Below are 71,621 nucleotides of genomic sequence, written 5' to 3' on the forward strand. Positions count from 1 at the left end.
CAAATAATCACTAATTTGGTAGTTTCTTGGTGTTTCTGCCACTATATCTCAGCGCAGCGTGGGAGTTCTTCCATGATATTGGTACAAAAATGATCAAATGGCCTCAACGGATCATGGTGTACCTTGAATGACCTCAAAACCTCCAAATGTAACAACCACAATGTGATCAGTTGCCAAATATCACTGATTTGGTAGTTTCCTGCTGTTTCTCCCACTATATCTTAGCGCAGCGTGGGAGTTCTTCCATGATATAAGACACCTTACTCAAATCTGGTACAAACTTTAAATCAATCTCAGGCCTAGTAGAAATTTAGGATATTGGATATGATGAGTCATATATACAAGCCATTAAATTTGAACAAAATTGATATAGCATGATATATTGAGACTTATTTTTTTTTTTTTTTTTTTTTTTTTGAAAGTAGATTTCAACACTTCTGCAAGGTTCAAGTGACAATAATTCATGCCTCCCCATTCCTCCTCCCCCCTTCCCCTCCCTGCCTGACTTTACAGACTATTTTTTCTCAGGAATAATTCATATGAGTATGTAAAAATGACCTATTTGATCTGGCATCAAAATGAAGCTTTTACTATGGTTGAAAACTAAGAAAGGAGGAAATCAAGAGAAAGAGAGATTATAGAAGGGTTATGATGTTGCAGGAAGGAAACAAATTAAAGAGAAATTTCAAAAAAAAAAAAATGATCAATATAATTTGATCAATATATGCCATATTGATCAATATATGCCATCCCAAATTCATCCATGTTTGTAGTGCAAAGGGTTTGAGGAAATGTACATTTGGTTTGTGTTTAACAAAGAGCTGCATCGGGGGAGATCGGCTCCTAGCTAAGGATGGAAGACAGTTGGTGGTGGTGGCAGCTGTTAGGACTGCCTCTCCCCACCATTTGGCCGCCATGTTGGACTGGAGAAGAAGACATCGTGTCATTTCGATGATTGTGCGGTTTGCCCGTTCGGCTATGCCGTTGTGCTGTGGAGTGTAAGGCGGTGAGATGTTGTGTTGAATTCCTTCAAGCTGGAGAATTTCGCCAAGGGACTTATTGCAAAATTCACCGCCCCCGTCGGTCACGAGCTTTTTGATGAAGTTACCGGTTTGTTTCTCATAGAGTGTCTTGAAGTCAATGATCGCCTTGACCGCGTCAGATTTTTCGCGGAGAAGGCTGATGTTGATGAAGCCGGTGTGTTGGTTGACCAAGGTAAGAAAGTAACGGGCCCCACCGTTGGTAGCCAGGCTGATTGGCCCAACCAGATCACCGTGGATGACTTCAAGGGAATGTTTGGTGGGCGAAAAATGGCTCTTGAATGGTAACTTGCTCATTTTTCCTTTCACACACGTTTGGCATGTTTCTCTTAAGTTCCTGGGGAAAGGTTCATCGATGACGGCCTGAATGCGCGCAAAACTTGCGTGTCCGAGGCACTTGTGCCATCTCTCAAATTCACTAGGGATTGTGGTTGTGCTGGACATGGCGTGTTCGGACGGAGACAGTAAGCCCACGATTTTGAGGATGTTCTTGGTTGTGTCTGCGCAGATAGTGTGTTTGCCGTTCAGGGTGATGAACATGATTCCGCTTTCCGAGACAATCTCAGCTTTTTCTTGAATGAGCCGGGCAAAAGACACCAAATTGGTGGACAGGTTGGGAACGAAGAGAGCGTCGTGGAGTGTGATGATGGAGTTATCTTTCAGCATCAATCTGGCAGTACCTTTTCTGGTTGCCATTAAGCTGGAGCTTTCTTTGCCGGATCCAGTGACGATGTATACAAAGGTGGGTTCCGTCTTGGTAAAGAAGTCGAGTGAGTTGAACATGTGTTGACTCGCCCCAGAGTCCAATATGACCGCGTTCTTGCTTGTTTTCTCACTGCCGGTGTGGTAGGCGTAGTGTTCAGCGCTTGCGGCCTGCGAGTTTGGTGCCGAGGCCGTGGTTGCATAGCTAGCGGCCTTGTTCTTTTTTGGAGGACGCAGCTCTGGGTGCAGGGTCCAACACTGACTTTCTTCATGGAATGCCTCGGGGTTGTGTTTTCCACCTTTGCAGCTGATATAAGGGCGCTTTTGACTCTGTGAGATGGTAGCTAGAGCTAATCCTGATCCAGATGCCGCAGTGATAGCGTTCCTAGCTTTGCGAACTTGTTCGTGGTTAGAGATCTGACAAAGCTTGTCAAGCAGGGTGTACGGGTTCGATAGATTTGTCATGTCGGTCAGAAGCCTTTCCATGACATCAGGTTTCTTATCGGTGACTTGCTCTATGATCGAGCAGCTAACAATATCCTGCATGACGTCAATTCCGATGGCGCTGGCCTCTGAAAGTGCGCTTTCAATTTTGACAACAAATTTGAGGAGATCGTCCTCTAGCCGGACGTTCAAGTAGCCGGACCAGACCCTGTAGATGCTGTAGATTGATGCAGCCGCATAATTGTCCTTCAAGCGATTCCAGATTTTGTAAGGATCCCTACCGCAGACGTTCGACAGGCTGTTGAAGATTTCTTGGCTGATTTTTGAGTTGAGAACTAGCCAGACTTCATTGACTTTCTCCTGCTCTTTCTCAGGAACCGGGTCCAGAAGTGGATTTTCGCAGATTGACCATAGTTTCTTGAACTCAAGGTAGACTCGCATGGTTTCTGACCAGTTTTGATAGTTGGAGCCATTGAAGGAGGGAATCACGATGATGTCCTTCTCCTCTTTCTTGCTGGTCGCTGCTGGTGCCATATCTGCTCTGCTCTTTTTGTTGCTGTGGGTCGAGGAGGTATAGCGTCGTGCGTCGAGACTGTAAATCTATAAGATTCCAAGCAACTAAGAGTATTTAATTATTGTTAGACTCAAGTTTCTTCTTAACTATGTACAATGAAACAGAAAGAAACTTCATTGTAGCTAAACAAATGAAATGTTAAGTACCTAAGAGCAGAACAGACTGTTTGCTTCTTGGCTGTGTTTCTGGTGAAAGTGGAGGTGATTGACTGAGATGAGGATTTTGCGGAGAAAGATTTTGAAAAAGAAAAAAGATGATTGAAAAGGAACAAGAAAAAAAGATCTGTGATTGATCTTATCGGTTGAACCCGATGAGTTAGTCAATCTTGTTCTCCTTTGAGAACTCGAGCAGGCTTTGGTCTGCTCACCTTATCGGTTGACGAGAATGACTGGTCTCCTTCGTTCAACTATGCCTCTTCCAATGATGTTATTGATCAATGCCTACATTTTGCATTGTTCATGCATCAGCACTATTCTTTTCTTGTTTGCTGATCATCATTGTCTACGTACTTAATTTTATTAAGACTAATTCTGGTGGCTAACGCTGGCGAGGTTATTCTTTGCGCGAGTAATCTGGTGATTGCGTTGAGATGACTTGTTAGCCTGGGGAATGGTCTAGTGAGCTAACAATGCCTCCTTAAATACTCACGAGGTGGTTTTTCTGTCCATCTCGTTTGCCTTGGTCTCGCCTCCACCTCTGGTGGGTCGTGAGGCTTGGGCCTGTTCCCTCGGATACCTGTGGCGGGTTTTGCCTGGATATTCCGAAGAAGAGGCTGAAGTTAGTTTCATTCCTTGGATATTCAAGGAGCTGAAACTCTGTGGCTTACCAGGCTGTGCGAGGTAGCTTGTGTTGTGTTTTACACGTTTCACACTACTGTCTGCGACAGGTTGGGGAATCTGACACGCCAGTGTCCCGGCGAATAGAGTGCATCATATTGCGGAGCTGAAACCCCAAACAGTTCATTAGAGCTTGAGAATGAGATGAAACAAAATTCGTGCTTACAAGATGAACATTCAATGAGTATAAGTTTTTTAATCGATCAATTTGAGTCCCGGTACCCGTCTGATTAAACAAGAATTTCAACAAGTAGTTTTGAATTTCTAAGTAGAAGTCCTTGGCAACAAAGTGGTTGTCGCGTCCGCTGGGTGAGAATAGGAGCGAATGGCGTAAAAGTTTTGCGGGGGAAGGAGGTAGCAGTTGTGTCATCATCAACACCAACTGCGGCAGATAGGTGGAGTAGTTCCAAAGACCTTTTAGAGACTGGGAAATCACACTCCAAGTCTTCCATATGATCAGGAGTCGGCCAATATCACCTGCCTTCATTGCTCGGTTTGCCTCAATCACAGTGGAGAACTCTTGTAGTCGTATAAGTATATTGTGGAGTTTGGGTGATTTCAGTTGGGCTGCTTTGTTTTGGGCGTCACCCGTGCAATGTTGAGTGTAGAATTCTTCAATGATGGCGTTCCATCAATCAGTTTTCATCTTTGGACGTGGATTTGATTCACTAAGCTCGACGATCCGGTCCTCTTGGGCATTCATGATTTTTCTGATCACAAGCAAGACAACATTATTAACCCAAACCCAATCATGATCAGATTGCAGCATTCAGAACTTACTTCAAACCGTTATGGAGCTCCGTCCGGTGCTAGGCCGGCGGCAGCGCTGGGAGGGGAATGGTGTCGGGTGACTGCCCTCACGGATCGGTCCGGAAAGATGAGACGGAAGATTCGAGGTGATAGCGTTGTGGAGGTGGTTTTGAGAGTTCGCCGAGGGTTGGATTCTCGGCGGCGGTTTTGTTGAGGATTCTGGGATGATTTGAGGGATTCGTCGAAAGGAGTTGGATTCTTGGGACTTGGACTCTGGATTCTAGACTCTGGACTCGAGATGGCGGATCAGAATGCCATGCCGCTCCCCTCCTCCAAGTTCTGCGAACTTGGACTCGGGGAGACAACATGTCACATAAATTTCATCATCTCCTTGCGCGCCGTGCGCGCGCAAACAACACAACCCAAATAGACAAGAACATAAAAGGAAACAGGAAACAGAATCAAAACAGAACAGAACAACAAAGCTCAACAGGATAGAAAATAGAGTAGAAAGAAGGGGAAACCACAGCCTAAGAAAGGAGAGAGAAATGACACAAACCAGACAAAGAAATAAAAGAAATAGATCAGAAACCAAAAGCAAAGAAATAAAACCCACAGCACAAGCTGTGTTAGGACCAAGAAAGGGAAGGAGGAGAGAATAGAGAGGGGGAAGAGGAAAAGAGGATGATAGGAAGAGACAGCATGAGCAACTTGAGTCTTGAGGGTCTTGATCTTGAGAGTCTTGATCTTGAGGGGGGGGGGGGGAGCCGGTGAGATTCTTGAACTGAAAATTCCTTTTGCTACCGGTTTGCCCACCACACCGTACAATATTGTTGCTTCGTGGACCTGCTCCAAATGTTTGATCATGAGTGAGAAATCCTTTTTTGGGAGCGCTTTTGAGGGTGGGACCCCTAGAGCTTCCAAACATCGCCAAGCCCCCGTGTCCAACGAATTTTGGTTATCGCCAAAATGAGTCTTAAATATACTGTTGGCAATATTCCATAGCGTATGGGATGCGCCAAGCTGGGACGAAATGTTTTCCAGGCTGTGCTGTGCATATCCACTTGGAGTGCGGAGGGATCGGAGACAGTTGAAGTTGCGGCACGTAGCTAAATCCCCATCCATCAGCTGCAACCGACCAAAAAATTCCTCCGCCTTAAGTCCGGTTTGAATTAAAATGGCATCAAGGACTTGGCCTATCCCCTCGGCGCTGTTCTCTGGTGCATCCATGAGTTTAAGCATCTTGATGTCGGGAGGTGTTGCAGATATTTTCTCAACAGGTGGGGGATCTAGACGAATAGCCTGGGATGCAACATCAGGTGCCGCAATGTACCGGTTCATGACACGGGCAATCTGACTGGTCCAAACATCCTTATAAGTATTTTCAGAGTCTCGAGTTGGGAGAAACATGTGAAGCTCAATTTGGAATGATGAAACTTTTTTCATTGCTTCATTGAAACTATTCACAGTGAGCTCCGATGGGTCCAACGTTTTGAGGAGATCGGTCGGAGGGAAATGTGCATATCCCCATGTTCCATGGAACATTCGGGTACGGTGGCCTATGGATTGTGTATGAACATGTTGCTCAATGTCAAGGTTGTCTATGCAGATGATCGGAGAGATTTGCTGAGCCAGTGTGCTCCTAAAAGATTTGCCGAGGTTTGACTGGGCCTCCGTGGATAGTGTTTGCAGCGCTTCCACTGCCGTCAGTCGGCAACATCCCAGACCATAGTAATTGAGGTATTGGTTAACTCTCTCGGACACCCCGCAAGCAAGGAATTGAATACCGTTTCGAAGCTGGAACCCATTACATCGACGATTGCGAGCAAAAGCGATGACACTGCAGACCATTTGGGCAATCTGTTAATAAAAAAACAGCTTGTTAGCCAAGAGCAAGTTAGGATATTCTACTAGTACAGGCTTACTCACATTAGCAAGTCTCTTGTTTGTGTAAACATTTGGATTGCTGGGTTTTCCGTACGCAATTTCCTCCACATCCAAGGCTCGCACTTCAATCGGGTCTTCTTCCACGGAAAGCAGCTGAATATCATCAGCAGGAGTGCTGTCCGGAATGTTGTTGTGCAGCACCGACGATAGAAGCTTATGCAGAAATGGCATACTTGCCACAAGTCGGTCGTTGTCGTGCTTCTTTGCATTTTCACTAAAGAAATTGGCCGTGACAGTACTGCTGCTTTGATAGCAGCCCTGGGGATGATGACCTCGAGGCGGGGACTCGGAACCAACAATGTGGATAGCCTGATGGCAATTCTGATTTCAGGTTCAAAACTCTCAGAAAGGGATCCGGCTGCAACAGACTTACTTCCTTGAGGATAAATGCTTCCCATGCTCCTTGCGCCTCAGGTTTATTCTTCAATTGATCCGCTATTGTGTGCACAAGCTCGATGGTAGAATCCAATCCTGTTACAGGCCACAGTCTTCGTCGATCCGCAAGAGCGGGATGTCTGTTTTTCAGGAAGGCAAGCAGATATTTCTTTGGGGTAAGGCCATTTTCTTGGATTACTTGGCAGATGCTGAGGGACTCCTGTCCGTACAAGCGGAGGCAGTCTTGTGAGGGGATGGGTGCTGTTTAGGCTGCCCTCGTGGCTGGGTGGTCCGTGGTGATGAGCGCTGAAAATGGGGGGGATCAGGGATAGCTATTGGGTTTTGGGTGGTTTTGAGAAGTTCGCCGGGGGTTTGGATCCTCGGCGGCGGTTGTTTTGTTTGAGGGGAAGGGAGATGTGATCTTAAGGAAGAGGAAGGAAAAAGATCCGGAAAACTCTGATGAAGGATGATTGGCGGGCGGAGCCCGTAAGTTGAAACTCTGAATATAGGATCTATAAGCTCAGTGATGGTTCGTATTCTGGGGATCAGAATGCCATGGCCACCCATCATCCAAGTTCGAGCTGAACTTGGACTCCGGGTGACATGTCACATACATTTCATCATATCCTCCGCGCGCTACACGCGCACACACTCACAACAAACAAGAGAAGCAGGAAAAGAGAACATAACACAAAGAAACAAGAAAAGCACAGTGAGATGAAGCAGAAAGAAGAGAGCCAGAGAGAAGAAAAGAAGAAAGAAAAGAGGAGACAGAAAACACTCAAGACAGGCAAAAACAAACAGAAAGAGACAGAAACCAGAAACAAAACAAGGAAATAAACCCACAGCACATGCTGTGTTAGGACCAAGAAAAATGAAAGAGTTAGATGGCAGGGGAAAGGGGAAGTGAAAGAGGGGAAGGAGTATGGAAGAGAAGGGGGTGGAAGATGAGGAGAGGGAAAAGGAAGGGAAAAGGAGAAGATCTTGAGAAGGGAGCCAGTTGAAAGTGGGAAGGTGGAAGGTGGGAAGGTGGAAAGTGGGAAGGTGGAAAGTGGGAAGATGATGGAAAGAGGGTGAATTCTTGAAGGTCTTGAGGATCTTGATGAGTCTTGAGGAGTGAGAAGCAAGTGGAGTCTTGGTCTTGATGTTGCTGGCGGCGGTGATGCTCCTGAATAGCTGGCCACAAGAGGGGCCACCACATCCACCCACCACTTGGAGTCTGTCCCCAGACTCCTTCGACGGATTCGCGGCCAAGAGAGAGAGGGAAAACCTAAAGAAAGCGGAAAGAGGAGGGGTCCCCGCGGGCGGCTCACGACAGTGGCTGGAGTAGAGCTTACAACGAAGGTGGCAGTAGAGCCCAAGGTGCATACTAAGGAGGGGGACTTACTTTTGGTCAGTAATGCCCCCACGCGGAAAGTACCGCTTGACCTGATCCGCCGCGAAACGGCTTTTGAGCTCCGTCCCATCAAGCTCCGCGAGGACGTAAGAACCCCCTTGAACCTGCTTGACAATTCGGTAGGGGCCGTTCCACTTGTGGGCGAAAAGCTGACCCCATTGCACTTCTAGAGATCGGTTGTAGGCGAGGACGAGGTCGCCAGACTGGAGCGGATGCCGAAATTTCCCGAAGTTCTTCTCTTGCCAGTATCGAATGGACTCTTCACGCGAATTCATCATCCTCTCGTACGCGAGACGCCGAGAATCTTCGCTCCTCTCAAGCTGCTTGGACCGTGCTACCAAGAGATCCGTCGTGTCGCGGACTTCTTCCCAGTCGACGCCGAGGTAGGATTCAATGTCCAAATCGATTGGCAGGGCCGCACGCTGCCCGAAGACAAGCTCATACGGGGAATAACCCGTCGTGCGCTTAGTTGAAATACGATCGGCAAACAAGACCAAAGGCAGGAACTTCCGGCAGTTCTTGCCCGACTCGCCCGCCAGCTTGACTAACGCCGCTTTCAGAGGGCCGTGTCCCCGCTCAACCATACCCTGTCCTTCGGGGTAGTAGGGTGTAGAGACTCGATGCTGACCCGGCAATGACCGCAGCATATCCGCTAGGGCTCCGCCGAATTCGGAGCCACCATCCGTTGAGTAAGAGCGCGCCAAACCGTAGCGCATAGTCCAGTTTTCCTGGAGGAAAGTTGCGACCGCCTCGGAGGTGAGATTATTGAGAAACTTTGCCTCCACCCAACCGGAAAAGTCGTCTCGAGCGACGATCAAGTACTTGGCACCTCCCGCTTTGATGTGGACGGCGTCCATCGATACTTGTCCGAACACCGTTTCTTCTCCAGTCGGATAGCGCGGCTCCAGAGGCCGCCGTACGTCTCTCTTCTGACAGGCTTCGCAGCTCTGACACCAACGCGCGACTGCCTGTTTAAGTGCCGGCCACCAAAATTGATCCGCAATCCGGCGATAGGTCTCTGCGACGCCATGGTGGCCAAGATCCTCGTGTAGCTTCTCCAAAATCTCCTCTTGCTTGCTAGACAAGGTAACAACAATCTGAGGTAGCGGACTGGATCGTTTCATGAGCCGTTTTGCCTGCACAAAAAAACCTGAGGATTTGCGCTTGAGCGCCTGGAACTCCTTAGCGCTCAAGCCAGGCGGGCGAACCAACGTCATGAGATACTGTTCAAGCTTCCGCCAGAAACCCTCCTGATACCCGTCATAAGACTGGTCGGAGCCGACTGAGTATGCTTGCAGAGGTCAAACGTGCGGCGTGTCTTCGTCAAAGTCAGAAAGAGGTGGATCGGAGTCAGCGTCCCCTTGAGGGCGCCTAGAAAGACTATTGGGCAATGTGAACGCCTTGCCGGGCCGATGGACGATGTAGAAGGAAAATAGCTGGATGAAGGCGACCCAACGGGTCATGGGCGCGTTCGGCAAACTCGGCGCGTTAATCATTTGAATGAGTGACTGCGCATCGACCTGGAGCTCGAAGTGCTGACCCCACAGGACCGTCTGTAGCTTTTTTAGTATCCTAGCCACCCCGCAGAGCTCCAGCTTGGGTTGGGAATAGCAAGACTCCACGTCCGAAAATAGAAGAGATTCATACAGGGCAGGCCGATCTCGGCCCTCCGAATCCGCCTGTGTGAGCACGGCTCCCGCAGCATGAGAACTCGAATCCACGGCAAGCTTAATCAGCCCTGCTTCCGGCCCGTAGTCGATCTTTGCCAACACAATATCCTTTCCCACTATTGTCTTCAAGGTCTCAAAAGCCTCCTTGCAGTCCGCAGTCCAAACAAAATCCGCGTCTTTACGCGTCAGACGTCGAAGCGGTAGACAGATTTGGGATAAGGACGGGATAAAAAGGCGGACATACACTACCACCCCCAAGAACCCGCGCACCTCCGTCGCGTCTTTCGGAGTCGGCCACGAGAGTATCTTATTGACCTTACTCTTCGCCATCCTCCGACCCTCCTTACACACTACATGTCCAACTATCTCCAGCGCGGGGACACAGGCGGCCAGTTTTGATGCGGACACCGTCAAGCCTGACTCCTCGATTCGGAACAGAATTCGCTCCAATGTCTCGGCGTATTCCCAAATGAACCGACGAATGCCGGGATGCCAAGAGAGCAACTCGTTGTGGTAGTCAGAAGCGGGGCCTTTTATGCCCCTTTCGTCGATGAAGATTCCCGCGTGATCGGGGATCTCTTCCTGCAAAATCCACAACATTTGCGCCTGGTAGACGGCAACAGAGTTGGTGGCTCCTTGAGGGAGACGTGTGAGCTGGAATCGGCCGAGAGGGGTGTCAAAGGTTGTGAGAGGGCGAGAAATAGGGTCCAGCGCGCGCTCGTCGTAGCCGCCCATGATGTCGCCAAGCCCGTAGCATGCTCGACCAGAAAAAGACTCTACAAACTCTTCGGTAGCCGGGGGAACACCGGCGTCCTTAACCGTAACCCTGTTCAATGGTTGAAGATCGTGGACGATGCGCAGTTTGCCGTTGCTCTTGAGGACACAGAATACCGGGCTTGAGTAAGAAGATGTCGATTGCTCATATAGGCCGGTCTTGACCCGCTCTTGAATCAGCTTGGTATACTCGTCGAGCTTTGCGGCCGGGATGGGGATCTTGCGCTTCTGCCAAGGCTCGTGCTCGATGACCGGAATGATGTACGGGAGCCCGTAAGACTCCTTCAGCAACCCTTGCTCCGCTTCAGTGAAAGCGATGGCCATATTGCGCTCCGCAAGAACATTCTTGATGAGGTTCAGCTCGTCCGGGTACAGCCAACCCTCGGGCCCGAAATTGACGACAGAGAGCCGCTCCGCCGTAACTCTTCCTTTGGGAACAAAAGGTCCCGCCAACGAGCGAGGCAGTTTCTGGTACGGATCGCGAGACAAAGGAGGGCGCTGAAGCGGAGGATTTAGGTTTTGCGGCATGGGTTGATTCACCGGCTTGACTTTCCGAGCCACAGGCTTGTATTTGGCGGCGAAGGACAGAAAGGAGCCTTCCCTCCACGCATCCACAAGAGCTGACTGAGCGCCGTGATTGAGGCCATACTTGAGTAAACGCCAAGTCCGATGCTCCGCGCCATTTTCAAACGCCGCCTTCTCTGAGAACGAAAAACTGAAAGGAGATTTGCGGCTCACGAGTGTGGCTAGAGTAGGGTTTTTACGACGTGCAGAGAGACCCTCGGAGGTGCAACTATGGGAGGAACTTACTTCTACGTCTCCCAACCTCCGCGAAACACCAAATTCCGACACGCCACCCTTGCATTCCAGCCGGTAAGTACCTAGTTTCACCTGATTGCAGAGGATCTTTAGTTTATCCTCGTCGCGGAGGCTCGGAAGTTTACCCTCATTGCGGAGGCCGTCACAAGACGTAAATAGTTTAGCCTCTTCACGGAGGGGGAGTAGTTTATTCTCTTCGCGGAGACCGTCGAGGGATGAATTTAGTTTATTCTCATTGCGGAGACGAGAGTCAAGGGCTAGTTTAGTCTCGTTGCGGAGACGAGACGAGAGAGGAAGGGAGTTGCCTGGACTGGGAAACAAACAAAGGTCTGGCGAGTCGCTCACGAGTGTGGCCAATGGTAATGTTTTCGATTTGACGGTAGAATCTACCCGGAGATGCATACCATGGAGGGGACTTACTTTTGTACCTTGTGCCCCCGCGGAAAGCCCATGCTGAAAATCCACTCCCGCGCTAGCAGCGCGCGGCCGGAGGGTCCTTCTTGAAAAGTCAAGAGAAGGCGATTTTGAGAGAGACGGAAACGGAGACTGAAAGACCGACGAAACAAATTTTTTTGATGGGTTTTGATTTTGCTGATGTTTTTGAGCTTTGATGTTTTGAGCGGACGAAATGGAAGACGGAGTTTGAAAACAAGTTGAAAAGAAACTACCACTGTGGGCCTCTAGGGGTCGAGTTGAATCCGCTGACAGAGTGCGAGGCCCTAAATTAAAACTGCCGGCTAGTGGACCAACCCCCTTCATAAAAAAGACGGGTCCTCCGCCCCCTCGGGCAACTCCAGAATGCGCCCACAGTGAGTCAAGACTGCCTTCCGACCATGCGCCGGAAATTCCCGCTCCCACCGACCCTTCTCAACCGGGCAGAGTGAGAACTCCATGTTCCTGCCCTCAGAATCGGGAAGGATGATCCTCTCCCCCGCGGTGGGGGAAAACAAAAGGGTTGCCTCGAAATCCATTAAGAAAGGCCGACCTAGGATAAAGGGACTCTCCTGGCGGGTAATCCAGAAGTGGCAGTTGCCCACAATGGTCTTTCCTACCCGGATCGGAACGTCCTCCGCGACTCCAATCAACTCGCAGGCCTGATTGTTGATGCCATATACCGCGGAGCTAAAATTGACCCGCGGTGTGAGGTTGAAACGATTTGCCAGACTGTCTGAGATGATATTGAGCTGCGAGCCTGAGTCAATCAACGGAGACGCCGTATTCTCGCCTGCTCCGACCAAACACGCTAGATAACCTAATGGACAGGAGTATAGACAGGGGTCCGGCGAGGATTCTCTGAACTCGCGACCCTCCGCCAAAGTGCCCGAATGCACCTTCAACTCTTCTGGGCCTACCTCCACGCGACGCCGCGAGACCCATTTTTTAACGCCATCCAATACCGCCAGAGAGACTGAGCAGATTTCCGCTACTGTCGTCGTGACTGGAAGCTCAAAGATCTTCTTGACGAAACCCTCCACCGCGTCTGGGTGGTCCCGTGAGACGTCCCGCTCGAAGCGGACCTTCGGCTGCGCTCCCGCACCCTTAGGCGGTGTGACTGGCCTGACTGGAGAGTCCTTCGGCGGAGAGGGCTGGGGATCGGGATCTTTCATAATCCGCTCGAAAAGTTCCTGCTTGTCCACTACATCAGGCTCCGTGGGACCGCTAGGAGCAGCTGCTGGCTTGCGAAGCGGCCGTTTAGCCTGAGATGGCGGAGCCAAAGGAGCTTTGTAAGGCCTCGACTCCTCATGTCTCTTCCTGCCTGCCGCTTCCGAGTCGTACCCACCCGAGAACGATTGAGATGAAACCGCAGGGGGGTACCATTGCTCCAAAGACCCACAGCTGGCCTTAAACTCCACGGAGGCCGAGTGAGATGACGGACGAGGCCCGGGAGACTGAGCCCGAGAACTTGACGCCTGATTGGATGGAAAGGAGGCCACTACGTGGCGGATTGGGCGAGTGCGATCGAAAGGAATGAGCGCCCCGTTGGGCAGGAAGAAGTTATTACCCTTCTTCTCAATTAGACCCGCCTCCTGATCCTTCTGTAGTTCGGCGCAGCGGAGGGTTCCGTGATTCTCTCGATGGCAGTAATAACAAATCATCGGCCCCCTTTCCGTCGATGAGCTTGTCTTCGCGCCTCCTTGCTTCATGAACTGCTCGAATGCTTTAAACATTTTAGTGAGGTCTTCCATTGATGTTTCTGGTTTGGGGGACAAAGAAGCGGCCGAGGGCCGCTGATCGGAGAGCATCTTCTTCATAGTTTCGTTCGCCTCCTGAAAAGGAGCCGCTACAGGAGCTGATGATCGCGTATCCTCAAAGGAGAGGGAGATCTGTCCCTTCATGACAGTATCTACAGCGCTGCGGAGGGTTTTGAAGGATGGGAGCCTGGCGCGGTTATTGACCGTCACCACCAGCGTGTTATCCTTGATCAGTTGATCCCTAATGCGACCCTGAAAACCCGTTGAGAACGCCTGATAGAACTGCTTTTTCAGCTCTTCCTCGGATTCAACATGATTTTTCGAGACTAAATAGGCCTGGATAGGGTCCCACGATTTGCGGAAGTCATGATAATCCGCTACAGAGGAGACACCGCCCTTCTTTGTCCATTTATCAACTAGATTTGCAACGTTGCGCTCTGTGAAAACTGCCGTGTCCACGTCCGCCCAATAGGCGAGCATGGCTGCCTTCAGTTTGGACCAGTCGGGCGGCTTATGCCCCTCCAAAGTCTTGAGAACAGCTCTCGTCTCGCCATTCTCGACGAAACGCACGACTTGACGGGCCTTGTCGTAATCTGAGGCTTTGTCTAGCTCGGCCGCTAGCTCGTAGTCGTCTAGAAACCGCTCAACGTTTGAGCCGTCAAACTTCAGACCGTCTTGCGGTTTTATTTTCTTCATTTTGACGGGTCAAGGATCTCCCACCGCGTCGGCCATTGCAAGCGATCTGAAATTGGAAACAGCCAGGCGAACGGGGGCGGCTCACGAAGTGGCGATGATGCTTTGACAATGTAGAAGCTTCGGCGGTGCTACTAAGTGGAGGGGACTTACTTTTATACCCCTAATGCCCCGCTGCTGAACACCTAAAAAAAACAAGAAAAAGAAAGAAGCCGGATCCTGAAACTACTTGATCCAATGAAACAAGGGCTAGTCCTCTAGAAGAGTGGCGAGCGACGGATGCGGTCGGTACTTGAGAGTGGCGGAGGGAGAAGAGCCGAATAGGTTCAGCCAAGATTCTCAGGAATTTCAATGGATGATAGTGTCAAGAAGAAAAAACAAAGAAGATATAACCGCCGAACGGCCTCAAAACCACAGTAGCGAGACTGTAAATCTTGAGGTCGCTGGTTCGATCCCGGCTCGGGGGACCAAATGAGGGACTCCTGTCCGTACAAGCGGAGGCAGTCGTGTGAGGGGATGGGTGCTGTTTAGGCTGCCCTCGTGGCTGGGTGGTCCGTGGTGATGAGCGCTGAAAATGGGGGGGATCAGGGATAGCTATTGGGTTTTGGGTGGTTTTGAGAAGTTCGCCGGGGGTTTGGATCCTCGGCGGCGGTTGTTTTGTTTGAGGGGAAGGGAGATGTGATCTTAAGGAAGAGGAAGGAAAAAGATCCGGAAAACTCTGATGAAGGATGATCGGCGGGCGGAGCCCGTAAGTTGAAACTCTGAAGATAGGATCTATAAGCTCAGTGATGGTCCGTATTCTGGGGATCAGAATGCCATGGCCACCCATCATCCAAGTTCAAGCTGAACTTGGACTCCGGGTGACATGTCACATACATTTCATCATATCCTCCGCGCGCTACACGCGCACACACTCACAACAAACAAGAGAAGCAGGAAAAGAGAACATAACACAAAGAAACAAGAAAAGCACAGTGAGATGAAGCAGAAAGAAGAGAGCCAGAGAGAAGAAAGGAAGAAAGAAAAGAGGAGACAGAAAACACTCAAGACAGGCAAAAACAAACAGAAAGAGACAGAAACCAGAAACAAAACAAGGAAATAAACCCACAGCACATGCTGTGTTAGGACCAAGAAAAATGAAAGAGTTAGATGGCAGGGGACAGGGGAAGTGAAATAGGGGAAGGAGTATGGAAGAGAAGGGGGTGGAAGATGAGGAGAGGGAAAAGGAAGGGAAAAGGGGAAGATCTTGAGAAGGGAGCCAGTTGAAAGTGGGAAGGTGGAAAGTGGGAAGGTGGAAAGTGGGAAGGTGGAAAGTGGGAAGGTGGAAAGTGGGAAGATGATGGAAAGAGGGTGAATTCTTGAAGGTCTTGAGGATCTTGATGAGTCTTGAGGAGTGAGAAGCGAGTGGAGTCTTGGTCTTGATGTTGCTGGCGGCAGTGATGCTCCTGAATAGCTGGCCACGAGAGGGGCCACCACAATGCTCATCAGCCTGACGTGTTCTGGGACTGTTACTGGTTTGGACAAATTTGCTGGTAGCATGCTTTGAGTAGTATCTGTACTTTGACGGGTTTGATGCTGGAGTTGATGAAGGTGTCCGGTCAGAGCTGGCCAGAGGGAAGCCTTATGAACATATGTACATACAACGTGTCAAGAATCTACATGAAAACTAGAAAGCATGCAGATTTCTGGATCCACAGGATCTACAAGGAATACAGCCTTGTGAATCCTTGTGCAGATCCATTTCTTGAGAGGTCACTTTTCGAAAATTTATTAAAAATAGAGTGATGGTGATACAAAAATTCTGAGGAGACAGAATTGTAGAGGAGATGCCAAAGGGTCAGAAAGCTGTGGCTCAGACCTTTGGAGGTGTTGAAGGCAGAGCTATTAAAAAGTTAAAAAAGCTTACAGCCATTTGGAACTTTCTGCTCCCCTATGAAATTGGGGGATAATATGCAAGTCCCTCCCTGCGGGAGGGGCCGCTTCGCGGCCAGCCACAGCGAGCCTCCCACCAGGGGGACTTGTGTTAAGTTAGTCACTGTGCTTCACTGTGCATCCAACTCCATTGAACCTTGTCTGGGCGTCGCACTCGAATAAAAGAATTCACATTCGCTTGCCGGTTTCTGGCAACTCAACCCAACCGATAATCGCGTTCGTCCGGGCTAACCCCGGCTCAGCAAGCCTTCAGGCTTGATTTGAGGCAGGTCAGCCATGTAAATTTAGTTGCCTTCCTAGCCTGCAATCAAACCTCAGGTGGTTAACTTGACCTGAAAATTCTAGCGAGAATGTGAGATGATTTCATGATGCGCTGCGATAATCAAGTCTGCACCGTGTAAGGCCGGACGGATTTCCTCATAAGGAGCATCAACACCTGACCCGTCCCAAAAAACCACCCGAAGCCTGCATGCCAAACTTAACACTACAATCCCTCGGTTCACAAAGCGTCAAGCATCCGAAATAAAGGCCAGGGAATCTGCACAATACATACAGTCCGGCGGCGGGTCAGCTCTTGTGGTCCCGGGCTGGGCAGTGACGGGGTTTGGGTTCACACCTGTCAGACCATCCGCACCGGGCGCTAAGTTAGCCCGGATTAGGGCACTACACGCCGGGGGTACTTCCTGGCAAGCGGGTTCGTGGATGCGACGGGTGACGCCGGCTTTGTGAAACCCACGTGGATTTTACTGTGCCCCCGTCGGTATCACCAACCTGTTTAAAATTGGTGGAGACAACTAATTAGGTGTTCAAAGTTGACTTGCATAAAATCATAAAATTTTAAGCAGAAATAAGAGCAATAGTTCAAAAATGGTACATAAAAAATTATCACCCAAAAGTTTTATGATTTTATGATTTTATGATTTGAAAATTTTATGATTTCAACTTTGAACACCTTAAACGGGATATCCAGTCATCTCACTCTCCACCCTCCTGGGGTCTCCCCATGATAAACTCAGTGGAGCCAACAACATGACAAAATGTGTTCAATGGGATTTCCCTGTTGTTCCCACAGACAAGGATTCCACAGCTGCCCTTGGGTTCCCTGTGGGGCTGATGGGAACCTCTATTTTTGTTCAACGGGATATCCTTGTTGTTCCCACAGACAAGGATTCCACGGCCATCCCTGGGCTCCTGGTGGAGCTGACAAGAACACTGTTTGATGGGTGGGCCAAACCAACTGTTGATTGTTAATTTGTCAGTCTCATCAAATCACTGCTCCCCCGGTTAGGTTTCCTCACCTCCAGAATTCAATGAAGTCCCACGCAAGCGGTCCCTTGCAAGGGCAAAGGCACTTTGCGGACTTCAACAAATCTCAACCCAATCTTTTCATCAAGGATTGCTCAGCCCATCTCCGCCAAACCCTCCCCCACCAAACAAGTCCTCCCGGTACCGCCTCACCCACAACTGGGTTGAGAACATCAACCACTCCTTTCTTTCACTGGCTGCTCTGTTTACTGATGCAAGAACAAAACGGACTCGGAGGGGGTCGCATCAGCGGATCACTCAAGGATGGGGGTAAGTCCCACTCTCCTCACACTCGCTCATCTCTCCGCCCCGGCAAGACTGAAATGCTGCGCTGCACTACAAAAAAGCGGTCTTTTAGCGCAGCGCAGTGGGGAACCGCTGGCCAGTCCGGCTGCGCTATACCGCTGCAAATAGCGGGGCCCTGCTTTTTCCCCGACCCAAAAAGCGGTAGCGCAGCGGGCAAGGCCTCTCCTTTCAGCGCCGCGCAGTGGCAACCAAAAGAGCTGCGCTGGCCTTTTTTGGCTGGCAGCGCGGGAGCTCTACGCAGCCAGCTCAAAAAGCAGTAGCGCAGCAATGGTTACGCTGCGCTACCGCTGAAAGTAGCGGGTCCCTGCTTCTTGCCAGACCCAAAAAGTGGTAGCGCAGCGGGCAGGGCCACTACTTTCAGGGCAGCGCAGCGGCCACTAAAACTGCTGCGCTGCGCTTTTTGAAGTGCAGCGCTTTCACCCTTGGCCCCGGCTAACACTGCTTGTTCTGTTGCCCTCAGGATTGCCAACAGCGACTTATTTGGTAAGTCTCTGGTGACGATGCCATCCCAGCTTATCTGGACCTGATTGGTGTTTTTGTATGTTTGGCTTGCCTTGGCAACCCTCTGACGGCCGTTCAAGTCCCGCAAACACAAACTTGGTGCCAACAGGCAACCGGCGCAGGGGATACCAAAGTTGGTGTACGCAAGAAAGTGCACAGTCTCCTCCTCTCAGTCCTTTCCATGCTGGGATTGCTGAGCCTTTCCGGCGGGTTTCAAGTAGCCTGAAGATCAAGGAAAGGATGAAGACTCTCCTGGAGAACAAGGCACTGATCTAGCGTCAAGCGGATCAAACCAACACCTTGGCTTGCTCACCGCGAGAGGTGATAGATTGACACTTGGAGGGCTTACAATGTCACTCCCAAAACTACAAAGCACAGTGAGTTTTTTTACTGTTGCTTGAGCACATCGTGATGATATTGAAATCATGCTGATATTGCTTTAATAACCAGGTACACCCGCCTGGTTATTAAAGAGATATCAGCACTGGTTGATGGTACCAAGACCGCAACGGACCTCACCCTCATCTCTGTTGTTCTCCCCTCTGAGGACAAGGTACAGCAAGCCTTGCTCCACAGAGCCAAGGAGCCTACCACCAACAAGGACAACAACAGAGGTGCCACTGACTCATTTTAGCCTTGTTTCCTAATCATTTTTACTGTGTTTCCTCCCCTTTTTTCCCTTTTCTGCTGCTTGATTTTTTTCCTTTTGTTTTGTTTTCTATTTTTTTATGTTTTGAATATGGCCATTCATTTTGCAATGCAGAATGTGGTACCCGTGGTACCACATTCTGCTATATCTTGACCTGGCGGATTCAATCTGCTCTGTACCGGCAAACCAAGCCACACCACCCACAACAGACCACCTGAACCCGTGGAGCCCACCAATGAGCCACGTGGAATCCACGGGTTCAGTCATGGGCCCAACACTTTGGTTGAGATCACGGTGATTCCTCAGGGAGCCTGCGCATCAAGTACACGTGGGCCCAACCTTTCCGTCCGTATCACAAGGAGTCCTTGGGGGGCCCACGGAAAGCTGAAACCACTTGTGGAATCCTTGGGGGCATCACAAGGTGCCCTCGTGATGCCCACGAGGGCGTGTGGACCAAATGCCGCTGGTCTGACCTTGCGCACCCCTTCACCGTGGGATCCATGTGGATTTGCGGTGGGCCCCACGTGGAGGGACTCCCCGGGGGTACTTGTTACCGTGAGGCAGTGTGGATCCAATGAGTGACACCAGATTGGTGAAACCAACGTGGAATTCATTGTGCCCCTGGCAATTGTGGGCTACCCGTTGGAAATGGACAGGGGTCTTGGATCCTTGTTGCTCCAACAAGAAAAACTTCAGTGGACTCCCTGCGAGTCAATCTATTTGCGGTGGAGTCCACAAGAATAGCTTTTGTGTGCCGTGGAAGCCACACTTGTCAATAGGGGGCTTCAAACCACCTCCAGGAAGTTGTCCAGGTTGGACTTTCCAGGAAAAAACCACAACCTGGAACTCCTCCTGCAGACCTGGACTCCTGACCAGCTCCAGGAAATCAGGAAAAACTGGTGCAAAACAGAGAAACTAAACCCTTTCAAACCTCAGCCCCGAACTGAACTGAACCCCTGGGAGTTTTTATTTGCCATCTTCCCACCGCTGCTTGATGACCAGTACAAACTGGTCATCAAGCTATGACCAGTACAAACTGGTCATCAAGCAATGACCAGTACAAACTGGTCATCAATCAATGAACAGTGCAAACTGGTCATTGAGCAATGAACAGTACAAACTGGTCATCAAGGTGACTGGAGCTTCTTGATTGCTGGTTTGACCAGTCATTGAGGGAACTCAAACCCTCTCAATGGTTGGTTTGCCCGTTCATTGAGAGGGCTCAAGCTTCTCAATGACCAGTACAAACTGGTCATTGAGATGACTCAAGCTTCTTGATGACCAAGCAGACCGGTCATCAAGCTGCTCAATGACCATTACACACTGGTCATTGAGATGACTCAAGCTTCTCAATGACTGGTCTGGACGGTCAATGGGCAAAATCAAACCCTCTCAATGACCGGCCTGCCTGGTCATCAAGAGGGCTCAAGCTGCTCAATGACCCGTACAAACTGTGTTGAGATAGTGTATTAGCATTTCACTATGTTTTATGCTTCTAATCTATACACCCACAACTCAGCCTATGTTGTGCATGTATATAGTGTATTTTTTTCCCTCACTGTGATTTACTCACTGAATGATTATTACACGTTGACTCAATATGCTGGACCATGTCCATGACATCTATGATCTTGTCATCTCTCATAGTTCTTGTGTCACCTTTGTTACCCTCAACAAACTGCTCATCAAGATGACTCAACTTCTCAATGACCGGTCTGACCAGTCATTGAGAGAACTCAAGCTCCTCAATGACTGGTCTGGATTTTCATTGGGAGCACTCAAACCCTATCAATAACCGGCTTGTACGGGTCATTGAGAGGAATCAAGCTGCTCAATGAACAGTGCAAACTGGTTGTTGATATGACCAAAAACTTCTTGATGGCCAGTTTGTACCATCCATCTAGAGTGCAAACCAGTGGTGTGGTGGGTGTTGATGAGTTTAGGAGGCACAAAATCATCATCACAATAGCACTTCGGGACCCCGGCGCAATGGAATATACTTGGAAAAACTCTCCTCCATTTTCTGGGAGTGATTTCTGGGTCTGATCATTTCCTGTACTCAAACATTTGGGGGGACTCAAACTCTTTTGGTGAGGGTTTTTTTTCCTGGAAATGCCAACCTGGACCGCTTCCTGGAGGTGGTTTGAAACCCCCTATTGATCCAGGAAGCGTTCCAGGTCGGAGTTTCCAGGAAAATGACCAACCTGGAACACTTCCTGCGGACCTGATCTCCTTCTCCCTATCCCCTTCCAGGACCTCCAGGACCACAGGAAATCAGGAAAAATTCAACCAAATAAGAGACCAATCAGACCTTTTTCTCAAACCCCGGTCCCCCAATTTTTTTTATGACATTAAACACTCGGCTCACCAACTCTTCCCGTCTTTGCCGCTACCTGAAACCAACTCTAACCACGCACACCACCCACCATGCCACCCAAGAAGCAACAAACTCAGTAAGATAACACCGCCAGCCAAGCCAAGGAGAAGAAGGCACTGGTAGTGTGGTAAAAGGATGGCAAAAACAGTGGAAACTGAAGTTGCACGTCCAAGTGATTGCAATGCAGCCGCTTGGCACCCTGGCAATGCAACTTTATGACATTATATCCAACAGATTTAGAATGGTGCCTCTTCCACCATAAGTGGATACCACAGAAAAGCTCAGGGTGTTGTGAAGCCCACCAAGGATCCATTTGGAGCCAACCATTTGACTCATGGTGGGGCTTCCGTGGCCTGGGTATCTTGTTTGTATCACAAGGAGTCCTTGCTGTGCCCACAGAAAGCCCAAGGCTTCCGTGGATTTGTCAAGGTTATCCCATGGATACCCCGGATCAAATTGATGGTGAGAACGTGGGCGTGTGGACCAGGAGCCGCTGGTCCGCCCGCTGCACGGTTTCATTGTGGAGTCCTTGTGGATTCCAAGTGATGTCCCTGTGGAGGTACTCCCCGGGTGTAGAGCATCTGCATCTGTGGCTAAGTTAGCCCGGATTAGGGCACTTAGTCCACCCCTGCATCCACATTGGCTTGGATCCTTGGGATCAACCTGAGCCAGAGCTCCATTTGAAGCTTGTGGGGTCTACATGTAGACACCACTAGTCCTCAGAATAAACACAAAATGCATATTCATCATGCTCCAAAGCATGAAATCTATGTGTTTAGGTTCCCAACACATAAAATACAGGCACCTATGAGCATCCTTACCGGTGCGGCTAGTTTGGCTCACAGCTAAAATTGGAAATTAGCTTAGCTAAGTTAGCGCGGCCGTTTCAACAACACCGGTCTCAGCTAAACCATTGAGCTATACTAGTAAGCTCGCCCAATCACACTCAACCGTACCAGTAGTGATCTTAGCTACTGCAAACCATGGACCGTGAACGCAAGTGATGCCGCCTTCTTGATGACCTGTTTGGATTTGAAACTGAGGACGAAGAAGATGAAATCGACTCACTAGAAGAATTTGATCTCAAAAGTGACAAAGAGGAGAACCCTAAGCCTGAAGTCCAACGCCGCCCAAACAAAGAGAGACGACATGCGGAAGGACACGCAAAGCTGATGAAGGATTACCTTTTTGGAAGATTCGACTTACAATGATAATGATTTTGTACGCCAATTTCCGACTCAGGAAGGAGCTTTTCCTGAAAATTGTCCAAGATGTGGAGTCAGCGTGCCCTTACTTTGTTCAGAAACCAGTATGTGCTTTGCTTTTTTCTTTCTAATCTGTCTAAATAGAAGGAACACTAACAAACTGCAATCCAATCTAGGACTGTACTGGCAAGCTTCCAAAAGATCACCTCTGCGCTTTGACAGCTAGCGTATGGATGCGCAATATATATGGATGCAACGGACAAATACTGTTGGCTAAGCTAAGCAACGGCGCAGTCCAAAGGCGTACTTAAGAGTTTAATGTGTTTTCAATATGACAGCATAGTATAGAACAGTTGTTAAATAATTACAGCCGTTAGCACATATCGTGGTATTTTAATCCGGTAGGTAAGCTTTTTTATCAAGATTGGATGCATCATGCGGCGCCGCTTGGTTACAAGAGTCGTATTGATATTTCAATTGTAATCAGTTATAATGGTCGAAAAAAGCGTGACTAGAGCGGTGGCTGCCAAGCGTGTCAATGCGGTAGCTAGAAGAGAAGAAGCTGTTGTAGCAGAATCGTTGACTCCAAGTATTCTTGTTGGAAATGATGATCCACAACGTGAGGCAGAGGCCAATTTGGACAATGAGTTTTTAACTCCAGACGGCAGTGATAGACTGACTAAAAGTGAGGCCGGTTCCTCATTCAAATTATTGAATATCACATAGAGATTTGCTTTGCAATTCTGATTTGTTATGGTTCCTAGCACCAGCAGGGCCAATGGATGTTTTGGATTTAGATGCGATTATATTGGTCCCGAAGTTGCCCAAATCTACCGTAGAGGCAATTTTGAACAGTACCAATGTACCCCCTCCGGCAGTTGTAGTATCAGAAGACATTGATTGAGAGAGAGCCCATATCTGGGAAAAGATAAAAGAAGCTCAACAGGCCGGCGATGATATCTTGGTCAAATATTTGATGAACACATCTAGGTTGACTGATTCAGCCAAAAGTAAACCATGTATCACGAGGACAGTTTCAGCCACTCCGGTGCTCTTGACAGTTGAACCTAGAATTTTCGCGAAATCGGTTAAGGCGGAAAAAGAATTGGGTCTAGTCCACGCGATAGGTGCGGTGTCTAGCCATCACAATGTGGGGTCTACTCCATTTTTTGATGAAAACATTAAGGCTTTAAGGGCACCCTTGCCTCTGACTATATTTAACAATGGTGAGATTTTTTATTTTTTGTCCTTCGAGGAATCGGTAATAGTTTTCCAAGTCTGATGAATAATTGGTTATCAGAATGGAAGAAGAGGGCCATTCACGCCCACATAAATATGAAAACTTCTAGAGCGGTTGAATCGGAGAAAGCCTACAAGGGCTTAGCGTATCCGTCCGAATGGACCCAGACCCATTCAGATTGGACCAACAATCATTGCAACTTCTATTTGACGCTGAGAGACGTATATGGCATGGAGTTCTTTGCCGCGAGATTGTTGGTACACAAAGAACACTGCAACGCGATAGCGGCGGGCGGTTACGGGTTTATGACGGCTCTCCGTTACGACATGGCCATTAGAATGACCGCGTTCGCTCACCGCATTGCATCAGAAGAAGGTTCCGCGATTCAGGACACATCAATCCAACAACAAACGCTCATAGGAGAACTCTACGTTACTGTGCAAACTTTCGGAGAAGCGGGTTGGAAAGAGAACCGTTACGCTCTGGGTCAAGAATACGCTCATGCGGATCCAGAGATAGGAGTCTTCGCGGGTTTGGCGCGAAATAAAGGTTGACCAGTTGTGTTTAGCAATTTCAAAGCCCCACACACTCCGGTATACGGAGCGCCTCAACATTACCAGCACACCTCCGGATACGCTTCAGAAGCAGTCCAATACCAAGGCTTCAAGAGACCTGGGCCTCAAGGGAGGTAACAAGGATTTTTCTCAGATTATAACAGATTCGCGCCAAACTATAATCCAAGCGGCTTCGCGGCATCACAAGGTGGGGATCCGAAGAGACGGTTACGAGGCTACCAAGGTTCCAACTTTGTGGAGGGATATGTCAACAAACGTCATGCCAAATCAACCTGTTACGGTCAACAAGGGGCAAACGCGCCCAATTACAACCCACAGGGCGGCTCAGGAAATCCCACCAAGTAGGTGGTCTTTCGAGATTTCCTCATTTCACCTTGTTTTTCTTTTGTCTTGATGTAACACCACAAAGTTTTTAGGCCCACAGGGTCACATCCCTGTTTAAAGAATCCCCCTTTTTTTGTCCAGTTTTCTTCTTCAGATTTTTTGTGCTGGTGCCCAGCCAATGCTGAACAGAATTGTTGTACGAGATTACACATATCTAACTGTTGCAATTACCTTTGTTTCTCTCTTTGCTTGTTGCTTGTGTTGCCAATGATTAGGGTGCATTGGCCTTTAACAGTCTCCTGCAAGATGGACGTGCCAGAATGGAGGAAAGCTTTGGGTAAAGCCGGTCTGTTGCCAGAACTGGAGGAAATATTGACAGGTTTTAAGTGCGGTTTTGACCAGGGCATACCATCTCACAAGATTGGGGATTTGCGCTGGTTCACCCCAGACAACCATAGTTTGGCTAAGGATGCAGAAGGAAAAATCCAGAAGTTGATTGCCTAAGAGGTGGCGGCGGATTGGATGTTCGGCCCTTTTTCACACAACAAGGTGTCAAAATTTTTTCCTTTCTTCAGGTCAAGCCCCCCTTGGTTCCGTCGTCAACGCAGACGGGAACATGAGACCAATAAATGATTTATCATTTCCGCGGCACAACACTGACACACCATCCATCAACTCCTTTGTCAACAAACACTACCAAGATGGATGAATTTGCAATGTCATATATTGATCAATATAGCGTATATTGATCAACTTTTTTTTATTCCTCTTGATACCTTTGTCTGTGTTCCATGTCTCCTTAATACTCTTCTATAATCTCTCTCCTTCCCCCTGTGTTAGCTTCAAGCCACAGGTATATTTTCTTTTATTTGCCTGATAACATTCATAAATTTCTACGTACACCATTCAATCCTTCATGAAAAAAAGACATTGCAAGTTTTAGGTAGGATTAATCCAGGAAGGCTGAGGGGTCTCAATTTTTTTTTTTTTTTTTTTTTGTACTTCAACAATTGATGTTATCAGAATTCTTCAAATCTACTTTTTTTCAAAAAAGGAAAAACATTGACCCCTGACCGCTCTGATGATATCATCCTGCATACAGTTTTAATTTGGTTGGTTGAACTTCCTGAAGATTTTGCACATCATACTTGAAGTGCTACATGCATAGAAGGCCTTTTTGAAATTAGTTTACCATGGTTTAGCATCTTTTCCTCAGGTTCTTTTTTTATCTACTTTTGTTATCAATCACAGATTAATGAGGAATATTTCAGCTTAAAATTTCATTGGAGAATTGTTCTGCATATAAAACCCAGAAATATTGTGTTTTGGGTCACATCCTTTATGCAGCAGCTACAATCTAATCAATTGCCAAATATCACTACTTTGGTAGTTTCTTGGTCTTTCTACCACTAGATCTCATCCCAGCATGGAATTCTTCCAAGATATTGTAACCAAAATTTTGACAAGCCCCCAAGGTTTCATTATCTACCTTTACTGACCAGAAAATCCGCCAAATGCAGCAACTACAGTATGATCAGTTCCCAAATATCACTATTTTTGGTAGTTTCTTGGTGTTTCTGCCACTATATCTCATCCTAGCGTGGGAATCCTCTTGCCAGATGGTTACAAAAATGTTTACACACCCCCAAAGATTCATTACGTACCTTTGCTGACCACAAAACCCCCAAATGTAGCAGCTACAGTCTGATCAGTTCCCAAATATCACTACTTTGGTAGTTTCTTCCAATTTCTGCCACTATATCTCATCCCAGAGTGGGAATACTTCTCCAAGACGGTGACAAAAATGTTGACAAGCGCCCAAATTTTCATTTTGTACCTTGACTGACCACGAAACCTCCAAATGTAGCAGCTACAGTCTGATCAGTTCCCAAATATCACTACTTTGGTAGTTTCTTGGTGTTTCTGCCACTATATCTCATCCCAGCATGGGAATCCTTCTGTCAGACGGTGACCAAAATTTTTACAAGCCCTCAAAGTGTCATTGTGTACCTTTAATGACCACAAAACCCCCAAATGTAGCAGCTACAGTCTGATCAGTTTCCAAATATCACTAATTTGGTAGTCTCTTTTTCCGCCACTATATCTCATCCCAGCGTGGGTATCCTTCTGCCATATGGTTACGAAAATCTTTAAAGATTCATTCAGTACCTTTACTGACCACAAAACCTCCAAATGTAGCAGCTATAGTCTGATCAGTTCCCAAATATCACTACTTTGGTAGTTTCTTGGTGCTTCTGCCACTATATCTCATCCCAGCGTGAGAATCCTTCTGCCATATGGTTACCAAATTGTTGACAGGCCCCGAAGATTCATCATCTACCTTTACTGACCACAAAACCTCCAAATGTAGCAGCTACAGTCTGATCAGTTCCCAAATATCACTACTTTGGTAGTTTCTTGGTGTTCCTGCCACTATATCTCTCCCCAGCGTGGGAATCCTTCTGCCAGACGGTGACCAAAATGTTAAAAAGCCCTCAAATTTTCATTATGTACCTTTACTGACCACAAAACCCCCAAATGTGGCAGCTAAAGTCTGATCAGTTCCCAAATATCACTCCTTTGGGGGTTTATGGGTGTTTCTACCACTATATCTGATCCCAGCGTGGGAATCCTTCTGTCAGATGGTGACCAAAATTTTGACAAGCCCCCAAAGTATCATTTTGTACCTTTACTGACCACAAAACCCCCAAATGTAGCAGCTACAGTCTGATAAGTTCCCAAATATCACTACTTTGGTAGTTTCTTGTGTTTCTGCCACTATATCTCATCCCAGCATGGGAATCCTGCTTCCAGGCAGTGACCAAAAATTGTACAAGCCCCCAAAGTTTCATCATGTACCTTGACTAACCACAAAACCTCCAAATGTAGCAGCTACAGTCTGATCAGTTCCCAAATAGTGTCAGCCTGTAGGTAACTAACCGTGTCTGAGAGGGTTGTTACTAGCAAGATGATGGTGTAAGATGCCAAGGATGGGCCAATGGGTTCGTGGTAAGACATGTAAAAGGTTTCACTCTATCAGTAATCTTGACTGAGAGGCTTGCTCAATTAAGGCGCATCCAGATCAACACAGGGTGTTAATAGGCATCCAAGGAATAACTCAACTTGGGTTCGTGGTTTTACCTACAGAAAGGTAAGGGTAATCAAGAGTTGATGTTATTCCTGAATTGAAAGATGGGTGAGAATGAAGGCACTGTTTAACTATGTATGTGTGAAACCTTGCTATAATAATATTCTGAGGGATAAACAGTCCTGGGGGGCGTGTTTATATAGAGGGGAAAAGAGCAGGAGGGAACATGAGGCCCTTGGAGGCGCTTCAGGACCAGGGGGGAACTGGAAGCGCTCAATGGAAGCAGATCCTCATGAGGATCAACATTGGAAATGATCAGGGCAGTGTAATGATCAGTACTGATCCTAGATCAGTAGCTGTGCACACTAGCTGATCATAACCAATCAGTGATTCCATTCAGTGCTCTTTGAATTGGATTACATCATGTATTGTTTATGTATTTATGTAAATGGGGACTGAGGCGTAACAGGGGATAAATGAGTGATACCTGTCTTGGGGTATTTCATGTGTACAGTAATATTACAATGTATTGTAATCTTACTGTTGCACGTAACTTAACTCTCATAACAACAGTAAATTATGGTAACTGTATTTAACTATGGTTATCTGTAATTTAATGTATAACAGGAGTACATTCTTAAGCTTGTATCTAATGATATACATATGTAATAAAGGTGTAAAAAGGAATGTACTATATGTAATGTGAACAATTACAGGTATTTGGTACGTGTAAGGTACTGTGGCATGTACTCTGTGGCTGAGGTAGTTTCTTGGTGTTTCTGCCACTTTATCTCATCCCAACGTGGGAATCCTTCTGCCATATGGTTATCAAAATGTTCACAGGCCCCCAAGAATTCATTTAGTACCTTTACTGACCACAAAACCTCCAAATATAGCAGCTATAGTCTGATCCGTTCCCAAATACCACTACTTTGGTAGTTTCTTGGTGTTTCTGCCACTATATCTCATCCCAGCGTGAGAATCCTATTGCCATATGGTGACCAAAATTTTAAAGAGCCCCCGAATATTTATGGTGTAACTTTACCAACCACAAAACCCCCAAATGTAGCAGCTACAGTCTGATCAGTTCCCAAATATCACTAATTTGATAGTTTCTTAGGGTTTCTGCCACTATATCTCATCCCAGCGTGGGAATCCTTCTGCCATATTGTTAAAAAAAATGTTTAGAGGCCCCCAAAGATTCATTATGTACCTTTACTGACCACAAAACATCCAAATGCAGCAGCTACAGTCTGATCAGTTCCCAAATATCACTACTTTGGTAGTTTCTTGGTGTTTCTGCCACTATATCTCATCCCAGGGTGGGAATCCTTCTACCATATGGTTACCAAAATGTTCAGAGGCCCCCAAAAATTCATTAAGTACCTTTACTGACCACAAAAATTCCAAATGAAGCAGCTACAGTCTGATCAGTTCGCAAATGTCACTCTTTTGGTAGTTTCTTGGTGTTTCTGCCACTATATCCCATCCCAGCGTGGGAATCCTTCTGCCATATGATTACCAAAATGTTGAAGAGCCCCCAAAGTTTGATTGTGTACCTTTACTGACCACAAAACCCCCAAATGTAGCAGCTACAGTCTGATCAGTTCCCAAATATCACTACTTTGGTAGTTTCTTGGTGTTTCTGCAACTACATCTCATCCCAGCATGAGAATACTTCTTTCATATGGTTATCACAATGTTCACAAGCCCAAATGTTTAATTATGTACCTTTACTGACTACAGAACCCCCAAATGTAGCAGCTACAGTCTGATCAGTTCCCAAATATCACTACTTTGGTAGTTTCTTGGTGTTTCTGCGACTACATCTCATCCCAGCATGAGAATACTTCTTCCATATGGTTATCACAATGTTCACAAGCCCAAAAGTTTAATTATGTACCTTTACTGACTACAGAACCCCCAAATGTAGCAGCTACAGTCTGATCAGTTGCCAAATATCACTACCTTGGTAGTTTCTTGGTGTTTCTGCTACTATATCTCATCCCAGGGTGGGAATCCTTCTACCATATGGTTACCAAAATTTACAGAGGCCCCCAAAAATTCATTAAGTACCTTTACTGACCACAAAACCTCCAAATGAAGCAGCTACAGTCTGATCAGTCCACAAATATCACTGCTTTGGTAGTTCCTTGGTGTTTATGACATTATATCTCATCCCAGTGTGGGAATCCATCTGCCATATGGTTGCAAAAATTTTCAGAGGTGGCAGAAGAATTCCCACGCTGGGATGAGATATAGTGGCAAGACACCCAGAAACTACCAAAGTAGTGATATTTGAAAACTGATCAGACTGTAGCTGCTATGTTTGGGGGTATTGTGGTCAGTAGAGGTTCATAATGAAACTTTGCAGGCTTGTAAACATTTTGGTAACCATATGGCAGAAGAATTCCCACAGTGGGATGAGATATAGTAGCAGAAACATCCAGAAACTGCTAAAGTAGTGATATTTGGAAACTGTTCAGACTGTATATAGCTGCTACATTTGTGGGTTTTGTGGTCAGCAAAGGTACATAATGGAAATTTGGCCCCTTTTAAATATTTGGTAACCATATGGCAGAAGAATACCCACGCTGGGATGAGATACAGTGGCAGAAACACACAGAAACTACCAAAGTAGTGATATTTGGAGACTGATCAGACTGTAGCTGCTACATTTGGGGGTTTTGTGGTCAGTAATGGTACATAATGGAGATTTGTCCCCTGTTAAACTTTGGTAACACTATGGCAGAAGAATTCCCACACTGTGATGAGATATAGTGGCAGAAACACCCAGAAACTGCCAAAGTAGTGATATTTGGAAACTGATCAGACTGTAGCTGCTACATTTGGGGGTTTTGTGGTCAGTAAAGGTACATAATGGAGATTTGTCCCCTTTTAAACATGTTGGTAACACTATGGCAGAAGAATTCTCACGCTGGGATGAGATATAGTGGCAAAAACACCCAGAAACTGCCAAAGTAGTGAGATTTGGAAACTGGTCAGACTACAGCTGCTACATTTGGGGGTTTTGTGGTCAGAAAAGGTACATAATGGAAGTCCGGCCGCTTGTGAAAATCTTGGTAACACTCTGGCAGAAGAATTCCCACGCTGGGATGAGATAAAGTGGCAGAAACACCCAGAAACTACCTAAGTAGTGATATTTGGAAACTGTATAATGAGAGAGGTCAAGGGTCAATGTTTGTCCTTTTTTGAAAAAAAGTAGATTTGGAGACTTCTGATAACATCAATTGTTGATGTAAAAACAAGAAAAAAAAAGGGAGTTGAAAAATCGACTCCCAAGAATTAATAAATCGACTCCCAAAAGTCGTTTACGTTGCGCGGACCGCCTCTGGACGTCCGTCCCCGGTCCGCGGGACCAAAGTTCGACCCGCGCGCATTTTGGGAGTCGGAAAATTAAGGGTGCGTACCATAGCGGAAAAAAAATAGATTCTCAAGCCAGTTTCAACCTTTTTTTGCGAGAATCTATTTTGAATCAGAATTGCGTACCATAGCACACAAATTCTGGGTAGATTCCAGAATTGATTCTCATCAAAAAACAAGCGTTTCCAGAAACAGGTGTCCCCCTATTTCTCCAGCTTCGAGAAACCATTTCTCTTCGCTGGGGACGGTGTGAACTCTACTCATCCCGGCCATTGGGACCCTCCAATTGCTGACCACTCACCCCGGCCATCAATTGGAGGGTATACATTCCACTCGATGACCGGGATGACTGGTCATACCCGCCACTCGAGGACATCTCATCCCGGCCATTGAGTGGAGTACACACCCTCCGATCAATGACTGGGATGACTGGTCAGACCCTCCATCCGATGACCACTCATCCCGGCCATCAGGTGGAGCACCCTCCGATTGATGATAACTCACCCTGGCCATCAATTGGAGGGTATACATACACTACACTCGATGACCGGGATGACTGGTCAAGTCCTCCACTCGATGACCGCCCATACCGGCCATCGGGTGGAGTACACCCTCCAATTGATGACCACTCATCCCGGTCATCAATTGGAAGGTGTGCGCTCCACTCAATGACCAGGATGACTGGTCATACCCTCCGCTCGATGACCTCTCATCCGGCCATCGGGTAGAGTACTTCCTCCAATTGATGACCGCTCATCCCAGTCATTGATTGGAGGGTGTACTCCACTCGATGACCGATTTTGACCGGTCATTGATTGGAGGGTATAGTCCACTCGGTGACCGAACACTGGTCATCGAGTGGAGCATAGCATACCCTCCAATCAACGACCAGTCAACATCGGTCATCCATTGGAGGGTATACATATTCCACTCAATGGCCGGTGTTGACCGGTCATCAAGCGGAGTATGTACACCCTCCAATCAATGACGGGTGTTGAACGGTCATTGAGAGGAGGGTGTACTCCACTCGATGATCTATCTTCCCGGTCATTGAGTGGAGTAGACTCCGATCGATGACCGGTTTTGAACGGTCATTGAGCGGAGTATGTATACCCTCAACTCGATGACCGGTGTTGAACGGTCATTGAGCGGAGTATGTATACCCTCCACTTGATGACCGGTCAACACCGGCCATTGAGTGGAATGTGTATACCCTCCAATGGATGACCGATGTTGACCGGTCGTTGATTGGAGGGTATGCTATGCTCCACTCAATGACCAGTGTTTGGTCACCGAGTGGAGTAGTTTGCTGGGAAGTGACATTGATGGGAGGGACTGCTGGGTTAATGTGTTGATGTACATAAATATGTACAAGAAACTGGTTCCTGTGGTACACCAATTTAGGTGAACCTGTTTCTCAGAAGTCAAAAAAAAAAAAATGGCAAAGTGCTTTTTTGATTCGCGCGGGAATCCATTCCAAAAAAACCCGAAACGTATGGTACGCACCCTAATTCTACTCTCCAGAATGGGAGTCGGAATTTTAATTTCACAAAAAATGACAGAAAATAAAGAAAAATTTATACCTCTGCACTGGGGCATCTAAAGCCCCCCAAAATTTTACAGCGGCCACAAAGCACTCTGAATAACACCTGATGAGCCTCACGGCATTGGCGCACCCCAGGAAAGGGGTGTGCTACTGTGGGTCTAATTTGGCGGATTTCCTACTAAGGAAATCCGCCAAAGCCTTTGCCACAGTGCCCCAAAGTGCACCAAACTTTTGGATCATGAAATAAAATACTCTGTAACCAAACGTTAAGCTGCAAGACAGTAACACACCAGCATAAAATAATTTTGAGGCAGCAGGGGCTTTTGGTTATATCTGCTACTAATTGCCTCCGCGACAGAAAATAGTGCCTCCGCAACAGTTGATAGCGCCTCAGTTAATAGTGCCTCTACCACTGTTAATAGTGCCTCCGCCACAGTTATGTTGCGGAAGCATTATTAACTGTGGCGGACGCACTATTGATTGTGCCGGGCACAAACTTCGAAAGAGGCACTATTAACTGTGGCGGATGCACTATTAACTATGGAGGAGGCACTATTAACTGTGGCGGAGGCACTATTAACTGTGGCGGAGGCACTATTAACTGTGGCAGAGGCACTATTAAATGTGGCGGGGCACTATTAACTCTTGCAGAGGCGCTATCAACTGTTGCGGAGGCACTATTATCTGTTGCGGAGGTAATTAGTAGCAGATTATATAACCAAAAGCCCCTGCTGCCTCAAAATTATTTTATGCTGGTGTGTTACTGTCTTGCAGCTAACCATTTGGTTACAGAGTATTTTATTTCATGATCCAAAAGTTTGGTGCACTTTGGGCAACGGTGGGAAGCTAACGCTACAGTAACGCGTAAAGTAGCGTTAAAGTAGCAATTTTGGGACCGTTACCACTGTTGTTGGCAGTAATGGATTGTAGTTACGGTATCCTCGCATGATGTACTTCTTTTTTAGCTGGAAGCTACGATATCTGGTAAGGTAACAGGTTGTTTATTTCTGTGGTTATGATATCCCACATGTCAAGCGTTATCTGTTACAAGTAACAGAGACAAGTTATGGAAAGAAGCATGAAAACAAAACATTTCCAATTGAAATTGAGCCTATTTAAATAGAGTTTATGCTTGGGACGGTGCGGTGTCAGGGGCACCAGACTTCTTCTTTTTCTTGATGGGTTTGCTCCCGGATCCGTTCTTCTTTCCTGATGGCTTCCTAAAGGTAGATATTGCGGCCTTAATTGGTTTCTTTGTCCCCTTTGGCTTTCCTTTGGTTTGCGGCAAATTTGATTGACCAGAATCCAAAGAAGAAACAGCCCGGCACTTTTGAGTGGGAGGCCTGTTCATTCTAATGCAAGAATCCAACAATGGTTTCACCATGTTAGGTGGAGCAACAATTGAGGAGGCACGGCTGGAACAGAAAAGCTGGGACTGTTGAGAGTGATCTGTGTTGTATCCCTCTTCTTCAAGTACTTGGTTTTGCGATGCTGGCGACATTTTTAGGTGAGTATTCTATTTAGATTAATCAGACTTGAAGGTTTGAGGGTCTTGAAAAGGATCAATAAAGCTGGTGTATGTTTACTTCGTGGAACAAAGAGGGTGGCATTCAGTGAAACTGCTTGCTCAGTTCCTGTCTCGCGGTGAAAATTCTGATGTACAGACATCAAAGAACATTTGTATCAGAATTGTAGTTGTAGCAGCCCCAGCCCAAAGTGGGCCCACTTTGGGCTTTTTCACCCCTGCATAAAGCTATTTTGCGTTATCCAGGGTGACAATCAAGCTACGATATCCTTTGCCGGGCAAAAAAAAAACAACCAGGCTTGTTACGCTACTTCAGAGCACAAAATATGTCCGTTACTGTTAGCGGTAACGACACCAGAGGGTAACGCGGGGTCTTTACATTACTAATATCTGCCAGATATCGTAGAGTAAAGTAACTGCCCACCATTGCTTTGGGGCACTGTGGCAAAGGCTTTGGCGGATTTCCTTAGTAGGAAATCCGCCAAATTAGACCCACAGTAGCACACCCCTTTCCTGGGGTTTAAGACTGCCAAGAATTTCACCATGTGTCATTCAGAGGCTATTATGCCCACTGTAAAATTTTGGGGGGCTCTGGGGCACTGTAGCTAAGGCTTTGGCGGATTTCCTACTAAGGAAATCCGCCAAATTAGACCCACAGTGGCACACCCCTTTCCTGGGGTGCGCCAATGCCGTGAGGCTCATCAGGTGTTATTCAGAGTGCTTTGTGGCCGCTGTAAAATTTTGGGGGGCTTTAGATGCCCCAGTGCAGAGGTATAAATTTTTCTTTATTTTCTGTCATTTTTTGTGAAATTAAAATTCCGACTCCCATTCTGGAAAGTAGAATTAATTTTCCGACTCCCAAAATGCGCGCGGGTCGAACTTTGGTCCCGCGGACCGGGGACGGACGTCCAGAGGCGGTCCGCGCGACGTAAACGACTTTTGGGAGTCAATTAATTAATTCATGGGAGTCAATTTTTCAACTCCCAAAAAAAATTGAGACCCCTCAGCTACCCTGGATTAATCCTAAAACTTGCATTTTCAGGAAGAATTGAATGGTGTATGTAGAAATTCATGAATTTTATCAGGCAAAAAAAAAAAAAAAAATCCTGTGGCTTGAAGCTAACACAGGGGGAAGGAGAGAGATTATAGAAGAGTATTAAGGAGACATGGAAGACAGGCAAAGGTATCAACAGGAATAATAATAAAAAAAAAGATCAATATAATTGATCAATATACGCTATATTATTGATCAATATACAACATCGCAAATTCATCCATCTTGGTAGTGAAAGAAATGTTTAAAACGACTTGGGACAACTTCAAGGCGGTCGCGGCCTTCTTTAAGACAAACTCAGGCCCGTTTCACCTAGCCATTTTTGGCTGGGAAAAGGCCTATTGGCAAATCCCAACGGACCCAGCTCAGTGGCCGTTCCTGATGGTAAAGGATCTAAAAGGAGACTTGTACTTGGATACCCGGATCACGTTTGGTGGGGACGACGGATGTGGGTCTTTTGGCAAACCCGCTGACGCCTGGAAGAGGCTCATGGAATCAGAATTTGAGGTGGTCAAGACCTTCCGCTGGGTGGACGACAACCTCTTTGTCAAGCATCCGGATTCCCCGTGCACCATCTCAGACGTGGTGTCCCGATCCTTAGCGCTTGGGGTTGCGACGAACAAAGACAAATGCTCTGACTTTGCGGCGGAGCAGAAGTACATTGGTTTTATTTGGAATGGCGCCGATAGCACGTTTTGCCTGCCAGAGGCCAAGCTTGCGGAGCGCATCTTGCAAATAGGGGTGTTCCTCATCCCAAAGGCCAGTTTCCGGTTCAACAAGGTTGAGGTGCTGGCCGGTTGTTTGAATCATGTCTCTTTTGTCCTCCCACAGCTACGGTGTTACCTGAGAGGTTTGTACCGTTGGATGAATCAGTGGAAACAATTCTGGGCCACAAGGACCCTACCCCTGGACGTGAATACAGACCTGTGTTTCTGGCTGAAGACACTAACAAACTTCACCCACACAAGACTTGTCCTGGTTCCCAAAGAAGTCAAGATCAGCTGGGTGGGCAACGCCTCCACGAGTTTTGGCATAGGAGTTATCGTCGGTAGCCGTTGGTGCCAACTGTGTTTCAAGGAGGGCTGGGAGGGGCCCAAACCTCACAGGACAATTGCCTGGGCAGAAACCGTTGCCATCCGCATCGGCATCCTAATGCTTCAAGAATTCAGCTGGGTCGTCCAAGGTTCAAATTTCGTCGTTTGGACCGACAATACCACCACAGAGAGTGTCTTAGTGGCTCGCAAGTCACGGGACACCCATGTGAACAAGGAGTGGAAGATCATCAAAGCCCTCCTTGTGGAGGTGCAGCTAGATGTGACGTCAAAACGGGTCGTCTCCAAGGAGAACGCCGCGGACGGTCTGTCTTGCGGCAGCCAAAACGGGCACCATGTTTTGAATAGGGTCTGGTTCTGCATCCCAGACAATCTATCCCCACTTCTGTTCCACGCCTGATGGCGTCTAGCTGTAGCGCACGGTGTGGTTTGTTTTTGGCGGTAATTTATCTTCTCCACAAATGTTCCCAACGGGTCGCGCCACGGAACGCACTCCCGACAGGGCTAGCCGTTTAGGCCATTGTAATTCACACTAGTGGAAGAAGAGCTACAATTCACTCTGTTCTCTTGCATGGTTCCAGCTGAAGAACCTCCCCTAGGCCTTTGGGCATAAGGACCTTCTATGTACGCGTTGGCTCGGTGCACCCACCTGGTAGGCACTGTTTCAGAGTGAGGAGACCAGGGAGGAAGGGTTTTTAGAGTAAAAATGCTTTTGTATTGTTTCTGCGGTTTTGCCTCTGGGTTTTGCTGAAAGTGTTGGGGGTTCACGTGCGGCTCAGGCTCTCCCAAAAATCCTGAGTTTGTGGGCTGGCACCTGAACCCCTCACTTTCTGGTGTTTGCAGGGAAAAGAAACAAACAAAGCTTCCTTTCTCTTCCCTGGTTGAGGGCAGTAAAGGGATCCCCCTTCACTTCCTCTCCTCCCGCACTTGCTGCGGGGAGCTGCAACGCTGCATCCCGCAGCAAGTACCAGGTGAGAAGCGACAGCCAGAGTGGATGCAAAGGACAAATACTGTTGGCTCAGCTAAACAACTGCGCGCAGGTGCTTGATTGAGTTCACCAGTACAATCAACCGTCTTTATAGCCAAGAATACCTTTGTAGGCCCAATCGCGAAGACTTGATAAGGCTCCTTGATGTGAATAATGAGCGCGGCTTTCCTGGCTGCATTGGCAGCTTGGACTGCATGCACTGGGCATGGAAAAACTGCCCAAGTGCAACGGCTGGTCAGTATAAAGGAAAAGAGAAGAAACCAACTGTTGTATTAGAAGCTGTTGCCGATCAACGCTTATGGATTCGGCAGGTCTTCTTTGGAACCGCTGGGTTGCTGAATGATATCAATTTCCTCCAACAATTGCCAATCTTTGACGAGCAAATTTCAGGGACTGGATGGGATGCAACATTTGAAGTTTGCGGTTGAAAATACAAACACACTTATTACCTCACTGACGGCATCTACCTGGATTGGTCAACACTTGTCAAAACCAAAGGAATCGCTCAAGACCCTCCCTCCCTGCACTTCAAAAAGCTGCAAGAGGCCTTCCAAAAAGATATTGAAAGAGTGTTTGGGGTCTTACAAGCACGCTGGGGTATCATCACAGTACCCTCTCGCATATGGAATCCTCACTTGATGACTTCAATTATGAGGACTTGTGTTATCCCCCACAACATGATTGTGGAGGACCATGAGCGCGATTCAACCAATACATTCAAACTACCTTGCTTGGTCAGTCTGGTTCAACCGCGAACCAATCCATATTTGTTCACCAAACAGCAAATCCGTACTGTTGAACTCAGATCAGGCTTGCAACATCAAAGACTTACCAACGATTTGATTGATCTTAACTGGGCGCGCTATGGGGCAAGGAACAGGGATTGAGAGGAATAATTCTGATGTTTTTTCTTCTATATATTCAAAAAAATGAAATAAGAAATACAATACAACTAAGATTTCTTCTACACTTTCAATCTTGTTTGCAATTGAGTCCAAGAGACATAAAGACCAACCGGAAAGAAATTTTTATTTTTGTTTATTTCTTTTTCAAGAAAACAGATGCATGTTTTTTTGTGTGAAAAAGATTTCTTGAGAGAGAACATTTTGAGAGAATCACAAGGTTTTCTTGAAAGTTTATTTCTTTGTGGAAAAAAAGAAGATATACAATTTTTGAGGGAGTCACAGGAGTTGCAGAGGATATTGATATCAGCATGAGATTTTTAAAGATAACCAAGTTTTGGATCAATGTCAATATCAATGTGGCCCTCTACATCCGAGTTGTTTGAGTTGGAGGCCTCTTCTTCATCAGACTCCTCCTGTTGATCAGTAGACGCCTCGTGTTGACCACTCCCAAGGATTCAGAGAATTTGTTTGCCGAAGATCCCAACCGCTTGTTTTCCTTAGCCTCTTGGGCTGCTAATTCTTTTCTTGCCTCAAGTTGATTGCGCATGTCCTGCAAAATCATCTCCTTTTGGAGTCGCAGGAATTCTTGGGAGGCCTTGTCCGGTAAGTTGTTGCATGATGTCCTTTGACATTATCTCCATGTTTGTCTGGCTGACTTCAGCTTTTGCAACCGCTTGTTGAATTTTGTTTATTTTTTTCATTGCAAGTGTTTGGTCACGGTAGTCACTTGAGCAGTTTGATAATATCAAAATCTTTTTTGCATTATAATGATCTTGCTTCATGGCTTGTTTGGCAGCATGAATACCTGGAGGACGCTTGCAAGAACCTTCGGAGACCATTTGGGATGCTGAGGGTGATTGAGACGTGATTGGAAAAGTGTTGGCTGGAGTTCCGGGTGTAGATGGATTTGGAGCTGAGATTGTTGCACCCAAATCTTGAGGGTTTTGATTTTTGAAGAGGTTTATCCACTTTGGCAAGTCCTTGATAACCAACCAATATCGCTCAAAAGAGAATTGTTTTCCTTCTTGTTCATAGTAAGCCTTCTTGGCATCAGGAAGGAGATCCGTTGAGACAGAGCCAGACGGTTGGTTTTTTTCAAGCTTGCGATATATTGCAGAGAATTTTAATGAATCTTTCTGAATGTGTTGGCCCCAACTGCATGCAAGGACACAAAAAAGGTCAGACAAAAATTGGAAAAACAAAAAGAAAAATCACAAACCGGTTCTTGCAGTGGTTCCAATCTCTTTCAACAGCACCATAGGCATTGAAATCCTTGGCAATACACTTCCAAAAATCTTCTTTCTTTTGGCCAGTGGATTGGATGGTGTCCTCCAATATTTTCATCCAGCTCTTTGCAAGCTGTTCATCATCTGGGGGGAGCAAGTTTGGGCCTTATTTGGGTGGCATTGTTCTGATGGGATGGTATGGCGGTATTGATGGGATGATGTGGGGGTATTGATTGGATGGAAGCCAAGGTGTGCAGATAGCTGTATGTAGCTATTGTGGATTTAGCTAAGAATTCAGGTCGTGACTAACCGTTGTGGTGGCCAGATGGGTACAGGGCCTCAAGATCATCAAAATCCAGAATTCATCAAGATCAGACATCTCAACAGCCAGACTTTTTCAGCCTCAAGATTCTCATCAAGCCCCTCATTCTCAATATCCTTCAAGATCCCTTCCCCCTTCTTTCTCTTTATGCTCTTTTTCATGTTTCTTGGTCCTAACACATGAGTCATGTGGTTTTCTTTCATCTTGTTTGTTTTATTTCTTCTCTTCTGTTGGTTGTTGTTGTGTTGTGTTTTCTTTTCTCTCCTTGTGGTGTTGTTTTGTATTTAGGGATGTGATGACATGTCCTGTGACATGTCATTCCCCAGAGTCCAAGTTCAAGTTTGAACTTGGAGGATGGGACGGCATGGGACTTGCTCTTATCCACAAGATTTTCCATCAATTTTTGATCCGCTGGCAGTAACCTCAGCACTATTCCTGATCCTTTATCCCTGATCCTGATCCCTCATCATCATCTGATCCTCAACAAACCAACCACCGCAGACGGTATTCCATCCCCGTTTTCTCTCAGAAATCCCCCCCCCCCCCAACGCTATCACTTTCCAATCCTCATCCCATTTGCTGGACCACCACAAGGGCAGCCTCAACAGCACCCATCCCCTCGATGCTCTGCCTATTGCCTGGCACGGTAGGAGTTCCACACCGTCACTAGATTTAGTGATGGTTAGCTGAAATTGGAGCTTCCCACTAATTTAGTTTGGGCTTAGCTACGCCTTGTGTGGTTGAGATCTGCGGCTAAACTAGCTAGCTGCAAGCTAAACTAGTCATTGGTAAGGATGTTCTAAACACATAATCTCTGACAGCCTTGGACCTGAAAATCTGCACCAATGCGGGCGGCCACTCAGATTAGCTTGTTCCAAGCATAATCCAAGCTAGTTAGTCCATACTAACTTAGCCACCAATGCTGACACTCTTAGTTTGACCCTGCATCCACATTGGGTTGGATCAACCGGGGATCAACTTGACCTGGAGCTCTGTTTGGAGCTAGTGGGGTCTAAATGTAGAACCCACTAATCCTGGGACTAATCTCAAATTGAACATTAATCATGCTTGTGAGCATGAACTTTATGTGTTTAGGTGCCAAACACATAACATATAGGCACCTAGGGTACTTTTTTTGATTTTGCCAATGACCGGTTTGAAATTTATAACGGTCATGGAGAGGACTCAAGCCTCTCAATGACCAGTGTGGTGATGTAAGTTGCCCACCGGTGTCAAAGTGACCAGGGGGTGCAAGGAGTCCTGGAGTTTGGTGACTGCAGTTCCACAAGGCTGGCGCGGAGCGGCACAGTGCAGAGGATGTTCTTTGAGGCGGAGTGCGGAGAAATTGTACACAACTTGGCAGCAGAGCTGGGCTCAACTTAAGCAGGTCAGCGCAGACTGGCTAGTAGCATCAGTGACTGGGGGAAGCCATGACAGCCAAAGCGGGCAACATCAGTGGGCCTAGCTGGGGCAGAGCCGTTATGTGGGATCCTGGCATTGTAGGCTAGATAGGGGCAGGGAAGCTATGGCAAGAGGAGTCCAACGGTGGGCAATGACGTGTGGCAAAGTTGACAGGAGATCCGCGTGAGAGCAGAATGGACAGATGATGTGCGTGGTTGTGGGAGTGTGGCTTGGCAGATTGCGTGCTTGAGAGGTGGGCGGAGGAGGATGGTTTCTTTTCTCTCATGTTTTTCCTTTTCTATGGAGGGGGGAGGGAGTTCCCCCCCCCCCCCCCCCCCCCAGGACTTGTACAGCTCTTGTCACTCATGGCTCGCTCCATCTGGCCAATGTGTGATGTGTAATAGCAGATAGAAAGAAAAATGGGGGTTGGCCGGGCCTTTAAGGCTTGGCAGCTTCACCAGAATCACTTGGGGGCAAGCCTCTTTGTTACTCTACACTCAGGCTTGGTCCAGCTCGCAGCCTTTCCCACACTAAGATGCTAGCTTTGTGATGGCCCCCTGCATCCTGTGGTTTTGACTCAGCATGAGGTATTTGTTAAATCACGTCGAGGCAGCTTACCCGCGAGCAGAATTAAGCAAAGCGACAGCACAGTTTGGCCTCATCCATTGTCTTAATCGACTCTTGATAATGGTCTCTTTCCTATTATCTTCTGTCTTTCATTCCAATGTGGGCAATTTTTAGGCGGACAAGGTGCAGCCAAGGAAGCACAAGAGATGGTAGACAACTGTTTTTGCAGTGATTGGTAGTTGGTATATACACTGTGCGTTACGTCAAATCAAGAGGGGGATTGAGTGGTGATTTTATTATGAACGTTATTGTCGTTAGAAGCCCATTCCTCCTCCCATTCCACCCATACCTAGCAATCGAAGTTCGGAAGCGGAGATACACGATCAGTAGGTTGGACACGCGAAACGCAGAGAGGGCAAGTGGAAATGCAAAAAAAGGGTCTACTAACCTCCGCCCATACCACCCATCGGTGAAGCGGCCTTCTCTTCTGGGGCGTCGACAACACATGCTTCGCTGGTGGTCAACAGACTGGCGACACCAGCAGCATCGTTTAGGGCGGTCTTGACGACCTTGAGTGGGTCGATGATTCCGCTGGCTACGAGGTCCTTGTACTCGCTCATGGCGGCGTCATATCCCCAGTGGAATTGCCCGTCGCCACTGTAGTGTTCGAGAACCTTTCCGACGACCAGGGATGATTCTTCACCGGCGTTCTCGACAATCGTCCGGGTTGGCTTCTGGATGGCGGATTTGATGATCGAGACACCCAATTGCTGGTCGAAGTTGGCCAACTTGAGCCCGTCCAACGCTTTGCTCGCTTTCAGCAAGGCAGTACCACCACCTAGCGTACATGACAAGAAAAGACGATCAGTGCCTAGAGATAAAAGTGTGAATCTGAAGCGGGAATGACAACTAACCTGGAACAATTCCTTCCTCTACAGCAGCTCGAGTAGCGTTCAGGGCGTCATCAAATCGGTCCTTCTTTTCCCCGACCTCAACCTCGCTGTGTCCTCCGACCTTGATAACCGCCACGCCGCCACTCAATTTTGCCAATCGCTCCTGTAGCTTCGTCTTGTCGTAGTCAGATGTGCTGGGGTCGGTGATGGCAGCTCGGATCTGTTCACATCGGTTGGAGATCATGTCCTTCTGGCCTTCACCGTTGAGCAGGATTGTGTCGTCCTTGGTGATCGAGACGGAGCCGGTCGAACCAAGCAGGTCAGGGGTTGCCTTTTCGAGCTTGATATCCAGTTCATCATTGAAGCAAGTTCCGCCGGTAAGGATGGCAAGATCGCCGAGAATGGATTTACGGTTGTCACCGAATCCGGGAGCCTTGACAGCAGCAACTTGGAGCTGTCCACGAAGCTTGTTCAGAATGCAAGCCGCTAGGGCTTCTCCGTCCAGGTCTTCGGCAATGATCAACAAAGGTCGGCGTTGGGTAGCAGCGGCCTCGAGGGATGGTAGGATGTCCTGAAGGGCTGAGATCTTCTTCTCAGATAGGAGGATAAGAGGTTTTTCAAGCTCGGCCTTCTGGGTCTTGATGTCGGTGATGAAGTAGGGGGAGATGTAACCCCGGTCGAAGCGCATGCCTTCGGTGACCTCGATTTCATCTTCGATCGTCTTTCCCTCCTTGACGGTGATCACACCTTCCTTTCCGACTTTTTCCATGGCGGTCGATATCAGTTGACCGATGTGGGCATCGCCGTTAGCTGAAATGGTGGCCACTTGAGCAATCTCCTTGGAAGTCGTGATCTCTCGTTTGTTCTGGTCGAGAAACTTGATGACTTCATCTACGGCGGCTTGGGATCCTCGACGAAGGTCCATTGGGTTACAACCAGCTGCGACGTTTTTAACACCTTCCGAGTAGATTGCTCGAGCCAAGACCGTAGCGGTAGTGGTACCATCCCCAGCGATTTCATTTGTCTTGTTGGCCACATCCTGAACTAATCTGATTTTCCAAAGGTCGTACATTTGAAGTGAGCAACAGAGGCTCGGGCTTATGTGAAGAAAGTACGGTTACTTACCGAGCACCGAGGTTTTCGAATTTGTCCTTGAGGGTGATGCTTTTTGCCACAGTTACACCGTCCTTGGTAATTTTCGGTCCTCCGAAAGACTGTTCAATGATTACGTTTCGACCCTTGGGGCCCAGAGTAACTGAGACAGCCTTAGCCAGGATGTCTACGCCGGCAAGCATGGCTGCACGGCCATCGTTTGAGAACTGTGATTTCAAAGCGGCATAGACGTGGTTAGCAAATTGGGAAGGAATAAGGCAAGTGATGGAGGACGGATGAAACTTGCTTTGATTTCTTTGTAACTAGCATATCGTTTCTGACCGGCCACTAGGGAAGTTCGCTGAGATTGGTTACGAAGCGAGGGGAGGCCGGACGAGGAAGCGAGACGCGATCTGAGCATGTTGGTGGGATTGAGGGTGGTAAGAATTGGGTAAATGGGATACAAAAGTTCTACAGCGGGGTGTACAGTCGGCGAGGGCACTGGTGGACAGTTTTCCTGAAGTCGACGGCACCGGGGGGAATCCAAAAAATAGTCCGCTTGTGTGCATCTTGCATACCATCCATATTGCATACCAAACCCCGGGCCGAAAGCTGCTGTCTTTTTCGAGATCCCTCCAGAACCCTGGACGGCCGATCGACCCCGAGGGAGGGGGTGCATGCTGCGGGCTGCGCTCGCCTGGATATGCATACGGTGGCTCAGGATGAATAGCAGACCCACCTTGGCTGTCGACTTCCGCTCCAACATTCCAGAAAACTCCGCCAAGGAATCCAGCACCTTCAAGCACCGCCAGGTCAGTCCATCGCCCAAACTCTTCTTGTGACGCCCGGCCCGAAGGCTTGTCGAACTGACTTGAATACGCGGCCCTCAACTCATCACTCGATTCTCAATCACCATCCACGCCGGCCTCTTTCATCAACCCTGCACCAGTCAAAATGGTTAGTTTTGCTGATAGCCGCGAAAAGTAGTTAACCGTATCCCTGCTGACTGGCTCGCACTCGTTATCATCTTCAGTCTATCAGCCTTCGATCAATTTCGTCCCTGAAACCAACGCTCGACCGGATTCTGGTCCAACGTGTCAAAGCGGAGACCAAGACCGCATCAGGCATTTTCTTACCTTCATCCGTCACAGAGAAGCAGGTACCCGAAGCCACGGTCCTGGCCGTAGGTCCAGGAGGGCGTGATCGGTCGGTCTCCCAGAAATAGTCAAGCGAGTTTCCGATTTCACGAGCCTGATGCTGAGTTCTTTTTATGCATTCTGTCGGTCCCTTTCAGTGACGGAAAACTTATCCCAATGGAATTCAAAACCGGAGATAAGGTCCTCCTGCCAAGCTACGGCGGCCAATCCATCAAGGTTGGGGATGAGGTTAGTTCGCCCAACCGGTTTGGAATTTCTCATGCACCGCTCCCATTGATTAATTCTATGTTTTACTTCCCTCCGAAGGAATACCATCTGTTCCGTGACGCCGAAATCCTAGCAAAATTTACATAGATCATGGCAACCAGGGAACCCGCGGCAGCCAGCGCCGGGTGTTTCCTGAGGACTCGGAAACCTCGGCGACAACCTCGCCAAGGATTCATCCCTTGAACCATTCAAACTAAAAAAATACAAAATCGGCATATACCTTCAGCTTACTTACGAACTTGCATGAGCATGCACCTGCACCTGAACATTTTGAGAACTAAGATCTGACAGAGGCTTTCACAGCACCTGAGAGTTGAGACATACACATGAACTGTGCCGGCCCACGGGAAACTGAATAGGACAAGAGACCAATACGAACGAAGTTCATTTGAAGAATATGTTAAATTTTGAGTCAAGACGAGGCGGCAGTTAGTCGAATCGACATTGCCAGGTCTCAAATTGTGCCAATTTAAGAGACAGATGTGGGGTACAAAAGAGAGAAATGTGATACTCCTGTGGTGGGCCTGACCGTCGTAATGAGGTGTAGGACAGCACTTCAAGCTCTTGAAAATAGCCTACAGACTGACAACTCATTTAGTCATTCCTTTGATTTTTTGTTGACACCAAAGTCTTTCTAGGTGAGGACAGAGTTGTTACAATGAGCTATCATGAACCTCCATTAATTAAGAACAATCGCGCCTTTGGTGTAAAACGGAGGGTTCTATACTAAGGCAACTGGCTTCATCTCCATGGAGACATGGCCGAGTGGTCTAAGGCGCCGTCTTAAGGCAATGACGACTCCTCCGGGAGCGTGATTCGGCGGTCTTCGGGCGTGGGTTCGAATCCCACTGTCTTCACAATTTTTTGGTCCCTCCACGTTAGCAGTGAGGAAGCTACATTGTTGTTCCATTGCTTGGTGCTTGAGAAAACATGTTTTTGGATGAAGGGTGAAGATTACTATAAACTTAACTAAGTCCCTCCTGGGCGCGAAGCCGCCTCCGCAGCAGGGACTTAGAAAAGAACAGAGTTTTTGGGTGTGACAAGTTTTTCAGATGTGGCAGAGAAAATCTAAATTCTGCAATAACTTTTCATCTATGTATACCACTGTGGCATGGAAAAGATTATGAGAAAGGTGTCTTGCCTTTCTCCTCGAGCTACACACTCTAATTTTGATGGAGAGTGCTACAAACTCACTTACGGCAATCAAGTTTGATGACCGGTATTGAACATCAAGAGAGTACACAGCTCCTTTGATGTCCAGTACACCATGGGATTGATCTGGATGCCCTCGGACCAACAACCCAAGGACAAAGGTCCGCCGTTGGGCTGCAGTGCAAATGGAGGGCAGCACGGAGTTGGGGTCGCGCAAGGGTCAGTCCGCCTAACCTCTTGAGGTTGGGAGGTACGGTGGCATGACTGTGATCAACCAACCACAGGTCTGCCGGTCTGCTGCCGTGCGGTCACCCAGCAGCCTTGCCACAAAGGCTTTCAGTCAGTTGACGGTCAGCATCCCGATTCCCGACCTCTTTGACAGCCAGCAGGTTGACCGCAAGGAGTACAATGGTTGCTTGTCAATCTCCCAAACTCCTTGAGAGCCGGTAGGATGACCGCGAAAAGTATGACGGTTAGCCAACCTATCCTTGACCTTTTTTTTTTATTTTATTTTTAAGTGCAGTTTGATTTGACATTGCACACTACTGTATATATCATCTACTGCGTACAAAAAAATGGCATAATGTGATGAAGATCGCCTATAAAAACTAACCAATGAATTTAAAAATGCCAGCAACATTGGGATGAGAGATTAAGCATACGGAGAAAGGTGAAAATGAGGAGAAGAAATAGAGGGCAACTAGTTCAAGCGTTCCATCAACGTTGCTTGCGGCTCTGGGTGGCTTGTTTCATCTGAGGGCATGTTTCTGACCATGGAGGGTGAGCAAATTTTTTGTCTAGAGAGTTGATATTCATTTTGGAGACTGTTTTTTCTTGAGTGATGCATACACAACAAGAGGGAGTAATAGCTGGTGAGGATGTGCAAGTGTTTGATTTGTGATTACCGGTACATTTGCTGCAGAGTGAGGAGTTCTTGCACCATTGAGCTGTGTGACCAATCTTCCAGCATTTAAAACATTGCGGTATCAATTGTGTGTAGTGAGCCTTGCGGTAGAATTCATTTTGTAGAAAAAGTCCCAAACGTTCTATCTTGGCTGCAATGTCTTTGTCAAGTAGGTGTAAGACAATTGATCCATTTTTTTTTCCGCTGCTAATTGGGTTGCCTAGCCATTGAGCTGATTGTATCAGAGACGGATTGATTCTGTTTTGGAGGCCTAGTTCTTGTAAGTGGGATTGTTTTGAAGGTTCAAAATTTGTGGGTACTGCATGTAATAGGATTGGAAATCTTGATGGGAAGGTTTTGAGTTCAGGGCAAAGAAGCTCAGTCCACTTTTGCTTGTTGGTAAGGAGCCATTGTGCCTTGGCTTGTGAGCTGGTTAGAAGTTGCAGGTCTTTCAATGCAAGAATAGAAATTCCAGACACGTCATCAGGTTGTGAGTCGGCTCTGGCGTTCATTGAAGATAAGATCTGGTTGATTTTACTGGTAATGTCTTTTGCTGACATTGTATCTACGCTGGTGAAGCCTGGTGGCATTTGGATCACTGCGCTAGCTGGTTTATACTTTTTTATTTATTTGTTCGTAGGTATCAATGGCGGGCTGGCTTTATTCAATAGGTTCTTTTTTGTCAAAGGTGTGCTTTTCTGTTTGTTCGTAGCAACAGCGGCCCAAGATGGTGTTGCAGCAATTGGCACCAAGTTTTGAGTTTGTCAATCCAATTGATCTAGACGTTTGAGTATGCAATCAATTTTCCGGTCAGAGGAGTGTTTTTTGCTAGCCAAGGAGCTCTCTAGTTTATTTGTTTGATCGAGTAGAGCTTGAATCTGGTGTTTGTTCAGAGATCTGGGTTTCTGGGAGAGAGGGCTTTTTTCAAGAAAACAAGTATTTTGCCAACGATGTTCAACAGTGATTCAACTGAGTGAGTTTGACCATGTGGTTCCTGTCCGGCGGGTAGAGGGGGGGGGATCTGGAATAGGGGGAGGGGGCATGGGATTGATGACTGTTTTGTTCTGCGAAGTTTGATTGAAAATTCGCGAGTAGTCCATTCTTTGGTTGAAAAAGTGAAGTTGTGGTTGAAGCTTGGCTCCGTGAACTCTTGGTAGCCAGAAGGCTGAAAGTGCATATTGAGTGTGACAGAAATCTGGCCAGTGCCAATGGTTGACCCCTTGACATGCTGACCATCTGGGTCAAGGAGGAGACATCATCCTTGGCGGATGAGGCACTCTCAGCGCGCAGGTCCACTGTACGGACGGGCCAATAACTAATGAGGAATCCTCCTCTGTATTGACCAGCCAAGGAGGATTCCTCACAAGCAAGTCTGCAACACTGTGTAGAACCTGATCTCCAGCCACCTGTTGGAGATTTGGCCTGACACACTGGTCAAAACAACCTGGCAGCTTTCTGACCAAAGCTTGCTAGGGTGTGTTGAGATCTGACCAGTGAGGACAACCCATTTTTAGCCGTTGGCTTGACCTTGGGGCACTTCTCAACATGGCATCTCCCAATCATCTGAAAGGTCACATTTTCATTCAAGAGCTCAAGAAAAACTGGCCTGTGAGAAAATACTTCTTTTTTCAAAAAAGGTTACTTTGCACAAATAAGATCAGCATTTTTTGGAAGTTTTACAAGAAATACTGGACAATGATGGAATTAATCAACAAATATTGTGTAGCACTCTTGGAAACACCATGCAGGCTTCAGCTGCAAGTGTTTTCCTGTGAAGTTTCACCATGAAACAAAAATTAGCAGACTAGATGACAGGTGACATGGAGCTAATTGCAGCTTTTACTCCAACCATACACCTAGAGAAAAGTGGTAAAACCCACTAATGTTGAGAAAGGGGCAGATTTTATGCAAGGGGAGTAATTTTGGAGTACCCTTGGACTTTCAACACCTGTTACTGAATTTCACCTGAAGGCTAACACCTATTCACATCAAGTTTTTCATGGTTTGTGGTTTCAACTCCAGCCCAAGCAGGTTATTTTGGCTTCTTTCCTCTGGGAATTTCTCCCAAGTGATGCACCAAGGGTCTCATGCTAGAGACATAAAAGCTGGTCATCTCACAGACCCATTGAGCTGAGTGGATGGCTTGATGGAAAAACCACAAAAGGCTAATCATGGCTCATCAAAAACAACAAAATCACAACCTCAAGAGTTGCTGAGATATTTTGTTGAGCAAGGTTAGCCTGTTGATGGCCTACCCCTACCACAGGTCAGACACATTGCAGACTTTTTTGTTTGCCCAACACACTTATGGTTTTCAAAATAGTATTAGATGTGCTTCCATAAAATCAAAACCTGTGATTTTGACTGGGAGATATCAGCACACATAAAAAATTGAAGTGAAATCTCCCAGGCGGAATGAAATTTTATGCTGTTGTGTAAAACATTCTTATGTAATTTTGAACACCAACTGGCTGCAAACCCTGGCATCTTAACGGCTGCCAGCAAAATATTTTGCAGGGTTAGGGAGAGTTTCTCTGCCTGGAAAATCAAACAACAGTTTGAAAGTACTGGAAATCAAGAGAATGTGTAGCACTCTCAATGGCCAGTATTGGGTCCTTCAAGAGAGTTCTTTTGAAAGCCAGTATCACTCAAAAATAGCTACACTCGGACTGATTGATTGGTGCTGGCCACTGTGCTAGATGGCTTGCCCCTGTACCCCTAAAAGTGCAGCGGCAAAGCCACCTTGGCCTCTAGTAAATAAAAAATCATAAATTTTTCAATAATTTACAATACTTTAACAATGTGTTTCAGGCTGCATTTGCAAAAGCCAGCCTGTAACTGCTGTTTTCAGGGGTATTCATTTATTCCTCAAGGCTACCTTTAGCTAAGTTTTTTTTTTTTGATATTTTATGATATGCTACAGTTATGTGTAAATTTAACAGCCCACCGTTGTACCACATAATTACCTCATGCCAAGGTCTTTTTTGAGCTCAAATCTTCTCATGATGATTCATGGGTTTGGCTCAGGAGTTAAGCAGTGCAGCTTTGAAACATGCAGGGAGAAAATTGGCCAAATAGTTCCCAAACTTGGCTGGAAAAATCAATTTTTTTTTAATTTGGAATGAGCAAAAGGTACATCCAAAAAGAGGGACCATAAAAAATTGATCAAATGGGTAATTAATCAACACTCAAGATCACAGAAAATCAAAAAAAGGACAAGACAAGGATATACCCAATAGGGAACAATCAACATTTTATTCAGAAAGATATCAATTATTTAGCTGTGATCTTTATCCAGATTGATTTCTAAAAGTGGATAATTCTTTAGATTCATAAGATAATTTTTGAGACGTAGAATCATTTTCAAGTTATGATCCTCTATAGGTTGAGAATGCATAGGGACTCAGTAAGAGTGGGAAATATCCACTTGATGACCGGTGTGTGCCGGTCATTGAGTGGGTTGTGTATCCACTCAATGACCTGTGTGTGCCGGTCATTGAGCGGGCTGAGACCCACTCGATGACTGGCGTGTGCTGGTCATCAAGTGGGTTATGTTCATTGAGCGGGCTGAGACCCACTCAATGACTGGCGTGTGCCGGTCATCAAGTGGGTTATGTATCCACTCAATGACCGGTGTGTGCCAGTCATAAAGTGGGCTATGTATCCGCTCAATGACTGGTGTGTGCCGGTCATCAAGCAGGCTGAGACCCACTCAATGACTGGCCTGTGCCGGTCATTGAGTGGGTATGTATCCACTCAATGACCGGTTTGTGCGGGTCATTGAGTGGGTTGTGTACCCCAAACAGGATATTCCAGGTATCAATAGCAACGTTGGACAGAAATGGCCTAGGCGTAAAAGGGACATGGTGGTGGCGACACAACACTCCCGACAGGTAGAATTGATTCCAGCTTCCATTAGCACACGTCAAATGTTTCAACCCGTATAGCCACTAGAAGATTTGAGAAGTATCTAATGCCTTGCAGGGCCAAAAATACATTGGTGGTGTGGTGGTGGTGTTGTCGTGAAGGATACATGTAAGCGGCGCTGCGGAGTCAAGGGCAAGGTTGAAGGCTTGAGGCAAGCTTGCTGGTCAATGGCTTAGAAAAGGAGGCTCTTGTGTTTGGATAATCCCCCAGGCGTCCTCTGCAGCTGTACTTCCAGCGTGCGGTTTGTCCTCAACCCCCTCCGCTGTTGCACTTGCACAGTTTGAGGGGCTAAAGAGTGGCCCCCCCGGGTTCTGCAGCCTTTGCTGCGGGATGGGGGCCTTCAACAACCTTCCTTTTTGACCCGTGCGCTTGACACGGGCTGGAGGTTGGCCCAGACACAACAGCCATTGCTGTTCACAACACCCAATTTGGTGTTGTTTGGGGGCATTTGAGATATCTTTTTTTTTCAGTTCTGTTTTATGTAAATTAAACCTTGTAATTTTTTTGTGTTTTATAATAAGGGGAAACCCTTGATGTTTTTTTTTGCTGATTTTATGCATTTACAGGGAGAACCCTTGATCTACTTTTTCTCAGTTGTTGAAAAACTGTGTCTTTAATAAACTTGGATTGGAATCTAAAAGTGAAAAAGGAAAGAAAAAATCATTCAATAATGTGTACCTCCTCATCATTCTCAGAATCATTTGCATCAAAAATATGGAGGCCCTTTTTGCATTTGATCCAGTCTTGCCCTCAGACAAGAGCCTCAACTGTATCCGGGTTCATCTTGCTTCAACAGTCGCTGAGTACTTGGCCACCGGTTGAGAACACCGACTCAATAAAAGTCATTGGAGCCATGAGAACTTGTTTTTCAAGGGTTGACAGAATGGGAAATCTTGCTGTGTTGTCGCTCCACCAGGTGAGGATTGCAAACCTTGGCGAATCAATTCCAACAGGAGGTTCCAGCTTGTTGAGATATGCTTATATCCATTATTATGTAGTATGCTTCAATCCATAACACCAACAACTTGTATATAGTCTATACTGAGTTGTTCTAGGAGTTTCTTCCCCCAGTGAATCAGAACCATATCTTTCTCTCACTCCTGAGTGTCACAAGACTGTTTGTCTGTGAACTTCAGTATTCATCCCTTGTTCCCTTCAACATTCCTGAAGCTAGAGGTCAAGCTCAGCTGTTGAGGAGGTAGTATCAATGGTTTTCTTTCCTGAAAGATACCTCTTGTAGCGCTCTTGTTCATCGTCTTCTGCCTTATTTAACTCGCTAGTCATTGGTGGATCGTAGAGATGGCCTCTCGCACCCAGGTACCCACCGCGGGTGCGGGTACCCGCCTGAAATTTTGCAAAATCTCAACACCCGCACCCGCACCCGGCACCCGCCGGCGTGTGCTCGGCGGGTATACTGGGTACCTGCTGGCGGGTGCCGGATGCAGGGGCGGGTACCCGCTCTGATACACTCACTGCCAGTGAGAAATCCCTCACGGTCAGCAATACATACACTCGCTGACCAGGAGGGATTACCACAGTCAGCAAGCTCATCGCGATGGCCGGGAGGGAGTCCTCCCAGCCATTGAGCCATCGATTATATCGATGACTGGGAGGAAGTCCTCCCAGCCATCAAGCCATCGATTATATCGATGACTGGGAGTGAGTCCTACCAGCCATTAATTATATTGATGACCGGGAGGGAGGACTTCCTCCCGGTCATTGCAGCGAGTATATTGATGACCGGGAAGAAGTCCTCCCAGCCATGAATTATATCGATGACCGGGAGGAAGTCCTCCCAGCCATTGATTATATCGATGACCGGGAGGAAGTCCTCCCAGCCATCAATTATATCAATGACCGGGAGGAAGTCCTCCCAGCCATCGGTTATATAGATGACCGGGAGGAAGTCCTCCCAGCCATCGGTTATATTGATGACCGGGAGGAAGTCCTCCCAGCCATTGATTATATTGATGACCGGGAGGGAATCCTCCCGGTCATCAATATAATCGCTGACCCGGGGATATCTCCCGGAGTCCCGGGGGTATAGTGCCTCCTTGACCGGAGGGATCCCTCCAGTCAAAGAGGTGCACAAGCTTTTCGACTGGAGGGACTCCTCCGGTCAAGGAGTCCCTCCGGTTGAGGAGGTGTACACACCTCTGGGCGGAGGGATCGCTCCGCTTGAGGTGGTATGTACACCTCCCACCTCTTCAAGTGGAGAGATCCCTCCAATCCATCTGGCCCACCAAGATGGGCGGGTACCCGCATGGGTACCCGTTTTTTTCCTGCCCAAAAACTGAACACCCACACCCGCACCCGGCACCCGCCGGCGGGTGCTGAGCGGGTGTTCCGGGTACCTGCTGGCGGGTGCCGGGTACCCGCAAACGGGTACCCAAGTGCCATCTCTAGTGGATCGGGCTGATGAGCAGCAGTGGGCGGTTCATTTCTCTTCCATGCTTCAACCACCTTGTTGAACCAAGCATAAACCTCAGATTTTATTCCAGCTACAGCTTTGCTAGCTTTGTTTGGACCAAGTTCATCCAAAAGAAGAAACTCAATGATCTCCAACTTTCAGTGTGGGTCAAAAACTTTGCTGACAGCTGAAAAGCCCTCAAGTTGGGTCCAATACTTCCGGTGTTTTGCTTGCATTGGCTTGATCAACTTCCTGATATGAGCCAGTCCGTTTTTGGCAGCTTGATTAAGATTTTGCTCAATCTTTTTCATGTACTTGAATACCATGTGAGCTGTTGGATGATGGGTCATCCCAAGCTTCAAAGTTGCTGATGGTAGACAAGTGGAATCAGCGACTTGAAGAAGACATGCTTGGAATTGAAAAAAATTACATACCAGTCTTGAATAATGAAAGAAAATTACACATTGCCAAAAAATTTCACCCCACTTGTCTTTACTAGGGCAAGAGGTGAAATTTGCATCTTGTGTTGATAAGCTTTTGAGTGCTTTTTGATATGGCAGCACAGATTTGAGTATGACATATGTCAAATTCCAACGAGTAGGAAGATTGACGGATGGGAGTGCTTGTTTTTTCATATTACCTAGATCAATTGATTCCTGGAACAACTGCTTCTGGGATGGTGTGCTCTTTGTGTAACAAACACTCTTGCGTGTCTTAGTAATTGCCCTTGACAGGTTGTGGAGGCTGTTCTTCAAAACCAGATTTATCACATGAGCGCAGCATTGAACATGGAAAAACTTGCCATCCAAGCCCGGGGAAGAGCGGTGTAAGACTCAAAAGCGGTTGTGAAACCCTTTTGCTGAATGGAGAAGGGTATGGTGGAGTTGCAAGCTCTGCCCTTCTAACTACCAGATAACAAGATCCACCAACGTAAGCTTGGCAAGTTTTAAATCATGTGATATCCAATCCACCTTAGGGATTTATGGTATTGGTGGGTCTAACCTTAGGTTATTATAGTGGTTAGACCCACTCAGTGCCAGCTAGGAAAGATCTCTAACTTCTTATCTAGGTCAACCCAGGAATTTCTTTCCTCAAGTTGGCCGGGTATGGGTTGGAGAGGTGCACTCTCCTCCCCCCTTTGCGCTTTGCGTGTTGTCTTTGAGACATCAGGTGTTTCCGCAGCGTGCTCCTCACAGGGAGCACGTCTTCTTGGGGGAAAAAGGCATAGCAGCCCCAGGCTCATGCCCCATTAGCAATTAAGGTCCGAGCCCACCCTCAAACTCCGGGGTTCCGAAGCCTGGCTTGCCTTTGGCTGTGTCCATCCCTTGTTGTCCCGGTATTCTGCTCCTTTTGGCCTATTCATTGCGTCACTACTCTACCACCTGGTATATCAGGCTCCTCAGGTCTTGTGGTATGTTTACAATCATCTGATCTTCTTCTCTTCTCCCTTCCCTTCTTCCCCTGGATAGCGCGTCTGCGCAGTTGTCCTCCGAGCGGACTCTTTTTGCTACCAGATCAACCTGGTGTTTGATCACTTTCCACTTGTTGTTGACAAATGTGTCTTTTGACCTTCTCTTGAGGATGGCATTTTCAGTCGTTGTGTTTTCTGTCCATACAATGAAAGATTTCCCTTCCTCCGCTCCTAAATCTAGCAGCATCAACAGCCCTAGCCGTACCGCTACCGTCTCTAGTCTGGAAATCCTCTCTTCCTCCTTTCCCGCGGCTAGGCCAGAGTTGAGTCTGTCTACACATTTCAGGCAGAATTGGGCCCATTGTTGGCCAATGGTCACCCCAATCCCAAAGCTTGTTGATGCGTCGCCCATCCACCCAATATCTGTCGGCTCTGGTTTTGCAATAATTCTAGTTGCATCAAAAGTCTTGAGCGTCTCCTTCCACTATTTTAAGTCTTGTTCCACTTCTTTAGGGACTGCTCTTTCCGCGTGCCTATTGATCCACTCGCTTAGCCAGTGATAGATGCTATTGAGGTAGCCCTTCAATTGCGGGAGGCAATAGGTTATGTGGTTCAGTCTCCCCACTAGAATTTTGACCACATTGTATTTGAACGTCGCTTTTGATACTAGGAAGGCGTCAATCTGCTTGATCCTATTTTCTATTTTTCTCTCCGGGAGGCATACTGTCTTCTTTATACCGTTCCATATGAATCCCAGGTACTTCTGTTCTTCTTTGAAAGGTGAGAACTTTTCGGCATTTGTCTTCACTCCTAGTTTATCTGACCTTTCCACTACTTCCTCCATTTCTAGTTTAGAGGTTGACCATCAGTTTCACAAATAGGTTCAACCCACCAAAAGATTGTCAGGACATCAAACTCCGCTATCATGATCCGTTTCCAGGCATCCGCTGGCCTCCCAAAAGAACCACATCCCGCCACGCCTCCAAAGGCGATGCGTGTGTCTAGGATTATATTATTGTTGAAATCGCGTACCATAAGGAATGGCCACTGATCCAGGGCCGTTGGTATCTGTCGGTATGCCTTTTCCCAGTCAAAAAGCGCCAGGAGGACTGGCTCCTTTGTTTCCCAAAAGAATTTTGCAACTACGTTGTAATTGTCCCAAGTTGTCTGGAATTCTTGTGAGTCTACAAAGGAATTGACAGATGGGATTCCTGCCTTTGAATGCGGGCATGACAAATTGTTGATTGGCCTCAATGATCCATTGCCGTTTATTACCGCTCCCAGCAGGCTTGTCCTCAAGAATGGGAAAACCTTGTTCACTTGTTGTCTTGTGAATGGACCAAACATCCGCCTCGCAGCTATCTCCTTGGTAATTGACTCCTTAATTTTGGTCTTTGCCTGGAGCGCTGAGCTGTGATTTTCTGGGGTATAGAAGCTGGTATTCTCCCCCACCATGTGCCTTGGAATACCTTGGTTGAAACCGTGGATGAAACCGTGAATAACATCATTGAATTTGTCCATCAGGTTGTTTTTCAGTAGGGCCCTCTTCCATTCACCTATGTTCATCTCGCGCTTCACCCCCGTTGGCCACTTGGCCTCACTCGGTCTGCTCAATCTCCTTGTCTCTGGTTGATCACCGGAGGACTCAAATGGGGCACTGGACACAGTGCTGCTGACAAGAACTGTACAGCAGTTAGACTCTCATTATTGCCTTACTGACCACAAGAAGACCTATTGTCAATGTTTAAACAAAAGAGGCCCCTACTTTCTCCCATATCCTCCCTCCCTTCCATCATGCTTGGTCCCCTTATATCCACTGGTCCTTGGGCCTCTTGATCCACCCGGTCTTGTTGGGTTTGATGGTCCTGTTGGGGGGGGGGGTTGTTGGTTTGGCGTTTTGGAAGTCGGGGGGCTTACCGATTGTTGTCGTCCGGCTGAGTTGTGGCTGCCTCCTCCGCCGCGTCCTCCGCCTCCGCCATTCCCTCCGCCACTGCCACTGCCTCTTCCTCCGTTCTTGGCTCCCGGGTTCTTCTGGAGCCCTGTGGCTGGATCCCAGTTCCAACGCTCACCTGTCGCAGAGTACAGGTTGTCTGTGTACTTGAGTTTGTTGAACTTCCTCGCGGTGAGGTAGGCCTTCTGTGCAATAGTCTCCCTAAATTCCCCAATATTCGCCACCAAGAGGGAGCCATCTTCCATGGTCACCTTGCGCAAGAAAACATTGTACCAAACCTGGATGTCGTACCTTAATCCCACAATGAAGCGGTTGGACAGGATGATCCGGTCGCAATTTGCCTTGTGGATCATGAGCCAACCGGCGAAACAAGTATATTTGCAGACCTTGATGAGCGCTTGGTGGAAGCTTTGATAGTTTTTCAACCACTGTGCGTAGGTCTGGGAGAATTTGCTTGGATAAGGGAAGCCTGTGTACCAGTCCTTGTCTGATGAGTTCTCAACGTGGCGTGGCTGTTTCTTGGCCTGGTATTCAATCGCCTGGCTTTGCCACTCTTCATTGAAGATGGTGAGTGGTAAGGGGCCCTTCAGCTCTCTTAGGTTGTCTTTGAAAAACCTGGTGAAGCCTATGTCTTTGGTGGTTGCTCTAGCCTCCTTGTTGAAAGTCACCCCCCCTGGCATGACGTTCTCCGGCCGGCTTTTGCTTCTCCCAGAGCTTGCAATCTCTGCAAACCTCGACATCTTGTTGACTGGTACCTTCTAGATGGGGATTGAAAACATTGGTCTGTTCCTGCCGTCTTCCCGGCCTCCGATTCTGGAAACTGCTTGGGGTCCGGCATGCTGGTTTTCTTGGACTGGGTGTGGGGATGAGGTAGCCGCTTTGTTCTCCTGTACTTTGCCTAGCGCTGCAACTATTTCAAAAAACATTGTTGCCTTTGCTTGATCTCCGGCTTCATCTGCCCCCCATGCCTTCTCCAATACCCTCATTATGTCCGTTGGCCCTTTCTGCGAGTTGTTGGGTTCGATGGCCGGCCGCATTGGATCATTTGCTAAGTGATTTACATCAAAGGTGTTGTGATCTCAGTGTTCCTCCTTTCCTTTATTGTTTCCTGGCTATTATACTTACCCGTGTCCTTCCCTTTTGCCTTCTTTTCCTTCCCATCTCCTTCACCTATCCATCTTGCTCCCAGCAATTCCTTCATTGAGTCGGCCATCTCTATTGCCGTTCTTTTCTTCCCGGATTGTTGGTTCAATCCTTGTACCTCTTCGCCTTGTTTCTCTCTTATCGCTTCCTCCACCACCGTTGGTTCCGCCGGTGCCTTTGTTATTGCCCGAGTCGATTTCCTCACGGCTACTTTCTTTGGCAGTTGTTTCTTCAACTTTGACCTGGACGGATTTGCTTGCCCTTGCTTCCCGGTAGTAGTGGTCATCTGTTCTTACACTTCTTGTTTGGATTCCTCTTCATGTTTGGACTGGTCTTCCCGATCCGGCTGACGCATTGGTCCATGATTTGCCTGATTTGTCAAGACTAGTTCCTCTGTTGGTCCGCGGCCTAAAATGCTTGTTGTCAGCGCGTCTAGTCTATTAATCATGGCGAAAATTATCTGATTTCCGCTGCTTTGATTATACCGGATTCCTTTGGGTTTGGCGCCTCGATTTGGTAGGGAGATTGCCAGATTGGAGTCCCTTGTGTTTTGGCTCCAAGTTTGTACCGGTACCCGCAGCTCCGCGCCGCGGGCCCAAACCTAACTCATCCCCGGGTTTGGTCCAGGTTACGCGGGCCGTAAATCAAGGCCCGGCTCCTTGGACATCACCCCACTCTGTTACACTGCGTTAAGCACCAAGTATTGGTTGGTTCAGGATGAAGTTGTTCAATCAATATGTGTATAGAGTATAGAGTACTAATGAGTGTTGGTGATGAAGATGTGAAGAGGGGGGATTTAACTGAGGTTGGGTGAGGTATTGGTATCAATGACAAGAGTCAGGATGGAACCCGGGTTGGCTCAGGTGAGGCCTGAAGGATGTGGGAGCACTATGCTTCAACCAGGATTGGAACCAAGGACAGGGTACTGGCACTAGGCACTTGTTATTTTGATGCTGAGAAGAATGTGTTAGACTTTAATTGCACTTGTAAGGGTAATAATATGAAATTGTGGGTAGTATATAATTTGGTGTGATGAGGAGTGATATGGTGTGATGTGGGGGGAATCACCCGCATGAGGAACAAATGGCTGGAGATAGGCCTCCTTTTATACCCGTGGGTGAGGGATTTTAGCTTCAGGGGAACAGGGTTTGGTGGGCTGAATAGCTAATGGGGTACATCCCTGCAACATATAGTTTGACAGGAGCACAGCCTCAAAGGGACCTACCCTAAAGAAACAGGGTGCTACCTACAACAGAAAGGGTACAACCCCGCAGGGTATTATAAATACAAGCAAAATTATGCATATGTAATACAAAGTTAGCTTGAAGGACAATAAGCAAGAGAAACATCCCCCATGACAGGTTGAAATCTGTGTAACTCCTAAACCGGTGGAGGTAGAGGGGTCATTCCAGTGGGTGACTATAGGTTATTTTGTGTGAAAATTCCATTTCTGGGGTTAATTTTACAGTATCTTTTATTTATAAAGAAGAAAAGGAAATTTTTATATTTCTTTGCATAGAAACACAAGAATAAATACCACAGCAGCTGCAATCTTGAAGCACGTATAAAATTTGGTCTACTGCACATTTGTTTGAGCCTGCGGTGTCAACGGTGATAAATGTCCCCTTGTTGAGAATTTTCCATTTGAGAATGGTTGAGATCAGCTGTTTGGAAATAGCCAAGCCAGTGTGGGGAGATGGGATTTCTTTGAAGGATATCAAGCCCTTGTTGAGATTCCAGTTGTCTGAGATGAAATGGCACAATACTACCATAAAAGAGAACTGATTTGACAAGTTCCAACGGCCGGTTGTTAAGGCAACATGCTCGGCTTTTTCGACATCATTCATCAGCTTTGACTTCATTGATTTATACATCTCCATTACATCAGTCTTCACGGTACCGCAGGTGAAGATTCTGAACCGTGGCTGAAGCAAGGCAAGAAAAGCTCAAAATGTTGGATGATCAACCAAAGTAAAAGGTGGTTTGTGCGCAATGATCATCTTGATAAACAAATTGCGCAAGGTTTTTTGACAAAATACCCAAGTTGAGGCCAACGGGCATTTGCCTAACCTGAGGAGTGTTTGCTTGCTCTTGATGAGATGGGAGGTACACCACTCCAGGTGGCGCCAGAGGTGATTTGTGTCATTCTTACTTGCAACTTCCATCTTGCATTTGCAGGCCTTGCACACTGTCTTGATACTTTCACCTGAATGTTTTTTTAAATTTTAATGTTAGACTCATTTTGAATTGTGATCAATCATCAAACTGACTTATGCAAGTATCAAGTTGAAGCAAATCACAATTATAATAATGGAGCCAAATGTCAGTGTCACTCATAGATTTTTTTTTCTTCCTATCTGGACCCAAGTCTGTTCCTTCTTGAGGGAGCTTAAATTGCTTGGATCCATTCTTGCTTGTGTTCGTGGGATTCTTCTGTGAAGCAGCAGGGGTTGGAGTGGCAGTTGAATCCTCAGTTTCAGAGACCAATGGCTGTGATGGAGCCCCAGACAACGCCGGTGTACCCAGATCCGGTGATTGCATTTGCTTAGTGGATCTGGTGAATCTTGTCATTGGTTGTGGACCTGTGGTGGTGATGTGGAAGCCGGTGGGGGCTGGGGTGACCAGCACATATCCAGGTCATAGTTGGGTCTATTGGGAAGGCCCAATCAGAGAATTTTCTGCCCAAACCCAACCCAAGGATTTTCTGAGGTGGGTTGGGTTGGGTTTGGGTCAACCAATTTTTACTCAAATTGTGCCCAAACCCACCCCAAAACCCAACATGTCTTGGGTCAGGTCTGGGTTGACCCAACCCATTTACACCCTGAGGTGGATTTTATGAGATGACAGAGGGAGTGGACACCCTTGGTGGAGGTGTAGGAATGAGAATCAGAGGAATCAGGTCCAAAAAACAGGTGTCAGAGAGGCAGAGAAGGGATGCACAAGGTTCAAAACTATGTAAATGGTGGGATTGGAGATCAGAGATGCGGAAGAGAATCAGTGAATAAGCTCAAAGGCTTGGCTGAACTCAGAAATGTAAGAATATGGGCCAAGGGGAACGGACCCCCTCGCCAAAGGCGAGGAGGGTACCGCGAACCACAAAAGCTGCGGAAGAGGGTAAGCAAAGCAAACCTCTATCCGCAGCCCAAGCTGCTTGCGGGGTTGGGAAAACTGAGCACATCTCTTTGATGAATGCAGGTACTGACCACAAAAGCAGCAAGATTGACAAAGCAAGTAAACATTGCTGATCTTCATTACTGGAAAGGATTTCAACTTCCACCACTGGTAAGTAATAGAGTTACCTGACCGGCTAATTGACAAGGAAGAAGCTAATAGCTCTTCCCCTAATAAGCAGGCACAAAGCCCAAAGCCAGAACTCGAGCAGCAGCAACCGCGAACCCTAAAGAGATTGCAGGAGGTGAGCAGCAGAGTTCGCAAGCTAAGAAGTTGCAAGGTCAAAGGACTAACCAGCCGACTCTGATAAAACAGATAATGTCGGCAGCCCTGACCAAACGCATAACTCAAGCTAAAGGCAAGAAAAGAGAAAAACCCTCAGCCCCAAGTAAGCAAACCTTAACAACCCCAAAAAGGGAAGAAAGAAGCGGAGGCTGACGCCGAGACGTATCATCAACAGACTCAGCCAAAACACCACAAGCAACACCAACTCTTTCTCTCCCAAAATAAACCCTCGAAGGCGGCCTCTAGTCTGCTTCTAGGTAAATTTCCATTTCACTTATTACTTACTCAAACCTCATTTGTTGTAGTTTCTAGAATAGTTCCGAATGAAATACTACCTCTAGTTCCTCCATATCTCAAGAAAATCAGGATCAGGATCAAGAATACACAGAAAAGTGATGGTATCCTCCTTGGATCAGGATGTTTCATGACAGATTTCAAATTTGGGTAGTGCTTGGAAATCTTCCTGGCTTGCCAAGCCTGTTTGACAGGAGATAACTTGGATAAGCTTGCCAGGAGTCCTTGCAATTTAAGGTACTGAACCAGATCACCTGTGCTCCTCGGAAAGCCTTTGCATTCTACCAAAGAGCCATGCCAACACACAATGCAGCTGCCCGGGGGTCCTTGATAAGCTTTGCTCATCTAAAAGTGTTCTGGGGACCACTGGAAAGCTGGTACAGTGCCTTGGCTTGCCAGGACTCCCGGCAAGCTGATCCAAAATTTTTACTTGCCAACCACACTCGGCAAGCCACTAACCTTTCCAAATACTCTCAAAAAGCTGTCAAGCCTTCCCAGATGTCCTTGGCAAACCCAATGTGTTTGTCTAAGTTGGGGAAGCCTATTTTAGAGATTGCTAAGTGGACCCAGGTCGGTCATTTTGGGAATATTTGGATACCCAGAATTGGACCCAGCACCCGCAGGGCGGGTACTGGCGGTGTCAGCCTTAGAGATACAATAAGTATCCTAAAGTCTGCAAAAACTTGGAAACCAATCTGAAATACTGAAATATTCTTGAATATTCAGAATCCTTGTGTTAAATTAAGGGGGGTCACCCACTCGAATTAACCCCTTATTCCTACTCCTTCATACACTTTTTCACATATGTACCAACAGTGGGCCGCTAGGCTAAACTACGCTATTTTAGCCCTAACGTTTAGCGTAGCGGAAAAAAGCGCTGGCCTTTTTTGAATAGCGTTAGCGCGCTGTTAGCGCCGCTACGCTGCGCTAATTTTCAGCGGCGCTAACAGCACGCCAATTTTTGTTTAGCGTTAGCGCTACACTACAGCCGCTACGCTGCGCTACGTTGCGCTAAGGCTCTTTTAACGGAAAAAAGGCCTTTTTTGCCTCAAAAAGCGCTGTAGCGCAGCGTAGCGAACACTCTTTTGCGCCCTGCGGGCTTAGCGTTAGCGCCATTGCGCGAATCTGCGCTAACGCTACGCTAAAAGCTAAAATAGCTTTGCACCCTGCGCGCGTAGCGTTAGCGCAGATGCGCGAAATTGCGCTAACGCTACGCTAAAAAATAGCGCATTTGCGCTGCGCTACGCTAAGCTAACAGCTATGTTAGCGTAGCTGACCCACTGTTGTATGTACATAAGCCACAAGTGCTCCAAAGAGCAGGAAAACTACATAAAAATTAGTACATAAATTAAAATACATAAAATTATATTAATTAGTAAAATTCCTTTCCCCTGTGCAACAAAAGCCACGGGTGAGACTTACACATAGTACAAATTGATATTACACTTCATATTAAGCTCATTCACGTGACAATTGGTTATACAAATGTCACGTGTGGGAGTAAGTGAAGTTGTGTAATATTGTACTCTTAAAATACCCATATCCAAGATAGATTAACTGGAACAGACTTGTTCATCAAGAGAAGGATGTACTTCTCTCAATGGACACACGGTTCCGACCATCGAGAGGAGTACACTCCCCTCAGTGACCCAATTACTCCGGTCGTTGAGAGGAGTGACCATTCCCCTCAATGATCCCGTTCTGGTCATGACCAGAACGGACCCGGTCATTGAGGGAAGGATGTACTCCTCTCAATGATTGGCATGGACCCGGTCATCAAGAGGAGTACATACTCTCCTTGGTGACCCAATTGCTCCGGTCATTGAGAGGAATGAACACTTCCCTTGATGACCAGAACAGACCCGGTCATCAAGGGAAGATGTACTCCACTCGATGACCGGGACAGCGTGGCCATCAAGAGGAGTACATAATCCCCTCAATGACCACTAATTAGTGCCAGATGCACACATGTGTGCTGGCCGGCCGGTCATTGGGGGAGTGTGCAACTCCACTTCAATCAATAGCCTGTGCCAGCCATTGGCACGGCGGCTGGGGGATAGCCAGGCCCAGAGCTGCTGCCCCTCAAACTTACCCAACCACTCAAGTTTAAGCAGGTACAAAGGCCCTGGGGTGGGCTATTGGGGTAGCGGGTGCCTTTTTTTTGGGTTAATATTATGTAAGGACCTCTGTTAGGTCCTTCACTACAGTCCAGTGAAGTATGATCCGGAAGGATCCAGTGAGGTTTTTTTGGGGGCTAGACAAGACCTTGTGTCTTGGAGAGAATTTTCTAGAACCCAACAGTATAAATTGCACAATCTAGCTCAGTAGAGGTGAATCAGCTATTCTCTCTATTTACAAGGATGAATTAGGGAAAGAAGAGAGGAGAGAGGAAATGATAGAGAAAGGGAAATGGGAAAACATACCTAGCTCAGTAGAGGTGAATTAGCTATTCTCTACTGAGCTAGGAAGGCGCGGAGGTGTTGAGTCTAAATGGTTGCGGTGGTGGTTGCTGATGTAATTGTCCGGGACTGTTGTGTGAACCTTGCGTCACTGCATTTGGCGTGGGCGTCACAGATTATGATTTTCTTTTGCATCACAAGGACACCTTCAAAAAATCAACTTTTTTTGGAGGGGGCAAGTAAGACCCCCTCTTTTGATCCATCAATTTTTTTTTTTGGAAAAATCACCTTCTTCTTTTGGGGGAAGTCACTGTGTGCAAAGTATTTTTTGGCTTGCGCGCACAGCGGGCTTGCCATTGGGGGACGGTTGATTCTGTGCGCAAAGAGTTTTCCACTGCTGCGCGAAGTAGGTCCGTATGTTTTGGAGAGTGTATTTTTATGGAAGAAAAAAATGGGGGCTGTTTGGAGCACTGTGGATAAGGTTTTGGGGTTTGCCTTAGTAGGAAATCCGCCAAATCAGCCCCCGGCTACATAAGGTGTCCATGAGGTGTGATAGAGAAGTGAAGCTCAACAGATGTTTTAAAGAGTGTATTCTTATGGCAGAAAAAATCTGGGGGTGTTTGGAGCACCGTAGCTAAGGATTTGGCGGATTGCCTTTGTAGGAAATCCGCCAAATCAACCCCCGGCTACACAAGGTGTCCCTGAGGTGTTCTAATGCTGTGAAGCTCAACATATGTTTCAAAGAGTTTGTTTTTATGGCAGAAAAAAATTGCCGCCGTTTGGAGCACCATAGTTGAGGTTTTGGGGTTTGCCTTAGTAGAAAATTTGCCAAATTAACCCCCCTGTTCCACAAGGCCTTCCTGATGGTTTCTAATGCTGTAAATCTCAACGTATTTTCTAGACAGTGTATCCAGATGGCTGTAAATTTTTGGGAGCATTTGCATGCTTCAGTGAGGAGATATGATTTTTTATTTATTTTGTGGGTTTTTTTGTACAATTGAAATCCTGACTCCTGTTTGGGATTGCAGAATTACAATTCCAACTCCCAAAACGCCCCCGGGTCAAAATTCTGTCATGAGGACCCAGGGGAGACGTCTCAAAGCGGTCCGCGCGGCGTAAACTTTGTTTGGGAGTTGATTTTGTAATTTATGGGAGTTGTTTTCTCAACCCCCTAATTTGTTTTGATGAATACCCACTTGTGTTTGTGGAAAAGGCATCTCTTTATGTTTGTTGATGCTGGTCCACTTTAGTGATCTACCACTCAAAGTGTGAATTGAGATTCTTTTGAAGGATGAAATTGTGTATCAGTTATCATAACAGCTATTTTGGCATTGGGAAAATAAACACCACTTTGATGATTATCACAAATAGAATTGTTGGAAGGGATTAATTCTGAATACCAACTTTGTTTTATAAAAATCTGATCATACAAATCAGTGAGAGTTGAAATTATAAAAATTTCAAATCATAAAATCATCAAATCATGACACTGGAGGACTTCTTGTTGGCATTTAGAGAGCTTTAGATGCCTTTTTAATTCCTAAATTAAGACACCTACCAAAACCACAAACAGCACACATGAGAGCAACAAACTACAGGCTTAGGAAAACATTCTCCTTTATCCTGAAAATTAAGAGTTTGTTTGTGTAAATTGAGATCTGGGAGGCTCCTAGAATTGATGGGAAGTCCTCACTTTTGAGTGATATTTCTTTATGTACCAACTACCATTCTAGCACTTTGCTCTGTTTTGATTTTTTGGTTGGAACCTATTTTTTTCAGATTAAATATGATTTCACACAAGTCAACTTTGAACACACTTAGTAAACTGATGTTCAATTTACCAATCCAAAAAGGGATAATGGTGAACTGTGTAATTAATTTGCAGAGGCCTAACCCTGAATTTGCAGCGGCGAAGCCGCCTTGGCCTCTAGTATGTGATAAACAGACAAATTTATGATGGCCAATTGCCAGGAGTTTTAGAGATTTGGCCGCAATGGGGGAGCAATTTCAGGATGTATAATGATTCATGAATGGTGCTTCCAAACAAGGCCTTACAGATAAATAATTCATCATTGCAACCATTTATCCACCCGGGCAACTTTGACGAAGTCGTGGTGACTAAAAACCAGGCCAGCCAGGGTATCAAATTCTTGATCAACTCGCGCCCTTTGTTGTATCATCCGAAGTATAATGAACTGGCAGGAGAGTAAATTGGGCAACCCGTTTGTCTTTGATCGTCAGTCTTTCATCTCTTTTTCCACACAGAAAAACACTACCGACCAACTTTGTCCAATCTCAGCGGAAATGTTGATTTTGCTTTGGTAGATCCGAATATCAAACAAGAATGCAGCTGTGGTGAAAGCTTTTTATTCTGAATCCGCTTCTCTCTTTCATTAGGGTTTATGGGCGGCTACGCCCCCCCCCCCCCCCCATGACAGTGTGTTTCCTATGCGAGCATCCATTGCCACTGGTCTGTCTTGTTCTAGCGTTGGGAATTAGTTCAGCAACCAAGCTCGACCTTGAAAAACGTATCCTTTGAAGCTGCGTAAAAAGTATCACAAACTGCGGCTGGTATCAGACGCTTTGGGTGACGAGGCCGGTATTGCGCATGCATGGTGGTCTTCTTCATGGTTTTCGTCTTTCCCCAGGGGAGAGGGTTAATGCTTTGGAACGCTTCAAATGCGTTGAGACTGATGATATCGTCCGGTTTCCGATGGCGAAATTCGAGCTTAACAAGTCCCTCCCTCGCCTAAGGCTTTGACGGAAAAGCCTTAGACAGGGATAGTAAGTTCGGAAATATGTACGTTGACTTGCAGGAAGCGACTGTGTAGATGGGGAATCGAACCCATGGAACACGATTGCGCTATATAATTACCAAATTCAGGACAGATGTCATCTTTGTGCTCGGGCAAGTGATTAATCCAGTGAAGTGTATACTGAGGATAATCAAATTGCTGGTTGCAAACTATTACCAAATGCTTCCATCGCCCTACGGGGTTGTTGGGGAATTTCTGAGCCCCCAGGGGTAAATTGGATTTTTGCCGTGCGGCCTGAGCGTCTCAGAATCGCATCTCTGGCATTGGAAGCAGCAATGCACTTCAGCATCCGAGCTTGTACAGCCTCTCCACACAGTGCGGGAAAGGCTTGTATCCAATGTGAACACTGTCATGGTTGGATTTCCTTGTGCGCTTACCGGGAGCGCAGCGGGAGGTGGGTCGAGTCCAAGGAAGGCGGCAGTGGAGCAACTGCGTGGCGCGTGCGCAAAGGCACCCGCAGCGCGCAGCCGGGGCGCGCCAGGTCGGACCAAACCTAGTTGGTCAAGAGGCAACCGGTACCGGCCGATACCTAGCACCCGGAACCGGCAACAGAGCACGACACGCCAAGCACTACAGCGCCGAAAATTCCCAGGAGATTTCGCCCCCACCCACCCGCCCAGTTGGGGATCCCGCCCATCCTCGGGCTCAGACCCCAACATCTTAGTGCTCATAGGCGAGGAGAGGCCACACTCCGCAAGGAGCAGTGGCCACTCCCCCAACTCATCTGGCCGTCGTGCCACGCCCTCCATCATAGAAGGGAGAAGCGCGGCAAATCGCCGGAGAGAGGAGAGAGAACCCTTCCCACACTCAGGCGGCTTGGGGAGTTGGAGGAACAACTCCCGGGCCACCTAGGCAGCCCCAAAGAGATAAAGGGCTGCAAAGAGAAACTCACACAAGCTGAGTACCATCCCGGTACTCGGCTCAACCCTATGCGGAACGGTAGCAGAGGATTGGACTCTAAAAGCCACCAAAAATGCTACCTTAACACAAGTCCCCCCTGGTGGGAGGCTTGCTGTGGCTGGCGGCAAAGCTGCCCCTCCCCCAGGGAGAGACTTGCACATTATCCCAGATTTTACGCAGGAGCAGAAAGTTCATTTGGCTGAGAGGTTTTTAAAAATTTTATAGCTCCTCCGCCAGCCTCTCCACCAATATGCCCTATCTGTACCCTATGCTACTTTTCTTTCTCTACAATTTGGTCTACTCAGATTTTTTTATCACAATCTGTTGACCTTTTCAAAAGATCAAAAATGCACAAGTCTTCCAAATGAGGCTCCACTTGTTTGGGATTCCAGGAGTGGTTTTTCTGGCTACAAAATGGATAAGTGGCTCAAATTCCTTGCAAGAACAGAACCTACAACTCTGTGTATTCAGTTTTCTTATATTAGTTGGGATTTATAGTGTAGCAGATCCTTTCTGCTCCTGCTTAGATCAAGACATAACTCATAAGCCTCTCCTGCGGAAAGCCCTCCAGGCGGGGTCCCCCGGACCCTTTGCCCAAGAGGCTTTGTTAAGCTAGCCAAAAATGCAGTTTTTGCTTTTCTGAGACAAATATCAGGCACGGTATGCTCAAGATGTGGATCTCAATTCATGTCAAAAAACATTTCTGAATTGCAACAAGTTTTAGAATCCAATTTTTTACACAAAATTTGTTTTCCAACTACTTGACTGTTGCTTATAGGTTCTGCCTCTGCCATTTCAAGGTTTAGCTGCCCCCTCCGCCTCCCCGGCACAGGTTCCAATCCCATGGGGTGTTGATAAACGCACGCCCACACCCTTACAAAAGGGGTGTGTGGAGGGGCACTCCCCTTTTTCCTGTACACACCCACACATGCACATTTTTGGGTGTGTACAGGCGTTGGAGTAGGCGTTGTGGTGCTCCATTGGCGTGACAATGCCAAAAGCACATTGCAGAGGTATTGAGACAGCATAGATACAGCTATCATTCATTATAAGAGGAGGAAGTTATATATAATACAAGCAGTGTATGTGTTGATGGGAGGAATGGATTCATTACAGATACAGACAGATGGATGAGGGATAGTGTTAGCACGGACGGAATGGCAGACTAGGATCATGTAGGATGGACGGCGTGATCAGGGATGGAATGGAGGACCATGACTAGGTAGGATGGCAGGGAGGTGGAAGGATGTTATCAATAGAAGAGGTGGAAGGTATTGGGAGCACATGTCTCAACCAGGAATGGAAGGGAGGATGGTGTGGTGTATCAAGTAAGGCAGTGTTATAAGGGTATATTACTTGTGTAAGGGTATATTATCTTTATAAGGGTGGTATATTACTTTATAAGGGTCTAGGATTCAGTATGATGGGATATGGATGTAAGTATTAATTAGGGAGGAGGAAGAAGGAAGGATGGAGCAAGGTGGGAGGAGAGGCTTTGACCCCCAATATTCTGGATGGAAGAAGGCAACAGCTGGACATGCAGGCATATGGTAGGTTACGGAAGGTTGTTTGGGTCACCTAGCAACACATGATATCATGCAGTGCAGCATATGCAGGCAGATAAGGTGTTCAAGGAGCCTGCCTGCAGAATCAATTACATCATTCTTTGGCAGGCAGTGCAACACATGCATATATTGCTGTGCAACTGATATCCCCTCCTGCAGAATCCATTACCTAATTGTTTGGCAGGCAGTGCAACACATGCATATCTTGCTGTGCAACTGATATCCCCTGCAGAAAATAGCCCTCACAAGGAGTTCCCCTGGAGCTAAATTCCCTCACCCTTCAATATATAAGGAGGCCTCTTTCCCCCCCTCATCAGATCTTTTCCCCATCAGCCTACAGAGGTTTGGTCACAGTGGTTAGTTTAGTTACAGTGGTAGTTTAGTGGTATTTTAGTGGTAGTGGTAGTGGTAGTGGTAGTGTTAAGTTTGAGTCAGTAGTAGTAGTAGTAGTCAGGAGCTCTAGTAGTAATTAAAGTGCCTTATCAAGAGATTGTTAAGGAAGAGATTATTACCAACTTCATCAACAACAATTATAACAAGTAGTAGTAGTGTAGTAGCAACCAGGAGCTCTAGTATTGATTAAAGTGCCTTATCAAGAGATTGCTTAAGGAAGAGATCATTACCAACCTTCTCATCAACAACCCAACATCAACAACAATTGTATTTTACATCATTGATCCCACTGGATTACATTATCCCTCCAGCATCAGAAGTTGTAACAGATCTGCAAGAATAGTGATTTGAGGAATCTAGGTCTGATAGAGATTACTATACAAAAGTAAGATCTATCTTGGAATCAGCCACATCTTTATAAATATTGATTACAAGACTCTTAGTTATTTGCATAGTACCATTAGAGGGGCAGGTCTTTCAAACCACCCGTAAGTTGTAATAGCCTTTCAACCTATTAGCAATTTATTTCCCCCTCAGAGGATATTTTCACCAAATAAACATTTAAGTGTCCCACAAGAGTCCCTACAGCGTGCAAGGGGGATAGCTCCCAACAAGCTGGTATGTGTATACCAGCTTGCCAAGAGGGACTCTCCTTGCGGCAAGCTGGTATGTGTATACCAGCTTGCCAAGAGGGACTCTCCTTGCGGCAAGCTGGTATGTGTATACCAGCTTGTCAAGAGGGGAGAGTTCTTGGCAAGCTGGTATACACATACCAGCTCACCAAGAGGGGACTCTCCTCCCGGCCAGCTCCTCTTTTGGTGAGCTGGTTGTGTATACCAGCTCTCTGAGAGGGACTCTCCTCCCAGCAAGCTGGTATACACATACCAGCTCACCAAGAGAAGAGCTTGCCAGGAGGAGAGATCCTCTTGGCGAGCTGGTATACACACCAGCTCACCAGGAAGAGAGTACCTCCGAGAACTCTCCCATCTTGGCGAGCTGGTATATGTATACAATGTTGTAACATGCGCTAACCACTGTTTGCTTTCCCTGAAAAAAAAAATGATTTTAGCGCGCTAAAAACAGCGGTCACGTAGTGCTGAACCGCTGCGCTTCAGCGGGAGCGCAGCGGTTTGAACAAGAAGAAAAAAAATGTTCCAAATCATGTTAAAAGAGTTTTAAAATACAATAAACTTCTGCTTCCGCTGCGCTATCATTAATTGTGGGGTCATGATTGGCTTGCCATCCGGGTTAGCTAAACAATTTGTTGGGCTTCTTTTTTTTCCTATCAAGTCACCTGGATGTGCCTCTTTTGCTGTAAGAAAGAGGCTACACAGTTCAAATTTTACAAAAACAAAAAAAAGTGAAACAAAAGAACATGTCAAGAAAAAAAAACCAAAATCAATGAGAATACTGCAAGGCACATGCTTTGCTGTCCATTCAAAAAAAAACAGTGTGGCATGGTACAATCTGATTTGGTATAGTGGTTTGTGGTGGGACTAGTGCTTGGCTGAGGTTCATGGTCAACGTTTGAATCCCGGTAGTCGAGCTTTTTTATGGATAAGCTCAATGACCAGCCATCAAATACCTTTCCGTGGGGCCGCTGTTGGAAGATACATTGACAGCTGCCACTTTGTAGACTCGCTGCCAGAAGAACAGACAATGGCTGCCCTTCTTTAGGCCTGCTGTTGGAAGATACACCAACAGCTTCCACTGCATAGACCCGCTGTTGGAAGATATGCTGACACAAAACCCCAATAAATACCGCTATGAGAAATCAGGTTGGTCACCCAAATATTTGGGTGGGGTT

General features: G+C 47.0%; 4 protein-coding genes across 4 annotated transcripts; 2 read left to right on the top strand and 2 right to left on the bottom strand.

Annotated features, from left to right (window-relative positions):
- Positions 1-22,979: 22,979 nt before the first annotated feature.
- PtA15_4A486 (uncharacterized protein) lies at positions 22,980-24,647 on the top strand (the record flags this gene model as incomplete). The annotated part of the gene is made up of 4 exons (XM_053168374.1): positions 22,980-23,181; positions 23,252-23,322; positions 24,307-24,415; positions 24,490-24,647. 4 exons carry the CDS (start codon positions 22,980-22,982, stop codon positions 24,645-24,647), a joined length of 540 nt encoding a protein of 179 aa, XP_053019590.1.
- A 17,351-nt stretch (positions 24,648-41,998) lies between these two features.
- PtA15_4A487 (uncharacterized protein) lies at positions 41,999-44,090 on the bottom strand (the record flags this gene model as incomplete). Its single annotated transcript, XM_053168375.1, has 5 exons — positions 41,999-42,033; positions 42,133-42,522; positions 42,599-43,626; positions 43,703-43,896; positions 43,977-44,090. The coding sequence occupies 5 exons, from the start codon at positions 44,088-44,090 to the stop codon at positions 41,999-42,001; spliced, it is 1,761 nt and encodes a 586-aa protein (XP_053019591.1).
- A 533-nt stretch (positions 44,091-44,623) lies between these two features.
- On the top strand, positions 44,624-45,180 carry PtA15_4A488 (uncharacterized protein; the record flags this gene model as incomplete). Its single annotated transcript, XM_053168376.1, has 4 exons — positions 44,624-44,626; positions 44,703-44,875; positions 44,964-45,054; positions 45,133-45,180. 4 exons carry the CDS (start codon positions 44,624-44,626, stop codon positions 45,178-45,180), a joined length of 315 nt encoding a protein of 104 aa, XP_053019592.1.
- Positions 45,181-57,606: 12,426 nt separating this feature from the next.
- PtA15_4A489 (uncharacterized protein) lies at positions 57,607-58,061 on the bottom strand (the record flags this gene model as incomplete). The annotated part of the gene is made up of 2 exons (XM_053168377.1): positions 57,607-57,896; positions 57,974-58,061. The coding sequence occupies 2 exons, from the start codon at positions 58,059-58,061 to the stop codon at positions 57,607-57,609; spliced, it is 378 nt and encodes a 125-aa protein (XP_053019593.1).
- Positions 58,062-71,621: the final 13,560 nt, after the last annotated feature.

Source organism: Puccinia triticina, chromosome 4A, assembly GCF_026914185.1.
Source record: "Puccinia triticina chromosome 4A, complete sequence".
Classification (NCBI taxonomy): Eukaryota; Fungi; Basidiomycota; class Pucciniomycetes; order Pucciniales; family Pucciniaceae; genus Puccinia; species Puccinia triticina.